At 38.8% G+C, this 72089-nt stretch overlaps 1 protein-coding gene across 3 annotated transcripts; it reads right to left on the minus strand.

The window, feature by feature from the left end:
- Positions 1-14571: 14571 nt before the first annotated feature.
- Positions 14572-53824, minus strand: LOC108696212. 3 transcript variants are annotated; one of them, XM_018225359.2, is made up of 8 exons: positions 53383-53824; positions 39731-40494; positions 24251-24412; positions 22852-23038; positions 20827-20969; positions 18821-18927; positions 16055-16165; positions 14572-14771 (listed from the first exon to the last, which is right to left on the minus strand). In XM_018225359.2, exons 1-8 carry the CDS (start codon positions 53429-53431, stop codon positions 14753-14755), a joined length of 1542 nt encoding a protein of 513 aa, XP_018080848.1. In that variant the 5' UTR covers positions 53432-53824; the 3' UTR covers positions 14572-14752. The 3 variants fall into 3 exon arrangements, with proteins under 3 accessions (XP_018080848.1, XP_018080847.1, XP_018080849.1); XM_018225358.2 differs by having other exon boundaries at positions 20827-20972; positions 53383-53823; XM_018225360.2 differs by lacking the exon at positions 16055-16165 and having other exon boundaries at positions 20827-20972.
- Between the last annotated feature and the right edge of the window lie 18265 nt (positions 53825-72089).

The raw sequence follows: 72089 nt of genomic DNA on the forward strand, positions 1-72089 counted from the left end.
GTTCCAAACACTTAATCATAAGCTCAGGCCCATGTGTGCTTATGTGGTGGATATAGCCCTGGTTGCCTCCAGAGTGCAAAGCGAAAATGAAGTGCAAAGTCAAAAGATTGTCCAAATTTGCCCTGTTTTTCCCCACAATAAAGCATTGTTTCCCCTTAGAATTGCATCCAATAAAAACCCAACACTATATTTTGCTTCAAACAATTCAGGGACAATATTTTTGGTGGTATGCAAATTTTACCAAATTGCTTCTATATCATAATAGGCATGTTGAGGGTGGGGCACAGGAATATATAAAGTCCTCAATTGTGTGGGTGCAGAAAGGGTTCTTAGGCACACTCTTTTGCTTTGCACTTAGTGCCTTATTGACTTATCTGGTTCATTAGTGCTAGGTCTATGGCCCTAGAGCAGATGTAAAATGTAAAAATTTGAGTTCTTAAAAGACAAAGAAAGCCTAATTCACTGGGTATTGCTAAAGTGATAGGCACCCTACCCCATTGCATTAAAATTGTACTAGCCCAGGGACTTTCTAAAGAAGTGTCATGCCTTCATCCTACCTCCATATCTCCCAGGTTACCCTTTTGAGGAGTTAGGCTTGAAAATTTGACTCCGCTGTTCTTGCACTTGTCTGGAGAGGAACACCAGTAGGAGACATGATTTGGAGAACTGTTCATTTTACACTGTAATTTTAAAACAGTTTTAGAAAAAATGCCACATGCAACATTGTCCTAAAGGATACAGCCCTTTTAAAAATAATCTGCCCCCCAAAACATGTCTCCTATCAGATAATCAGTGCACTACACGTACATGGGAAAAATTGAGAAGCATTGCTGTGCGGCACTGAAATCTGGAGGGCAATGGTAGTCACATGTCTGAGCAAGTACTGAGCCATAAAATGCAAGTAAGCAATATTGGGGGTCATGTTCAGTTGAGCATAAATAAATTGGGTCATGGCTTTGAAAACATTATGCGCCACTGCTCTTTCATATAGAAACAACCTCTGTTTAATTATTTCTCTTTCATTAGAACGCTATATTTTGGATCATAGAGATCAGAACATGTTCAAACCGGTTATTTTAACACACCTATAGAGAGTTTTCCAGCCAGCTAATTTGTACTATGTTCTACTGTAGAACAGTTTATGCATTAACTCCACTTTGACCGCATGCCTCCATCTGGCTACTTTGTATTTACATGTACACAGGTTATTGTAGCAGCCCTGCTGAGACTTTTATCAGTACAAAGAGCTCACGGGATTATGATGCAATGCATGTGAATTTGCCGTGGCCACAATGGGCTTATTTATTAATTATTATTATTTATTAAACAATACAGGATTTTGATGCATTTAGTCTGAAAGGGTTTATTAATCGATTCTTTGACTCTGACGTGATACTTACGTGAAATTTTCTTTTTTTATCTTGTTTTTCACTGGGTTGCATAGTTCTCTGAAGCCCATAGGTTTACTGACTGTGCTATAGAAAGGAACTGGGTATGAGAAGAGGCACGTAGAGTTTATATAAGCAACACCTGTGAAGCCAGGTTTTTGCCTCTAGCCATGCTGCATAATCCTAGGTGACATTGAAGGTGTTTTTCCCCCATATGTTTTTAATCGCTGCCCCTTTAACCCACATGCAGTTATGGGTTTATTTGTGGTTCCTACTTTACTCATGGGGGAAGGGTAAAGAAATTCTTGCATATTATAAGAATTTTAATTTTCAGAGTTTTGGGGAATATAAAATTTTTTTTTTATAACAAATTAATTTTAAGAGCACTTATTATCTGGTCCGTCAGTGCTATAAAACTTCTCTAGTGCAAGAAGAGGGCTACATGGAGCCACAGTTATGTGCATCTGAGAGCCACAATCACAAAGTATTGCATTTACATTCAACATATTTGACAATCTGAGTTAATTCATCCCTTAAATCCATCCATGTTGAATAAATTAAACTTTCTTCAATCAAAGCTTGTAACAAAACACCAAAAATATGCTGTTGTGTGTGTAAAACTTGTGCTGTGTTAACCCTGTTATGCATTGTACTCTAATTAATGTTTACAGTTGTAGGAAGAAACCTTAGGGCTCATTTACATCTACAAATGCCATGTTTTTTCCCAAAATGCAGCCTTTTCCCCAGAATTCCACCCAAGGGGGTGATGTGCTTGATGCACAGTTGCTTCTGATTTGCCAAAATAAAGACAACTGCACAATGCTTTTCATCAGAAATTGTACACAATTGCACAGAATTCACCTGTTATAGTTTCTGGTGTTTGGGGTGCGAGTGTCATCTGGGTCCAATTCTTGAGACACAAGTGTTCTGTGACTATTGACGCTAGGTGTGAAGGGAACCCTAGAGCTACTGCCTACTCCCTTGCATCAATAGGTCCTTTTGATTCGGAAAGGAAGGCAGGAAGGGCCAAGCGGAGTCAAGGAGCACACACATTTTACCTTTAATGAATGGGGTTTAATGTTCGACTCACTTCTTTAGATAACAGTGGCACAGTAAATGCAGGGAGTGCTTCTAACATATGAGGGCACATTCACTTACATTGACACAGTATGCAAATTGCAATTTCAAGCACAATTGCCATCATTTTCCCATAATGTATTGTTTTGTCCCAGAATTCTAGCAACATTGTGGGACCAATGGGACGATTTGCTTGGTGCACGGTGCAACTGTGGAGTGTCTACTGCAATTGCATCCAATTGGGCCAAATAGACACAACTGTCCCTACACTTTGGCTCAACTGCTTCTGATTTGCAACAAATATTTCTGTCTGGAGCACTACTGACGCAGGGCACAAAGGGCACCTGAAGCTACTGTCTGATCAGGAGGTTGCAGTAGCTCCAGGATTCCCTTCTTCAACAGGCACAGCAGCACCCAATTCAGAACAAAAGGCAAAAAGGACTGAGCGGTGCCAAGCACAACTATATTGATCTGTAACGAGTGCATTTTGAAGCATGATTTCTAAGGGACACTGGAAGTTGTAGTTTCCTCAATTAAAAAATCTTACTACTCCTAGTAAGATTCACTCCTATTTTTTTACCTTGTTCCTGTGAAGCCATGCGTGTCCCTGCCAAAGTTACCATGCTGCAGGGAGTAGCTTGCATTTTCATATTGGTCGAGGTGTCACACAGAAAAATCTATATATATATATATACGTGACACTGATCCTGATACCGGATATGTACGAATAGGAAATGGTAACCTTAACAAATTTACATCATTTTATTTATAGGAGCAATGATCTGTAATATATGTAAAACTACAGCTCCCATTATCTGTTTTCTGTTTCTGTTATCCAGAAAGCCCTGAATTACAGAAAGGCCATTTCGCAAGGACTATATTTTATCAAAATAATTTAATAAATTTTTTAAAATGATTTCCTTTTTCTCTGTAATAATAAAATGGTACCATGTACTTGATCCAAACTAAGATATAATTAATTTATATATATATATATATATATATATATATATATATATATATATATATATATATATATAAATATATAAAATTAATTCTTATTGGATGCAAAACAACTATTGCATTTATTTCATATTTACATTATTTTCTAGTAGACTTGAGGTATGAAGATCCAAATTACAGAAAGATCCAGAAAACCCCAGGTCCAGAGCATTCTGGATTACAGATCCCATACTTGTATTAAATTTGACCACTTGACTGTACCTTCCATTATAATTTGTAACATAAATGTCTGAATGACAACTTTCCCAGCAACTCTGCACCAACCAATCTACATGCATCTATAGTCTCTGCATCTAGTACCAGCACTAAATAATGAGACCAGTTTCAGAGAAGCAAAATTATATTTATTATTTTCAGTATTGATGAAATCTCCATCCAATGCTACACCAGGTCCATTGTAGGCGGGCTGCTCTTCCTAGGCATGGAAAAAGGGATATATTTTATGGTAACAAATATATTGTTTAAGTAAATATAAGCATGCACATTTGCCTGCATACTCAAAATGAGATAGCACTTGGATAGATGGAAGTTTGATTTTCCCTGGTTAGTTCCTGAGTGACTGTGGAAGGAGGTCTACCGGGGGTGCAGGGGGTGCAATCGAACCAGGGCCCGTACCCACTCAGGCCCGCCAGTGGTTCGCACAAACATGAATTTGCCGAAAGAATCTCTTCCGGAGGGGGGTGGTGGGACCCGACTGCATGGCCTGCACTCGGGGCCCCTCACCCCCTAGTTACGTTACTGGAAGGACTCGGTTGCCTGTCTTGCTCTTTGACTATCAATATAATGAAGCTGAATTTGTTGTAATGTTATATAATACAAACAGTACATAAATGGACATGAGAGTACATGGTATGATGAAATTGCTGGGGAAAACAAGGGACTTCAGCAATAATAACTCATTTCCACAATTAGCATATTGCATAAGTGCCACTGTTTAGGGCTAGTCCACACGGGGAGATAGCGACGCGTTTGCGGTCGCGGCGACAAAGCGCCGCGACAGTCGCCGCGACCGGCGCAGGCGACAGTTTTGTATGGGCGCCTATGTAAAAACGCCTGTGCTAACCACACGAGGCGATGCGCTTTTCAACAGTCGCCTGAAAAAGCCTGGCGAGGCATTTTCAGGCGACTGTTGAAAAGCGCATTGCCTCGTGTGGTTAGCACAGGCGTTTTTACATAGGCGCCCATACAAAACTGTCGCCTGCGCCGGTCGCGGCGACTGTCGCAGCGCTTTGTCGCCGCGACCGCAAACGCGTCGCTATCTCCCCGTGTGGAATAGCCCTTAAAGGGAACATTTAAAACTCATTATTGACACAGCTTGCATCATTTAAGAACGTCACTTAGGGGCAGATTTATCAACATTTGAGTTTAGAACTTAATAGATAAAAACTCACCCATGTTCTTTTCATTCCTATGTGATTTCTAGAACCATATTCATGAAATGGCGAGTTTTAACTTTCACCCATTGATAAATACAATTCTAAAAATCACATTGGAATGAATAGAAGGTGAGTGAATTTTTATTTATTTAGCTCTAAACTCACATTTTGTTGCCCCCCAGCTGCAACCCCATCCCACCCTCACCCCCCCTCTGCCCCCCCCCCCACTCTTACCTATTGCTTCACGTGGCAGCGACCAGGGCCAGGGAGGGAGGTTGGGGCAGTGACTAGGGCTAGGGAGGGAGTTAAGGAGAGCGGCAATGTTGCACGTGAGTCTGGGCCAGCCAATCTGACCCAATTTTCCCTTTACTGTCTTTACTATTAAGCAACCTTGGTGGTAACCGCAAAATAGTTTTATTTTACATTCAAATAATGTCTATGCTCACACTATTTGTCATATATATAAGTAATTCATATTTCTATGCTATTATATTCCAGTACATTAGAAGCCTTTTATTTTGGGGTTTTGTAGCACTGAATAGGGTTATTTTGCATTCAGATAATGTCTGTCTCTCAATTTTTGCCATGTATTTACGTCATTTATATTTATATGCTGTTAATATAAAAGCCTTTTGTTTGGGGGTTTTGTAGCACAGAATAGGCCTATTTTGAATCCAGATTGATTATGTCGCTGAGTTATTGTCATATATTATATAATTCACATTTATATCCTGTTTGTTTGAAAAGCTTTTATTTTGTTACACTTGGAGCCATTCTTTAGTACAGCTGCTTGAAATGTACAAATATTAACAATTGATGTGATGAAAACTATGTATTTGTACTGCAAAGTTTAACTACAGCTCAATTTATAGCATTTTCGTTGCTCCAATGGATAATAAACTTACTTAAAGAATATGTTTTGTTATAGATTTTGGAGATGTCAAACCCTCCCCATGTTATTACAGTGATAATAATTAAGTAGTAATTCCTTCTCACACTACATGGTAACATGAAATAAGGGCTTAGAAATGTCCAGAGGCAGGGGCGATTCTTGCTATTATGCCGCCTGAGGCGGCCTTCTTTCGCCGCCCCCACCCCTCCCCACGGCACTAACCTTTACAGCGCCGGAGAGGGCAGGGGCGGTCCACGACGCTTAGTGCAGAGAGCGCAATAGCGCTCTCTGCACTAGAAGAGCCGAATTTCCGGCTCTTAGTTACCAGGAGCCGCCCCTGGCAACCTGTGTCTCAACTCGACTCATTGGTGGAGCGCCCCTGTCCAGAGGGATCATTATTACTCTAATGACATGAGGGTAGTTGACATCTCTGTATATTATTATGGGCAGGTGATTGTTTATGAAAATAATATTTAAAAAATGGCTTTAACCATGGTTAGTATACAGCATTTACAAAGAACAATGACAAATTAGTTGCAACCATAAGATCACAACTACTCTATTTAATGACATTCAAAAAATTTCAACTTTTTTTGAAGCAAGCCCTATCTACTCTATTGCACTTCGTCTGGTCTGAGGTGGCGAAGGCAAGTCTGGTGCAAGAGGTAACGTTCAGTAAAATGCACAAGTTAGTGAATTAGCGTAGTTACATCCCTTCGCCATAGCGCAACTTCGCCTGGCGTAAGAGTGCGAAGTAGCGCTAGAGTGGGTCCACTTCGCTAGAATTTACGCCAGCACCCGTTAGTAAATTGGGGAAGTAATGAAATTACGTCATACTGGCGAATAGCGTTAGCCACTTCACCCTTTAGTAAATTTGCCCCTATATACTGAGAATACAAGAGAATATAATTTATTATAAAGTACAAGTCCAAGGGGGCCCCCCTTGCCCCTATTTGTGGACGCCCATAGTATTTGGAGTACAGGTCCTTCTGAACTAATATATATTATAAGATTCTACCTTTGGCAGAAATTAGTAACACAGAAGGAATATTACCAGTGTCGGACTGGCCCACCGGGATACTTGAAAAAGTCCCGGTGAGCCCAGATGTCAGTGGACCCTTATGCTGCTAGACATTTGGCATATTTCATTGCCATTTCCTATTTCTATGAGAACAAAGAGGCGAAATAGATGGAATAATAGACTGTAGTATGTAAAGAAAAGAGACTAGGAGAATAGAGGTTGAGTGAGGAGAGGAATAATAATAGTACTTATAGTGGGCCCCTGGTCTAAGATTAATCAGTGGGCCCCTGGTCAATGGTTTTTGGGTGGGCCCCTGGTGTCCCAGTCCGACACTGAATATTACAGGTAGGAAAGATTACTCTTATTAGTAGTATTTATTCAGAACAGTATGGACAGAGGATGATTACCCAAAGCTGTCTTTGGCTGTTTATATTTTCAACACTGCTTGTTCTGACTCCTGAAATAATATAGCAGAACCAGCTGACTCGTCGACCTATGTAGTTAGGGCTGGAGTGCTCTTCTTCAGTCAAATTGATTTAATATGCACACAGTAATAAATGTTTATAAATTAATGCAGCACACATACCTATATTATATATAACAGCACACGTACCTATATTATATACAGTTTGACTGATCTTTGACTGAATTGTATAATCCTTGATGTACATTTGTACCCCACCACCTGCAGAGAATTTTGGGCAGCTGATTGCATAAGTGCAAGTTTCTGGTCATTGGCCAGCCAATGACTGCACAGGCCCACTAGTTGATCAATTGGTTTAGTTCATTTTGGTCAGCCAAATGGGGTGCCAGGTTGCACTATTATCCTGTGGTTCAATCTGTTGGATAACTTGCTACTTGGCCTGTCTTTGATTACAACATAGGATTCCTGCACATCTAACATAGGTTCTATATACTAATCTTTTTACTGCCGCACGCCTTCATTTCCTAACCAAATGTAATGATAAACCCTTTAGATACAATTGATATGCTGTTTATAAGCTGCTTTTCTAATTTCTAAGGGTATCTTTGGATATGATTTCAGGCTCTGCACGTGACAGTTTTACTACCTCCTTGGAGAAAATCAATATTGAATCAATTGTACCTATTAGTCTTTTATAAATATAGCAACACAACTGCATACCTCCTAACATTTTGGAAACATGTAGCACGGCAAATTTTGTTTGACCACGCCCATGTTTGTGGCCACACCCCCTAATTACCGTGTTCATTTTACAAAATTTGGCAAGTTATGAAAGTTTGAACATATTTCTGTGGGGTTTTTTTTCCAGTTATTACAGTTTTGCTAATGAAGGTGAATTGCCCTTTAAGCTGTGAGTCTAACTTTTCCCAAGGGACCTGTTATATTATATTGTTACAATTACTTATTTGCTTATCTCAAAATTGTTATAAAAGTATCTTATCTGCAGCTGTGGCTGGAAACTTTGTTTCTTTTTCTGGCAGTTCAGTGCAGAGAAAAACGGGACTTTTCAGTACAAATGAGGGACTGTGGGTTGAGCTGTCAAAAGAGGGACTGTCCCTCTAAAAACAGGACAGTTGCAAGGTATGTAACTGAAAATTATTAAGAAGTAAACACCAGTCCAGCCATAGTTCACCCATGGTGAACAGTGTACAGGAACTACAGCAGGAGTTGGGCATTCTGGAGTTCTGGATTGCCCCTCAACAAGGCTGCAAAAAATCATATACCTTCTAAGCCTTAGTTCATGTTTTTGTCCTCATTGAGAATTAACTGAAGGACATGCGGTATTTCCATATTTTCTGGTTTCTATGAGTGCTGATTAACACAACAGCTACCAGCACAAAATGAATTTGTATGCCTGGGTGCAATATTTACGTCATACTTCACGAAGAATCCGCACTCTCAGGACTTATAAAATAATCATTTATTAACAGAACCTCAATCTGACGTTTCGGGCCTATCCAAGGCCCAGAAACGGAACTAGAGGGGGCGGGCCCTGGCGCAGGACGCGCAGCCGGGCCCCCCTCCGTACACCCGGAACTGGCCGGGGAACATGCGGTAGGCGGACTGCCTGGGGGGCCCTGAGGGGGTGCTGGCCCTGGCCCGCTCGCACCCCCTGCTCCCCCGGTAGTTCCGCCCCTTGCAAGGCCTTTCTCAAAGTGTGAGAAAGGCCTTGGAGAAAAGCCTTGGATAGGTTCTGTTAATAAATTATTATTTTATAAGTCCTGAGAGTGCGGATTCTTCGTGAAGTATGACGTGTATATATATATATATATATATATATATATATATATACAGATTCGCAGAGGACCAGCACACTGTTTTTCAAATGTCAAAATTTTTTTATTTTCACATCAATGTGCCTCCAACGTTTCGGACCGATTTGGGGCCTTAATCAAGGCCTTGTGTGTGTACAATGGGACTGCAATGTTAAAGAGGGTGTTCACCTTTAAATTAACTTTTAGTATGATGATATTTTGAGACAATTTGCAATTGGTTTTCATTATTTATTATTTGTGGATTTAGAATTATTTAGCTTTTTATTCAGCAGCTCTCCAGTTTCAATTTTAGCATTCTGGTTGCTAGGGTCAAAATTTCCCTAGCAACAATGCATTGATTTGAACAATAGACTGGACTATGAGAGAGGCCTGAATAGAAAGATGAGTAATAAAAAGCAGCAATAACAACCAATGTGTAGCCTTACTAAGCATTGGTTTTAAGATGGGGTCAGTGACCCCTATTTAAAAGCTGGAAAGAGTCAGAAGAAGAAAGCAAATAATTAAAAAAAAAAATGAAGACCAATTGAAAAATTGCTTAGAATTAGCCATTCTATAACATACTAAAGGTTAACTTAAGGCTGAACCACCCCTTTAACTAATACATTTTGATTACATTACACCAGTTCTAAAACCCAGAGTCCCAAGAGGGACCGAAACGTTGGAGCACTGTGATATGTGTAAACTAAAAAGACACTTGTTTCACTAAGGGAAGTGCTGGCCCAGGAATGCTTTATTCCAAACCGTCGAATCTGTATATATATATATATATATATATATATATATATATATATATATATATATATATATATATATATATATATATATATATATATATATATATACATTTTATTTATTTATTTATTTATTTATTTTGTGGGGGTTTTTTTTGCAATGTTTACACTTTTCTAGATCCAAACGTTCCTTTCATTCTTCAAATGTCCTTACAAGAGGTTATTTTATCTTCTCTCAGTGAAGGAATCGTCAGGATACCATACACATATATTTTGTAGACGTTTATTATTATTTTTATTTTGGAAAATGTTTACATCTTGTAAAAATATACCTTGATACATAAATATAAAATAATGTGGAAGAATAATAATGTTTGCATAGGTATAAACAGAAAATGAGTTAATTTTATAAAAATTATACATCCTGGAATGTGACAATGTGTAACAATAACAGTTTGTAATGTTAAAATAAAACTTAATGAATTGGAAAAGTGAAGAGAGACTATTCACAGAATAATCAAGTAAACAATGATTTCAGCTTGAACAATACTGCAGCTGATAAATATTTATAAATGGAAGCAGAGGATTGAACAAGTATTACATTAAAACAGGCACACAAAGTTGCAACTAAATTCCAGTTAGTGTTTGTCTGGTTTGTCCAGCAGTTATGAAGTAAGACTCCCAGCATTCTCTGTGAATTATAGTTTACAAGAGTTAGAAGAATGGTGGGGCTTGACATTCCTGGCTTCTTGGTATTTATGTGCATACTTTTATTATTAATTTCCCTTTGAAATTGTGAAATGGAAATAAAGATGAATGTATAAGAATAATCTCAGCTCACTCCTTTTCCATTCCATTACTTGCAGGTCTTGTTCTAGTGCAGTGATCCCCAACCAGTAGCTCGTGAGCAACATGTTGCTCTCCAACCCCTTGGATGTTGCTCCCAGGGCCGGATTTACATAGTGGGCGCCCCTAGGCCCACTACCGGTCGTCGCCCTGTCCCCTCCAGGGGGACCGGAGCAATGGGGATTGGCACATGGGAAATTTAAAAAATGATTGTATCTCCAGCGCATCCCCAGTGTTTTTGAGCCAATGTGGGTGTGGTTGGGCAGCATGCCGCCCCCCTAAAATCCTGCTGCCCTAGGCCCGGGCCTAGGTGGCCTTTCCACAAATCCGGGCCTGGTTGCTCCCAGTGGCCTCAAAGCAGGAGCTTATTTTTGAATTCCAGGCTTGGAGGCAAGTTTTGGTTGTATAAAAACCAGCTGTACTGCCAAACAGAGCCTCAATGTAGGTTGACAATCCACATAGGGGCTACAAAATGGCCAATCACAGCACTTATTTGGCACCCCAGGAACATTTTTCATGCTAATGTTGCTCCCCAACTACTTTTACTACTGAATGTTGCTCACGGGTTCTAAAGGTTGGGGATCCCTGTTCTAGTGAGACACAGGTCTGTCTTTCGCTCAAAATTCTCATTATCTCTACACAAAACCTTCTGTTTATGTGTGATAATCCTCTAACAATTAACTTGCAAGGACATGATGTAGCACCTGAGGGCACAGCCATATAGATCAATGAAATTGCTAAGAGATCAAAGAGGCGGTAATGGATAGTGCAGACGTAGAAAGACAGACACATGGACCTATATTTTGCCATAGTCTGCACAGACAATAAACTTAAATTACACCTAGAATATACATAGATAAACATTTTTGAAGTATGTGTGACTTTTGGAAAGACCAATGCTAAGACACATGTTTGATGGCTTTTGTTCCTTTCTAGAATTTATAATAGCTGACCTTGGATGCACTGTGGTAGAAGTAAATTTCCTACCCCTTTACAATATCTTGAACATTACATGCTAAGCAGATGAATGGAGGGAACTGGGGTTCTTAGCAGTTGCCAAACTATAATTAAATAGCCTTTGGTTGTCAGAAACTAGTGGGCGATAAGTTAGGCTTCCCAAAGCTGAACTGATAAAGAGATATACCGGTAGGGGTTCTGTTATCTGGAATGCTTGCTTAGGGTGTGCCAGTTAAGGGGTCTTAATTTAGATCACATCCCTGATCATGATGTTTATCACTGAAACATAATTTTACAGAGTTTTATTTATTACTGTTGCTCTATCAAGTGCAAAAGCACACTCCATAATACTTAATATATTTGCACTTTGTTCCTTGCTCTGCACTTACTAAATGACCCACACTAGAGCCTATGATGAGCTCAATAGCAATACATCCTAGTTTTATACTAACTATTTTATTGCAAATATACCTTGCTAGACGTGTGCTGCAATTAAAAAAAACAAAATTGTGTATCAGTAAATTATTGTGAATTATTGTCTGTAGACATCCTGTGCTATAGGCGGGGGCATTGAGTAACCATGTTTAATTATCAGTTTCTGTAAACAGGAGTTATAATAATATTTTCCAGTAATATATTTCAACCATCTGTTCTGCACTTGTGGCCATCATGTGCATTATGGATATAAAAGTGCTTTATTTCAAAACTAGGTGCTCCTCACCTGGTAGTGCCCAGTACCTGTTGTCACTGCCCAAAAGTCCCCATTGATATATGTCTGCTCACTGTGATGTGACTGCATAGAGATCAGGACGGAGACACCAACAAACTAGCAATATAATTGTTTAACAGACACCCTGTCAGGAGTCCATATATGCTTCTTCTAAGAGGCTTCACAGTCCTTAAACTCCACCTCTCATACATGTGATAATGTTGTGCCACAATCAGGATTATTTCTTAGATTCTTAAATGTTCATCTTATTATAAGAAAGCTAAACAATTTTAAACATCAAGGGGCACATTTACTTAGTTTGAGTGAAGGATTAGAATGAAAAAAAACTTCGAATTTGAAGGTTTTTTTGGCTACTTCGACCATCGAATTGGCTACTTCGACCTTTGACTATGACTTCAACTTGGAATTGAACGATTCGAACTAAAAATTGTTCGACTATTCGACCATTCGATAGTCGAAGTACTGTCTCTTTAAAAAAAACTTCGCCACCTAAAACCTACCGAGCACCAATGTTAGCCTATGGGGACCTTCCCCATAAGCTTTCCTAGCAATTTCTGATCGAAGGAAAATCATTCAATCGATGGATTAAAATCCTTCGAATTGTTCGATTTGAAGGGTTTAATCGTTCGATTTTTCCTTCGAACGCTCGATCAAACTAAATATTCGATATTCGAAGTCGAAGGATTTTACTTCGATGGTCGAATATCGAGGTTTAATTAATTAAAACCCTCGATATTTGACCCTTAGTAAATGTGCCCCCAAGGGGCAGATTTATCAAGGGTCGAATAGTAAATTCGAATTCAAATTTCCGACATTCACACATTCAACCTCGACCATGGAAACAAATTTAAAAAAATTCACATGATTTCGACCTTTGATAAATGGGCTCCTTCGTGAAAAACAAACCCCATAAATGAATATAGCAACTGTGGAATGCTGAATTGCCATTAAGACTTCTGAACTTAGAAGCCAAGATAAGTACAACTGTTGGCTAACAAGTGCTGTGAAAAATGGATCCAAGCCACTCTTTACATTTAAGAATTGTTTACAATAAATAATACTGCAAAAAATGTATATTTGTTGTTTTTATGGTCAGTACTTCCATGAACAGGTACTAAAAGAGTCAATGGCAGGAAAGACAATAATATGGGGTCGTTTTTACTTTGCAGGCCATGAACTATGTAGAGGTTGGCCCCAGTTGAAAGGAGTGGTTCACCTTTAAGTTAACTTTTAGTATGTTATTTCTAACCATTTTTTTAAGTGGTTTTCATTACTTATTTTTTATAGTTTTATAATGAATTACCTTCCTTTTTCTAAAGCTACAAATGTATTATTATTACTACTTTTGATTACTCGTCTTTCTATTCAGGTCCTCTCCTATTCATATTCCACTCTCTTATTCAAATCAAAGCATGGTTACTAGGGTAATTGCAAACTGGAGAGCTGCTGAATAAAAAGCTAAATAACTCAACAACCACAAATAATAAAAAATGAAAACCAATTGCAATTTGTCTCAGACTACCACTCTCTACATCACACCAAAAGGTAGTTCAAAGGGGAACAACCCCTTTAAGGGCTGCTCTATATTACCTATATTACCAATAGCAATATGCGGGCCAGCCTGATACGCGTGGGACATGCGGCTTCCGGCTTCTGGTTTTATAAGTGTGCACCTGCTCTGCCCCTTTTATGACATAATTGATGGTGTGGGTCGGAGCAGGTCTATAAATGGAAGGGGGAAGCTGGGTCGGGAGTGTGTGTGTTCAGAGCTTTTCTCGACCAACACATCACTCATTTCCAGTATGACATATGAAAGCTTATGGGAAACTGTTAAGTGCAAAAACATATTGATTTGATTCCAGTGTTGTTGTGATTTGTTCACATGCACCATTTTTCTTTTTAGCCCATCTTTGAAGATGATGGAATAGCTTTGGTTCAGGTTTGGCTAATTGCATCCATAATATTGAATTGATATTGGAGAACCACATAGCACATAATTAAACATGTAAATCCAGGTAGTCACCATAAGTCATACATCTGTAAGGATAGGCAATTTAAGACCTATTAGTATGTAGTTCTTTCCTATTATTAGATGAACAGCATGAACAAAGTAGATCAAGTTGTCCTAATGTTCCATTCCGGAGTGTTGGATACTGTGAAAATTGACATTTTGAACTGAAATATCCTGACATTAAAAACAAAAATAGGCAACAAATAGCAAGGTTTCTCACGTAAGTTAAGATCAGCTTGCAAAATAAATAGCCCTGGAAATTCCATATCAGCACATCTTTGTACACTTGCACTGCCCATGTAATACTGTACAATATTTACATTTCCCTCTAATAGAGCAGCTTCATACATGATCACATGTTCCCCTCTTTCCTTAACATCCTGTTTCTGTCTTTTCAGCACATCCTCTTGCTTTTCTTCTTCATCTTCCTCTTCAACACCTTCAGATATCATCATCTTTTCTAAAGATAATTAAAATGTAAGGTTTATGGCTTTAAAACAGACAGATATAGACAGTCATCACAAAACTTCAATGCACGGTACAGTAATGTCAGACTTGCATCCATCCAAGCAGCACCATCACTTTGACCTGAAATTCAGCAGATTGGCCAATCTTGGAATAAGAAGGCTTCAGAGAATGTGTAAAGTTCAAAACTGTAAACGGGATCAAAGGTACACCATACTCAACAATGGTGACTTGTGAAGGCAATTATGAGAAGCTTTGTTCTAAAATGATTGCTCAGTAAAGCCGTTCAATTACATTACAGTCTTTTCACTGGGGTATATGAACGATATTTGACTTCCTTGTTCTTGATATTACAGGGGAATAATTATTTTGGAATAGTTTTGTGCTATTTCTGAGTACAGTGATTGAGAAAACCTTTAGCTGTAGTTTTTTTCCCCAGCTATGAAAAGATTTACAGCCTGGTTTATCTTACTCCCTTTGCAGTTAGGCTAACCCTTTAACATCTACTTATTAATGAATAATAATACAACAGGAAGGCTATATGTTAATGTTGATAACCAGCAGCCAATAGCATATCAAGCAATATTATATTAAGTTCCTTTAAAGCAACATTTAATACTAGAATATGGGTACCTTTTATGGAGATAATTTCATTATAGAGGTAAATTATGAGGCAGAACTTTTAGGGAGCTAAAATATGGGCACTTCATCATCCAGCATGAAATTTCCTCTACCCCAGGCAATTAGGTGCCGGACAATACCTACAGTACCTCTTTACATTTGTTGGAATCGCTGTATGTAAAACTGATTGCATGCAGCCATCCCAGGTAATTACTCAAAAATGGCTCCTTCCAAATTTTCTGTTGAATATTGGGGATTGCCGCATATAATATTTTACATGTGTTGATTCTACTGAATGTGAAGGGCCAGTATTGTTGGGTGTGTGTCACTGGAGATTATTGGGGATTGCCTCATATAATGTGTTTTACATGCAGCGATTCCAATGAATGTGAAGGACCAGTATTGTTAGGTGTGTGTCAGGGCCCTTACTGTCTGTGTACAGCTTAAGCAAGATATAAATATCTAGGACAGATTAAGGTCTTCTAACACCATTGGAATTCCGTAACACATTCATCCTTTCATGTAAATCACATAACTCTCAAACCATTGTGAAAGAGATCACCCTTGTGAATCACAACTAATCTCTATTTGCCTAATCAATAAGATATAAATCACTAGTGCTGCCATCAGTCATTAGTACAAATGAGGACTGTTTACCTGCTTAAGAGAAAATTACTAGACCACATAGATTCCCTCTTTGTACTCTGTCCGAGGACAATCATTGAGTTCCTTTCTTTTCTTTTCAAGTCGCTGTGTACAAGATCAGGCCTGAGGAAAATCATTGCAAAAATAATAATTGTTATTGCTAATATGCCATTAAAACTGTTTCTAACACTTGAATAGGTGGTCATCCGTGAAGACAAGCAGACTTTTGGTTAGAAGAGTATTTTGTGCACAGACAATATTATATAGGGGATATTGTATAAACGATTGTAAAAAATATGAAGTAGCCTGTTCCGCGTTGGACTGGGCCAGCGGGACACTGTGTAGAAACGCAGTGGGCACCAACCCTCGTGGGCCCTGCTGACCCCCCCCAGCCCTGACCCCAACTAGAGAACAGATATGTATGGGGGCCCAGAGGGGGGTTGTGGCTGGGGTGGGGGTCCGCAACTGGGGCAGAAGAGTCTGGAGGGAGGGGACCCTGTGATGGAAGCCCTGGTGGGCCTCTGATCCTGCAGTCTGACGCTGCTCTTGTTTATATTTTAAGTTACCAATGGCTTTTTCATTACATAGAAATAGACCCATTTACTTAAAGTTACAAAAGTTCCCTTTGTATAATATACTCTAGGGCCAAAAGTAACTGCCCCCTACACTGGATGCCAGCAATGGTCCCTTGATTTAAGCAGTGCTGTTAGCTCACATCACACAGGAGGCTGCCAGTTGTGACTCAGGATACTGCCAGTTGGGGACACAGCGCATGTCTGAAAAGTTTAACCTCCATTCCAGCTCTGCTCTTCCTATAGAAAGTCAATGCCAATACTTTACAGAAAGTCTAAGCTGCATTTAATAAATTGAATCTCTGAGATATTAAATTTCATTAATCACAAGCATTTATATGGTAATTTACAACAGCTAGGTTCTAATAGTGGTAAGGTTTTTTGGGAAAGGGTTCATCTGTTTGCCTTGAAATTGAAAAAGTATGCAAGCATTAGGGAATCAAATATTTTGTACAGATTTTTCTGTAAATGTAACTCTCAATGGGGATTAAAATAGGTTGAATTTAAGAAGCATATACAAATAGATTCAAGGTTTAAGGAAATGCAGTCAACTGTTTTCTGTTTGGGTCACTTATAACAATAGAAGGAAGCCAAACTATTTATTCCTGGTGTAAACAATGGCATTTTAAATGTATTTAATTAAAAAACATAATCTGAATAAACAGAATGTCACTGATGTGATTATCTTTATTTATTTCAGTTGAAGGCCTTCAAAACAAGATACGGCATACCATAAAGGCAAGAGAAGTGAAAGAAATGCCATTTTTATGCGTTGTCAAAAAAACTGATTTATAAAAACAGTACACTTTTCTCATCACACTTTATAGATTATTATTAACATGTATTTATATAGCGCCAACATATTGCGTAGCACTGTAAAGTAAATGTGATTATACATAGATAGAAGGGATGACATACAGCGTGCAAAGTTTACTCCAGTTCAGTCAGCATAGCTGCCAATTAGCATTCAGCACTGACTGGTCTACAGCTTCAAAGCAAACATCTAATTGGTAGCTAGTAGTTAACTGACCTGAAACAAGTTTGGCACAATACAGATAGTGGACCTGCTAGGGACTTGGGGTTTTCTGGATAATGACTATTTCCCCTAATTTGGATCTTCATAGTAGAGGCTACAAGAATATCATTTAGACATTAAGGGGCAGATTTATCAAAAGTCGAAGTGAAAATGTGAATTTAAAAAATTAGAATTTTGAGCAAATTTTTGTGTAATTCGACTAGGGAATATTAGAATTAGAATTTTGAAATTTATCATTTACTGTCTCTTTAAAAATTTGACTTCGACCATTCGCCATCTGAAACCTGCCGAATTGCTGTTTTAGCCTATGGGGGACCTCCTACAACCTATTTGGAATCAATTGGTGGACTTTGAAAAATCAAAGTTTTTTTTGGAAAAACTTCTAATCAAATTCGATCCAAAGTGCTATTACTTAGATTAGTACAATTAGAATTCAATCGCAAAACGGACCTACGTGATCGAAAACTGACTTATTCGGCCAAAAAAACCCTTTGATTTAATTTCGGTTGGTCTTTTTGAATTCAAAGTTTTTCAAATCCAAAATTTGATCCTTGATAAATATAAACCCAAACCCAAAATAAACCAAATAAGCAGGTTTTGTTTCCAGATATATCTTAGTTTGGATCAAGTACAAGGAACTTTTTTATTATTACAGAGAAAAAGAAAATAATTTTTCAAAATTTGGATTATTTTGTTAAATGGACTGACGGCCATTGCGTAAATCAGAACCTTCTGGATAACAGGTTTCCGAATAACGGATCCCATACCATATTATATTTTCCAGAATATTTAAAAAGTGTGATGGGGGAAGCATACTACTTGTCCTAATTCTTCTTGTTTGCAATGGCATCTATGTAGTGTGCAACATCTAAATAGAAAATAAAGAGGTAATTTAAGATGTGCATTTCTGACTTTGTAAACTAATTTTAAATGTAACTGACCTGACTGAAACATATTCCCAACAAACTATATATAATCTCTGAGTACCACTATTAGTTAAATATATTATCTCTCTAACCTCAGGCACACTATTGACTGAGACCAAGGCATTACCAACTTTCAACACTTCTACACCTCCAAGCCACCCATTTCTCATGCACATTTGCACATAACATCCCAACACCAAATACTGTGCATTGTCCTAAAAGTGGTAACTAAAGAAAATGATACCTGTAGAGCTGAGGGCACGAACTCTTCAGAGATGCTGACATTCCCAACTTATTTCTATTCTTTGTCTTCTTCAAAAGTTCTCTGACAATTCCGAATGGGTGCTCAAACTACAGAACAGAAAGGTAAAATTACTACTTTGTAGCACTATATGGCACAGACTGTTGTACTCTAACATCTTATCTAGTTTGCCCAGTATAGGAGACAGTATAATCTTCGTGCCTCATTAGGTCAGTACTGCAGCCTACTAGCTCTAAATAGCTTCTAGTAGAATGACATCTCACTTAGTAGCCGTATGTATGCGGCAGATAGTCGAATGACATCCTACTATTCCACCATTACATAAATGGTAGAAAGTAGAAACATATCCCACCCTACTAGCTGTACCTATGGCAGGTAGAATAACACCACACACTGCAACCTCTATGTGGCAAAAAGAAGGATGACACCCACCCAAGTGGGCAAATACAATACAATTTGCCATAGCTTTAACTTTTAATAGGCTAAGTTCATGGGGGTTCCAAATAAAGGCTATAATGGGCAATTTGGTAGCCACTATGTGGACTGACTGTCTAAATGAGTCTCTGTTTGGCAGTACATCTGGTTTTATGCAACCAAAACTTGCTTCCAAGCCATGAATTCAAAAATAAGCACCTGCTTTGAGGCCACTAGGAGCAACATCCAAGGGTTTGGCGAGCTGGTTGGGGATCACTGAATTATTGGATCACATGGACCTTTGAAGTCTAAAAGCTGACAGTAAACCCCTATATTTTACAAATTAAATGTTACCACCCTGTGCTGAACAATCATTAGATGATGGAGGGCTACTGATTTGTAGCCTGTGTATTGCGCAACATGGCATTAAGTTTTAAACCATGCCACCATTATGACTAAACCTACAACCCTGTTTCATAACCTAGATGTAACACCTTCATTTAATAACTTGATTCTTTGTTGAAGAAGGGACCCAAGGTTAATAATTAAGGCCCTACAGACTTGTTTCCCTCTAAAAGGAACCTTTGATCCAGCTCTACATTTAACACTTAAGTCTTAATTCTAATTGAAACCATAAGTGACATTTAACTTGTGACCTTGTGCAAATCCTTTTTATCTTACAGAATATCCTCAGGGTTGAATAGAAATACAGGATGTGTACCTATTAGGTGTGCTACATTCACAAACCACGTTTTAATGAAGGCCTAGTTTGCACTAATAACCTTTTCAAAGTTTTCCTAATATTTGCTATAAACCTCCAGCTGTGCAGGTGAAAATGAATCCCAGTTAGCTATGGAAACTATCAGAGCTATTCTGCTTCAAAGTCTGTTTTTCCAGGTGTGAGGGCAATTCAAACTCCAGATGTCACCATGAGTCTATTTCAGTATTACTTGGCATGAAATTTCATTTGCCAAATAATGTGAACAAAACATAACATTTTCTGTCTAAACATAATATTTCATTCCATAACACCATAAGAATCCTAATAAAATGTTCAATATATATAATAATTCTATATTCCCATAGTAGGAGATATACAACTTTTGTCTTAGCAGTCTCAGTTGAGCTCACATGCCCAGACCAGTGCTGTTTTGTAGGTAGTTGGAGCTTTGGTTTGTTTAAGGCATAGCTGTTTTGCAACTGCACATGGACCCCTTTATTTCAAAGAGAGCTTTAAAGGTAATTTCAGTTTTAAGGTTGTCAAGTGCCAGGCAACCTAGACCCCAAGTGCCCTTCTATGCAAAAGTCCCATCTTAAAAAAACAATATGACCTGGATATAAAAAAATGTATATTACACTATATAAACCTACATGATTGTAAGCTCTTGTGAATAGGACTCTTACTTCCTATTTTATTTAGTAATCCTTGTTTGTTATTATTGTAAGCTTGCCATATAAATAAATGATGACGAAGACAATGATGGTATAAACATGCTGTGTCATGACCACCATCTTTCTAAGCCAACAAAAATACTAATCGATTTGAATTCATTTGCATATGCATTTTTCTTTACCTTTCTAGTTTCTTGCTCTGGCAAAGCATCACAGTATGTCTTGTCCCACAATTTCTGAAAGTCTCTTTCATCAAATTTCACTTTGTTGACTGTTTTCCTGAACCTGAGCAATGAAGGACTTCTTTCGTTCATCTGCGCATTAGCTGCTGTAGCCAGAAATTCTCAAGTTAGTAAAACACAATAATTAAGTGAAGCACTGACCTTACTACAGATGAAAATGAGAAAGTGAAACGATTCAACCGGCTTTGAAAAGGGCAATGGTTATGGTACTATGACAAAAAATGCATTTTAGGTTAAAAAAAAAAACATATTGTTCTGAAGTTTGCACTTTGCTTTTATATGAGATCAACTAGGGGTCATTTATGATGACTGCCATCATTAGATGAATTGCTACAGCTCTTTGGGAACCATTTTGGAACATAGAGATCCAGGGGCGATCCTGGCCCCTCCGCCGCCTGAGGCAGCAGCAGTTGCTGCCGCCCCCCCTCCCCCATGCACTTACCTTTTTGCGCCTGAGGGGTCCACAAGGGCGGCAGAGAGGGCCAATACGTTAGCGCAAAGAGTCTGACTGCACTCTCTGCACTAGAAGAGCCGAATTTCCGGTTTGAAAACCGGAAATTCGGATCTTAAAGTACCAGGAGCAACATTTTTGCCGCCCCTGTTAACCAGTGGGGCACTGCCGCCTGAGGTGACTGCCTCAACTCGCCTCATTGGTGAAGCACCCCTGCAGAGTCCACCCCCAGAGGCAACACTGTATTCAAAAGGGGTGAGTGGGGGCATGTAGACATCCTCCTGTCTGTCCTCTAACTTGTTAGGGAGCACTGATGGACTCAAGCTGACCCTGTACCTACAGAGCTGTCTTTCGCCCATCTATGCTGTGATCTGCAACTCTGGACGATTTTTTTTGGGCACAAGGTGCAGAGCAAAGCCAGGCGCCTGCACTTCTGTCTGAAAAATTGAAATAACTGACAAAACCTGAAACCTATAATAAGTATCTTTTTATTTTCCTTTGATCAGGATGCTGCTTCCTTATTTTGCAAGCTGCTGTTAGTTCAGAGACACACACTCAGATTTGGGGAGACTAGTCGCCCAGCGACAAATCTCCTCTTCTTCAGGGAGTCTAATCTCCCGGACTGTCTCTTGCCATGTAAATCGCCGGCGGGATGGCAATCGGTATGCTCCGTTTTCCGAAGTTGCCTCCAAGGAAACTTCAGGCGACTTTGGGAAAACAAAGCGCTCTGAGTGCCATCCTGACGACGATATCGATTCTAGCCGGTGGTAGGCAGTTTGGGGAGATTAGTCGCCCCAAAGAAGAGGCGATTGATATCTGGGTGATTAAACCCCCACGAATCTGAGCATGTGTCTCTGCCCTTAAAGGAATGAATACAGGTTTGGGATTCCTTATCCGGAAACTTGAAAGCTCCAAAATACAGGAAGGCTATCTCCCATAAGCAAATACTTTATTTTAAATTATTTACTTTTTTCTCTGCAATAATAAAACAATACCTTGTACTTGATGGTGACTAAGCTGCTTGGATCCATATTGGTGGCAAAACAATCCTATCGGATTTATTAATTATCTGAATGTTTTTTAGTAGACCTAAGATATGGTTATCTAAACCCCTGCTTTGTCAGTAGGTTTGTCAACTCTGGGCATAGAGTGAAAAGTACGATTGATTTGCAGCTAATACACACAACTAGATGCAGTTTTATTGCTATAGAAAAGTGCTTGTGTAAACCCATGTTCATTTTGATCTGTTCCGGAAAAGATATATATTGCTTCATCTGAAGCAGGACCCTTGACTGTATAAATAGCTCCATAAGAATTGATGACCCCTTTTCTTTACAACTTGTGTTTGCAAATAAGTCACGTAACGAACAGACACTCAAGTAAACTCAATACATGGATGAGTTGGCATCTGCTGTGGCATGCACTCTGTTCATCCAGTAACATCTCTTAACTTCTATTGTTCTTTAGTATATTATTAAGATGTGTAAAAACAAAACAGTTGATAAGACACCAACCTTTGTAGCCAAACTTCTCTGAGTTTACACCGGTTTCTGGGATCATGAAGAGGTCAGAGTTGTTTCCACTTTGTACAAACATACTGTGTGGACGGTTCCTCCTCAAGGGAACTTGCTTCTTCATCTCTTGGTGTGAACTGAGGAAAACATTGGCTGCTCCACAGCAACAGTGCTGTACAACGTACTCCTACAACAGGGGAGAGAAGAGGAATGTAGCCTGTAACATCTCTCTTCTTCTCTTTACTACTGTGATATGATGCCCACATTTCTGGCATTCCAAAGTTAAGCTCCTTCTAATGGAATTCTTGTTCATCTTAACCTACATGTGCCTTTTGGGGGAGAGTGGGGTATTGATTGATTATTTGACAGTCAACGTACTTTTGCAATAGGTCTAGAGTTCTACCTGCAGTGCATTATTCTGAAGATTTATTAGCTTTTACCCTACTTGCTTGTTACATTATAACAGAACTGACACTGCTTGGGGCTGTTAGATCTATAAAATCTTAAAAACTTGTAAAAATGTCACTTTACTTTCAACCTACCCGTGTGCATTTCTTGCTAATACGCTTATGGCCATATTGGTCATATTTATTGAAACAAGAAGAAGACTTTTGGAATACCTCTCCCATATCTAAAAAGTTAAACCAATTCTGTAGTTCCCTACACCGTCAGGAAACACAGTTATAAAGTTCATGTTTAGAAAGTAAAATATATTTATATACTGTAGTTTAGGGTCAGTAATTTACAGTTGGCCACACAAGACCCATAAATATGGTCTAATGACCCTGTCCTTTATATTATATTATGCCATAAAATATCGCAGCCACTGATCTAGCCTACTGTATGTTTGGTTCTAAGCAGCTCTGGATTGGCCATTAAAATGATATATAAACTCAACTGGGTAATCAGTCTGCTTATACTTTTAAGTTATATTATGGGGGCCTCGCATAATGATGATCCTACAGTGTGATCAAACATGTTTACAAAATTATTAGAAATTATTAGAAAATGTATTTTCAATTAATATTTAAAGAATTAAAGAATTATTTTTTTAATTAAAACTGTAAATGTAAAAATGTAAAAAAAATTTACTTTATATAGTTACATAAAAATGTTAGAAGCTAAAATCTAATTTTAGTTTCTAAACAAGTCAGTTCCTGTATCTCTGGATTATTATGAATCACTAGAAGCCAATTTGATTTATTTAATAAATTAGCTGAAGGGTAAGAATGACAGCAGTTGAGCACCAAATTTGTCCCCAGGCCTCATGTGGCCCTCATGTCATACCATTACATTTCTGATCTTCAGCAGTCCTGGTGCTCACTTTCTGCCTCAAGGAAACCAATTAGAATTTTCAAAAAATACTACACGACTGTTGAGTCGTATAACATAGTCTTACCTCTTTCATCTGTTTCATTCTGTCCTCTTTTTGCAAGACAAAGACTTGCCTTTGGAGCTTGAGATTGTGTTCCTGGAGCTGCCCAATTTTTTCTATGAGCTGACAGATGTGTTCCAAGTATCCAAGGCCCGAGCCAAGGGCTTTTGATGCTCCCTGATTAACCTATAAAAGGCAGATAACTAAAGTGTTATTTCTACAGTGTAATTTAACATCTCAAGCATTAAATTACACTCAAGTGGAAACAATTAGATTTTTATTAAGGGCAACAACTATATTTTAACATTCCAGGGGAACTGCATGCCATATTTTAACATCCAGGGGAACTGCATGCCATGAGGTGACTTGAAAAAGCTGCGCCTGGTCACCAAAAGTGTGAGCCAAAAGTATGATTTTTAAATCAGGAATTTTGGCTCTTCTAGTGAAGTGCCCCCCCCCTCTACCAACCAAATGCCCCTGATTGCACCAGTGGGGCAGAAAACCCCAAAGGGACCCAGTTAGGTAACACAGTTAGGACAAGTGTTCAACCAGTGGGGTTTGTGTGTAGCAGAGGGGAAACAACAAATATTTTTTGCTGGGGACTGATGAGGTCTATTTAAAGACCTGTATTGGACTCATAAAGTGTCTGATATAGCACAGTATCTCCCTAGCTTCTGAGCATTGACCAGGACAGATTATTCAAGCACACATATTAATTTTACAGCAGTGGGTGTGCAAACTAACACGTTTCATGCCCATACACTCAGAGTTGTGCAAACTTCACACATGGACGTGTTTAAGTGGTGTCAAAGGTGCATATATAGAGGACGCTCTGCCATTGCCACGCTAAGGTTTGACGGAGTGGTCTGATATAGTACACATTAGGAGGCCAGATTATATATAATAATAATATAATTATGACCTATGAATGACCTATGAATCTCTATACTAGGATCAGGGCAAAAAAAAATGCACATGTGGTGGGTTGTATCCAACTTTGGAGAGCCCTGCAGTAGAATGTTAAGGGCAGAGACACATGTGGAGATTCGGGGAGATTTAGTCGCCCGGCGACAAATCGCCTCTTCTTTGGGAGCGATTAGTTTTCAGAAGTCACCTTAGCAGTATAAGCTAATAACCTTGAATATCCCTATCAGTAACCCTATAAAGAGACCAGTACATTTTCCTACTAACAGATATCTATTAATGCTTAGTTAAATGTACATGATTATTCCATTTCTCCCATACAAGTGGGCACATGCTAATGAATGTATAATTTATCTCTGGGCTATTAGAACCCTTAGAAACAACACTTGTTTTCAATATTTCGCAGGCAGAACAATAAACATATTGATAATAGGACAGGAGGTGATTTCTTTCTAAAGCAAGTGCCAAAATTTGCAGCTTCAGTGACTCAGCTGAGTGACCCCTAGCAGCATTTGTTCATCCCTTCCATCTGTGGAAGAATTTACGTTCATCTTGTACACTAACCTTCCATGAGCTGCCTCTTCCTGCTGTGTGAACTTTTTATAAAAATAAATAGAGGGTGTTGTGCAGAGCACATCACGGTCATTCTTTTTGGTGGTGTTCATCTTTCTGTACAAAAGCAGGAAGCAACCCCAGCGCTTTCCCATAATGAGTTTAATACAAGGGAAATGCCAGAATGCTGATTTTCCGTTCTGTTCCTTACATGCCGGCCAGTGAAAAGGATCACATTTCCAATAACAATACCTTTTGCAGAGCACAATGACTGACTGGGATATACACTGTACTGTACCTGGAAGAGTTACGTGGGTTCCTGCCTTTGATCCAGAAAATAAATAGATTCTAAATTTATCCTAATGCATCACATTTAACTTTATGTAAGCCCTAAAATGGTTATTAGCCTTGCCAATCTATTCTGCAACACAGTGACTTACATGAATTCTTTTGGTGCTGGGGTGGGGTCATCTCTACGTACAGAAACTCTTATGATTTAATGCTTAGTGACATGAATAGTAGAAATATGGGATCTGCAGCTCTCGTACTATGGTCTGTTATAGCCAGCACTATAGACAACACATTTCCAGCGATCTGGGCTACACTAAAGTAAGAATATGTATGTTTTTTGCTATTTTTGCAATAAGGGCAACAGTTCAAGCTCTTTAAAGTGTCACCATGGTTGGTTTATAACAAATAACCAAGGGTGTTCGTCTATGCTTCCAACAGAGAATCACCTAGCAGCATAAACTCATAGAAGGTCCTTGCACAAACACCAGTTGGGCGGCTTCTCTACTCCACCTTTTATTAAACAGATATATCCATACTTCTGTATATGCCCAAGGACAAGGCTACTATAAATAATGTCATTAAAGTTCATCTATCATGTGTGAGACGTAGCCACGAGGCAGAGTTTTAGATGACACAATTCACTGCATAAACATAGTACAAATGCAGCAGCAACCTATGATTCCCAGGTAAATGACATACTTAAATGTTTCTTTTGAGTACTGGTCTCCACATGTCTGTATATCCCACAGTAAAATCCCATTCCCCACAACTCATTGTAATTGTTTGTGAGAATAGATACTAAGGATGAACACCTGGTTGTGCAGCTGCTGAATGTGCTGCAGGCCACAGGTAAGTAAATGTCCACCCTCTGGTTGCAACTATCACAGTAGAGAGCTGCTTTGTTTCAGGCAATGGATATCCCTGCCTGCAGAGCCTACAGTCAAGTGGCATATTTAAATGGGGATTTTAAACCTTCTCTAATGCCACAAGAATGTGACCAGTCAAGCAGTCAAATCCAGGCCCTAACGTCCCATCCTCCGACGTAGTGAAAGGGTCTGAAAACCTTTACTAGTCTACTAGTTAGTGAATAACATATACATAATACATAAGAAATACATAAGCAGCTGTAACTTTAATTACAAGTAGCACTGAGCTGGCTTGTATCCTTTTAAATGCTGATTTGTAAAGAATTCAATTTAGATTTTTCCATATTTATACATTTTTAATATTTAGAACAACCATATTTATAAATTGGGCTTACATTCACTATAATATCCTGTAAATGTTTATTGTAAAACATACTGTAAGGCTATTCTGTGAAAGGCACCCAATATAGAGTATGTCTATTTGTATATTCCAGACTTAAGGTCCCCCATAGACGCAAAGATTTTTATTTGGTGAGCGAACAATTTTAGTGCAGTCCAACGAATCCGTCAAATTATCGTTAAGTTAGAGGGAATCAAACGATCGTGCATATTACGATTTTTCGTCCAACATCTGTCAGAAAATTGATCGGCCAGGTTAAAAAATTTTCATCAGTCAAACTCTGCCTCCCTATGGTGACATTTTATAAGATACGGCTTTGTTAGACAACACTGTAAACACAAAGCCGGACACATACTGTATAGCAATATCTAGACTAGAGCATTTTAAGTTGACTTAAATAAATCAGAGATGTTAAACTTGGGGCACTACAATTGCAAATGTTAGGAAAGAAACTTACAAACTTACAATAGACAATTTTGTTTGTGGGTATGAAAGGTAAACTTTTGTTTCATATTATCAAGCAGGAATAAATAAAATAAAAATAAATCAAATTTTTGCAAAAGATAATTTTCCAGCATATTTTTTACAGGTACTGTGTCTGTTGCTAAGAACCGAATGTAAACACAACACATTGCTTTTCCAAGGACAGATTCTTCTGTCCAGCTCATTCGCTCAGAGTTATCTGTGCATTCTCTACTATGCTTATCTGAGCAGAAAACTGCTGGTAAGGGATGGTATGACCTCAACGCTTTTTTCCACCTATGGTATTTTTTAATAGAGAATGTTGCCAAGATAAATATTTCAACACATTGAGTTTCAGCAAATGTGCTTCTAGCCTCTTTTGCCTTTCTTTATACTTGTTATCTTATCATTGCTAATCTCTCAACATGTAGAGCTGTTATACTGTCCCAGAAGCACTTACGCACTTACAGCCTGCAGCATATACACCTGTTTTAAAACCTCTCAATGCTTTGCAGTCCTTGGTTCTCACTAACTTGCAGTCCTAACCAGGGCATTATCTTCATACTGAAGCATACTAAAACTGGCTTTTGTTTAGCAGACCCTGGTGTATTAAGATGTCATAGGGAATATATCACTGGTGTACTTTTGCAGATCCCCCTCCATGGTGCTGTAATCCCCCTGCAGGGCTGCCATTAGAAATCGGTACAACAACATTTTTGGGGCCCCCTGGGCCCCGCCCACCCCATCCACATCCTGCCCACTCTACATCACAGTTAAAAGACCACACAGACATCAGTGCTAAAAAAGGTAACCCCCCCCCCCACACACATACAAGTTATAAAAAGCTATTGGTGACCAGGGCCTCCCTATAAGTTAAAAGAAAACATTGGCACCAGGGCCCCCCTTACAAGTTAAAAATAGTTATGCCCCTGGATCAGCAAGTACTTTTTAACAGCTTTGTACACTTATATCTATCTAAAAAAATCCATATAACCTTTCAGTCTGTGGCTCTATAGAGTCCCATACTATGAGGCCAGCACCTATTATACACATTCCAAGAATCCCAGCCTGAACACCATTTAGGGTGAGATTTGAGGGTATAATATTTCTGGTCCTAGTTATTTTTCCATATTTGTACAACCCTGATATGATATAAGGAAACCCTGCATCTGTTAGATCAGAAAGGAGACTTTACCCTCAAAAAGTCTGATGTTGCTGAGCAACTATTCCCATAATCCCCTTAAATAGCACATCCCTGAGAATATGCACTCTTCCCCTCCCCTCCTAGAGTCTTTTGTATTGTTTCATTGCGGGGATCATTAACTAATGATAGTTAGGGCACTTGGAATGCTTCCTTTGGGAAGTCACAGTCATCCAGAAAACATTGCTATGGTGGTTACTAGGCTGATGACTCACATGAGCAATAATCACTTAAAAATGCGGTAGTTCACCTTCCCAATATTGTCTTTGATGATCATAAGTCAATTAACAACAATGGGAAGTGAGGAGAAGCTATTCTTCCCATTGTATTGACACAACTTTCTTAAAAGAAAATCACAGGAATTCAATTGTGAGTCCATTGGCCTAATGTAGGCACGTCTGGGTTTGATTACCATCTCCTTGTGACCCTGGGCAAATGTCCCTATATCACGAGCACAATAAACTCCATGTATAATAAACAATGAAGCAAAAACACCAACAGAGAAACCAAAAGAGAAACGTACATCTTTTCAACTCTGTGATTGCACCAGTCACTCACTCATTGTTTTTATCCAGCAATCTCGGAGTCGTAAATTAAATGTCCAAACTGCACTTTGACCAATGAGATAAATGTACGCACATTTAAAAGCTTATTGTGTATATAAATACATATTTCTGGTACAGGCAGAACTGCAGCAGGAAATTTATACACAATGGGTGGTTGAGTCATGATGGACTTTTTTAATAAGAAGGAAGTCGACGCAGTCACATGTTGTCGATGATAATGATAACTACCAACAGCAAGAAAAAGAATTTAGAAAATGACATATTTCAATACCATTTTACTTGCTCATTAAAGAAATATTATAATGATTATTACTGGTTATTCAGTGCTCAGATGAGAGGTGATACCCTTTGGAAGAACCAGCGATCTCTTCTAAGAGACACAACAATAAGGTTACGAGTTAATTTTAAAAACAGGGATATTTCTAATAACTGCAGACCCTATCCTCCCCTGCATTTATAGCAGTGCACTAAATGATGGAAATTTGCTCTTAGGTTAGGATATTGCCTTTCCAACCTTTCCTCCTTGCAAAAAAAACCCCATCATCACAAAAGCCACCCATGAATAAATGCAAGTTTCTGGACTGTGCTGGTTGCATACAAGTTGGATTCTCGGGAAGTGACCCCAATTTTTCTCATGATCTGGTGACTTTACAGTACAATAATTGCTCCTTGATCCTATGGTCCCATAGAGCAGTCAGCTCAGTACATTTGCACTCCTGGGGAGTTCTACATAGAACAGGTGTCTATACACAGTAGAGTAGAGTTTTAAATCGGAATTTACCATTTCCCCCCCCCTCACACCCACCAAAATATGTATATCTGTTTCATATAAGAATACGTGTCTATATCTTAGGACAAGCTTATAATGCTCCTCTTTCCTATCTTCTCAATTAAGTGTTTTTTTTGCCACAACCATATCACACCCATGTACTGTAGATATATAAAATAAATAACAGAGGAATGTATGTTTCAAGAATGGAATTTCTAAGGCTTTTTTCCTAAGAAAACACTGGAGTGTTGCAAAATATAAAAGCTAGAAACTGAATTAAGGGCTGTACAGAGAGACACAATTCTGAGACATTTGTTTTAGGCCAAATACCTCCTTTGCAACCCTTATCATCTTTGGCCCTTTGAATGTTTTCTTGGATCCAGCGTAGCAGGCTGCTCATACAAAAGAGACATTTATCAAAAAAGATACTTCTGTTGGTTAACTGGATTGACAGGTTGTATGGAATTTAAATTCTGGTACTATAGTGGTTTTCTAAACATCATTGATCCCCCCCCCCCCAAAAAAAAAACAGGAAAGAAAAGTTAGAATTAAAAAAAAAAACTATTTGGGCAAACAATAACAAAACAATGTCTTCTGATTCTGAACAAAGGGCACAGATGTCCCTTCAAGGGACTGGTGGGAATAAGCAGGTATAGTCTCTGCCTAGAAAGCATTTCGTCACTTGTCAATACTTAGTAAATAGGACGTTCACTATTCATTGGTTAAATGAGTGCAGTGATGGCTCCCCCAAGACAAATTCACCTTTATGCCTATTTCATTTATACTTCCTAAGGTTGCATACATAGCTTGTCTCTCATCTTCTTAAGCTGGTCAGACATGTCCTGACCTGTCCCCTCCAGACTAAAGGTGGCCATAGACACACAGATCCGATCGTACGAATCGAGGATTCGTACGATTTTCGGATCGTGTGTGGCGTGTCCCGACTTCTTTCGTCCGGCGGAGATCGGTCGTTTGGTCGATTGGTCAGGTTTGATTTTGACCCGACCGATCCCGCCGGAACCCAGGGCACATCGTAATCGGATCGTTCGGCCATGCAGCCGAACAATCAGATTACACCCGATATAGCCATGTTTGTTAATGGCATATCGGGGAAAGATCCGCTCGTTTGGCGATGTTTCCAAACGAGCAGATCTTTGCATCTATGGCCACCTTTAGTTAGCAGATTATCAGACTGTTTATTGGGCATCTGAGAGGTCCTGCCTGATCAATGTCTGGCCGCAAATCAGACAGATATCAATCAGGCAAACTGGATCATAACAATTTGGCCCATCGTATAGAATCAGGTATAGGTTCACTTCTTTCGTGACCATGAGTAACAAACATGTATGGACAGCTTTAGACTCCTTTTCAGTTTTAGATCATGTGCCAATGGGCAGAACATCGGCGGAACATTACATAGGCCCACTTTGTATGGTTCTATATGACACGGGGCCCCTAAATTGTTACACTTGTTCTAGACCCTGCGATACGTCATGTTGATGTCAACTCAGTAGGTCCCTATCAATACAATGACACTATAATACATAGAGATTCCCTGTAAATGAATCTGTAGTATTGCATGATATCTATTAAAAACACACCAAACCCAAATTCACTACTACATTTTGGAAGTACCATAGCTATTTTTTTATGTATAACATTAATCTGATTTTTTGTCCCTCCTATTAAAAGCCATTTACACACTAGTGGAGACAGGAATTGTAGGTCATGGTACCCAGCCCAGGACAAAAGATACTTTGTGGGGCACAGTAATTTATATAAAGCAGGGTTCCCCATTAAATAGTCTTCAGCTATTGTTGATCAGTTGATGATGGTCCTTGTAAGTGCACATCGACAAAAGCTGAAGAGCAACAGGTCTGGGTTTCCTGATATAAAGTGCTACAATGACCATTTTATCCTACTGTAGCCATCTAGTCTTGCCATTGCCCCCACTCCATCTACCTGCAACTGCTGCATGTGCAAGGCCCAGAGTTTAGGCATGCCTAATAGCATGTACTGGACATCATGCACGTGATACATTTAAAGGTTTTGTGCCCAAGTATTTCCTTGCTGAGAAAGATTTAGTAAGTGACAACATTTCTTTGAAGCACAGGGTGGGAACAGCTAACAAAAAAAAAACTCTATTTCTCCAGTAGCTGGGCAGTTGCTGCTCAAGTCTACAAAGTTCTGTCTGCAGTTACTAGAAACAACCTAATGGCATGATTATCCCTTTCTTGTTTTCAACTTCCCAAGGATAATTTAGCAAAACCTGCTTTTCTTAAGCAATTTAAAAGGGTGACTCAGAAGAGAGCATCCAATGATGCTACCGGCAGCATAACGTTACATACAGACAGTAAAGTGAATATGTAATGAAGGTGGAGGTGAAAGACAAAAGGAAGTTTATGACTTGGAACTGCAACTGGAGTTATTTTACTTTACAGAGTCTATTGCAATTCTAGTTGTAAACACTCTGTATCACTCTGTGAAGTGACTTACAACATAATATTGTGTTTGTCATTGGCTAGATTATTCTAGTGCCTTACCTAAGCACGTATATTGAATTCCTTGCCTGCCATGGACCAATGAAGTGGGCTTTAAAGGCCCTGACTGCCATGCACATACGTTCTATGTTTCTTTATTCCATTGCCATGGGCAAGAAAGAGATTAAAGGGATGCTACCATTTCTTGAGCATGGTAGACCCCAAAGTGTTCCACATAGCTATAAAACTTGGAAACAGTGGACTGAAGTATGGTTACAGACAGGGGCAGAAGGGAAATTATCTCACCCAGTGTTTTGCCTTATACAGTGGGATGTGGCCATAGATGGATGCTGTGATATCCCATGAGACTATTGACTCCACTTCAGTGAATCACATACCTCCACTGTTTATTTGGCTCCGTGCACAGCACTACCCTTAGCCGGTGATACATTTATGGAATTATGCCTTTATTTAATGATAAATGGGCATCACTAGGGAATGCTGTCACCAGAGTCTGGTGTGGCCACAGGCAAGTGCCTATCACAGGGGCACATTTTAATACACTCCACACTACTTTCTTGTAGTTCCTAACAGCAGACCTCCCCAGGCACTTTTAGTCAGGTAGGAAACACATGGTTTATGACCCACTTCCTTCAGACAATGAAAGGGCAGGTCCTGGGGCAGTCAGCAGCTAGGGAGTGCATTTTTCTCTTGTTGCAGGAGGGTGACAGTTACAGTGGATACTTGTGTTGCAGATAAAGCCCCATACTAATCACAGGCTCTGATTTTCTGTGAGGCAGAACAGCAAATTTGTTCTAAAGTGCAAAAGCATGTTTCAAAATGTATAGTCTCCCTAAATGTAGCATGTGTTACACAACTTGCACCAGTGACATAAGGGGTGCAAATATTCCTTTAACTGCATGCAATTTAATGGCAAAAAAGAGCTCGAGGGAGCCCTGTAATTAAGTAGGATAGTCTAAAAGCTTTTTTTTTTTGGGGGGGGGATGTGATTTCGACAGGTCTTCCTACTCTGACTGCCAGAAGTAGTCACACATCCTGTCTCCTATAATCACCAGTTAGCTGTAAATGCCACTTTGCTAAAGTACTGTGGAAAACCATTGTGACACTTTGCCTCGCTCTGGAGTGTCACAGGGGAAGTAAAAGTTTAATGATGTCTACAAACAAGCATTAATATAAACGTTGATTAATGCTATTGCAATTACCTCCATACCATTTTATAGCCAGCAGAGGTAAAAATTGTATTTGTATCAATTCTGTATGTCCTACCATTGTACATCGCTGGGGTACAGGATGGCACTTTATAAAAACACTTTAATACCAATAATTAAAAGCCTCTCAATTCTTAAGTGGTGGAAACTAAAAGACAGGATCTTTTAGAGACAGTTATGGCTCCATCCATTCCTCTGTAAGAAGATTTTCCCATCAATATATAACAAGACCAAGCAGCAGAAACAATAAAACACGATGATATCCAGTGGACGGTTTAGTAATTTTAAGTTGGCAGGCACCCTGCACTGCCTGGAGACATTGGCTTGCACAGAGATACTGCAAAGGAACAAAGAACAATGACAGTTAACCTAGCTATGAAAATGGCACTTTCACTAAGGAAAATTGTCTGCTTTTCCTTCATACTGGGCTAAATTGTACACAGAAATTTTCTGGCATTGAAAGTGTGTACCATATAAGTTGTTCACAGTTCTTAGTTCTAATCCAATGTGTATTATTACATACCTCCCAATGGAAATAAAAAGAGGGATAAAAAAAGTTGCCGCGTGTAGCATGGCAATTTTGACCACGCCCATTTTAGCCACACACCCTAATTACCATGTTCATTTTTCTGTGGGTTTTTTTTTCCAGTTATTACAGTTTTGCTAATGAAGGTGAATTGCGAGTCTAAAGCTGGCCATAGACGCAAAGATCCGATCGTACGAATCAACGTACGATCGGACTTTCCCATCTCCCGACCCTCCACTAACCATTCAGATCAAAGTCCTTACCATTCCGATCAAATAAGAACAGATCACCCAATGTTCTGCCCCTGACAGCAATCGTACGATACTTATGTCTGACAACACTAGTGACAGTCTCCCACTGAAAATCGTACGATCGGCAATACACGCAGAGATATTATCGGCAGGCGACAGAAATTTTCTAACCTGTCCGATCGACCAAACGACCGATCTCCGACGGACGAAAAATGTCGGGACTCTCCACACATGGTCTGAAAATCGTACGAATCCACGATTCGTACGATCGGATCTTTGCGTCTATGGCCAGCTTAACTTTTCCCAAGGGACCTGTTATCTTATATAGTTACAATTACTTATTTGCTTATCTACAAATGAATCTTATTTTCTGTTGTGGCTGTTCTGGGCTCTCTGCCAAAAGCCAATTAAGTTAGAAACTTTGTTTCTTTTTCTGGCTGTTCCATGCAGAGAAAAACGGGACTTTCCAGTATAAATGAGGGACTGCAGGTTGAGCTGTCAAAATAAGAACTGTCCCTCTAAAAATGGGACAGTTGGGAGGTATGTTATTAGCTGTGTACCTAAATTGTTGAGGTCATCATATCTTATTCCCCATAGTCTTTCCCCAGGCCCCCATATAAATGCATACCAAATGTTTGGAGGCCAAATTTTGAATAATAGAAGGTCAGATCTCATAGATACATCTGGGACAGTTTAAGATTAAGGCAGTTTCATATAATTGCCCATCCATTCTGACCCGATCCCTGGTGTGTCTGTACCCAAGACACTGCGTCGGGCGCAGACACATGGAGCACATTTTGCCACGAATGCATTTTCACGCCAAAATCTGCTCCACGTGTCTGCACCCAGGCCGATGCAGTGTCTCTGGGTGCAGACGCACCAGGGATTAGATCAGAGCAGAGAGGCAGTAGCCTAAATATTTTGAAAAAGTAATCACTTTGTTTAATACTTCTTTCAATGTCCCAGTTAAACAAGGAGCAGCACTTCCTCAGGCGTTGTTCCTTAACACAATAACAATAACAAATTTTGATAGGCCACACCTTTGAATTTGTTAATAATTTTAAATTTAAAGAAGGAGCTTTAACACAGTTGTCTATAACTGTAGCCATATCGATTTTTTACTTTTGCAAATATGATTTAGTCACCTTTTCAGCCACATGGCGAAGTGGATTGGTTAGTTTTCCAGCCAATTGCAATGAACTGCCTGGCATGTCATTAGTGAAGAAACAGCAACCTAACAACCTGTATGGCCACATCATAATAAATGTCTTTGCTAAATATCTCAAACAGTTCTGTATATATGGGGTGTAAGGTAATGGCACTGGCCAAGCCATCATTGAAGAAGGGACAGGCCCGGACTGGCAATCTGTATGTTCTGGCAAATGCCAGAGGGGCTGCTATAAGGTGCCATAGAAAGTCACTATTTAGTGGGCTGGTGGTGGCTGTTTGGGCCTCTGTGTGGGCTAATTGGGCCTCTGTGTACCTGGAATGCCTATTTTGATTCTCAGTCCAGACCTAGGGACATGTGGTCCGAAACGTTTGATCGTGGTTGTAGTGTCTAATAGCACCATGGAATAAACTTGGGATCACCCCTGTTGCATCATCCAAAGGTATTTTCATATTGGCTAAATATCTTGCTTTGTATGGCGAATTCTGCCATATTGTGACGATACTTCTTTAAAATTTATCTATACAGTTCACAGTAGTTGATGATATCCATGCAATAAGTTTCTCAGTTGGGAAGCAAGGTTTGTGTTATGATTAACCACACCGTGGCCTGAAGGCATATCCGTAGTGATGACTGTACTTGTGCCCTAAGCAGTCTACTGTAATTAGTTGTAAGTTTAATTAGAAAAAGTCCGGTGTGCAACTACATCCTGCAGCTCCAGAACTTACAAACACAGGTTACATAATAATCTAGCCATTGTACAGTGATGTCCCAGCATCCCAACATGACTACTGCTGAGTAGATAGCTGTTACCCACTGCTGTGCTTATTTCCATATGGGATAACTATAGTGATTTTATAGCTGCAGTGAAATTACCCATGCAGTATAGTGATTATTATGGCTGTCTCCAGAAAGTTACCATGAAATTGCCCACTTCTTAAGAACAAAGGCTATGGCCAAATAAAAGAAGCTTCACTTTTAAGTTAATGAAGCCTGACTTAATTTTTATGGTGCCACTGCCCTTTACAATTCTGACAGTCCTTTGGAAAAAGGCTAACGCATGTATCTTTTCTGATACATCAATCTGTCCCCTCTTATCTTATTCACGAGTGACAAACAAAATAACTGAAGTTATTTTTTTTTTTAACAAAAATCCAGAAACTGGTATATTTGATTTCTCTGATGACTGTAATCTTTTTTCAATTCAGGGTAAACACAGCCAACAATGCTATAATACTCTTTAATTTCTTCACTGTTTGCCCTGCGTATGGGAGATTAATGTGCCTTTTGAAACCATGTCAAACAATGGACAATATCTCTGTTCATGAAACTCTTTTCATCAAAAGATAAATTGCCGGGCTTGTTTTTTTTTTTTTTAATGCCCAATAATGATACAGTTTTGATATAAGTCAACAGTCTGTCAGTGCCGAGGATAAATCTGAGCTCTGAAACTATAGGGAAAAAAAAGTACTGGCCACTTGCCAACATTCTTCTAAGGGCCGTCTTTTTGGAAATAACATTTCTGTGTAAAATGTAAATAATTCAAAACACGTCGAGCCCGAGATGAGAAATGTTGATGATTATACCATCAGGAAAAACTGCAACAGAGAAGGCAAATCTAGTGAGGCAGGAATAAATTCCACATGTTCGTGTTTAAATGTTTTCATATTGTGCTTTAAGCAGTACATAATGAGTGTCATTGCTTTGCAATATGTTATGTGTGTTCTGTATGAGGGACAATCACAATTAACTGGATAAGAATAAACCTGATGGAAGGTGGAAAGGTTGTTGCCTATTTACTGGGACAGAGACAGAGATCAGGGCTTTGCAAGGAAATAAAGCATCTTGTTTAATGAGTGAAATTCAATTCATTTAATAATGTAACCAATGTACCGCTCCACGAACATTCTTCCCCAGGTTTCCATTCTTAATCCTTCCTAAGACCTCAGACTAGTTCTGCTTTGCTGTAATGCTAATTGGAGTGGAACAAGAATCCCATAGCTTGATTAATTGGGCAATATGTTCTCTAATGACCCCAAAAGAATGAAAAAAAGTGCTTTTTTAAAATTGTAATTTGGCTTCTAAACCAGGGGCCAATGGGCTTTTCTAAGATATAATTTTATACCATTTGGCTGAGTTTTAGGGATTTTTTTCTGCAGAGAATTAAATGACACCACATAATTTTAATTAACATTAGTGTTGCCATTATTTATTTTTCAATTCTTTGTTTTAATTCACCTTTAACCTCACCCTATCCCCTGTATTTTTGTGTTACGTGTAGTCCTTGCCAGGGCTGTATTACCACATGTATTCCTTAGCCCACTTGAAGCTAAATCCAATGGCAGGCTTGAAGGATTTATTTTAGGAGTTTTTTTTTCTATACAGATGACGCCCCTTCTAAAGCTGCCGACCTAGGCACGGGCCCTTGGGTGCCTATATAGAAATGCGTCCCTTCCAGCAAGATGGATGGATTCTGTCAAATCTCTGAAGTTTCCCACTTTGGGTCGGATTCAGTTTAGTGAAAAAAAAGGGTTCTAACACGTGAAAACTCATGGACGATATTCAGTTTGAGATTCGATTAAAAGAAAATTAACTCAATGTTTATCACAAGAAAACTCTGTGAAATTCTATGGGAAAAAACTGGAACTTAATTATGAGAAAAGTTTTTTCTCCTTGAATTGAATCCTGTCCACGAGTTTTTCAAGTGAAAAACCATGAGATAATTTTTTTTCACTGAATCTGGCCCTTTGTTACTAAAAAATTCCACCCACAAACACTGACTGTGCTGATGGTATAGATATAGCCAAAAATAATGTATCAAAATAATGAGGAAATACAGTTTGAAATGCAACCAATGAAAGGGACTTTCTGTTTTCCAAAATGTATGCAAATCTCTTTTTTTCATGTACAACACGATCTCAAACATAAATTCCACTTTTTATGGTAACGATAATATGTAAATGTTGATACTATATGACAAAAATTTCATGAAGGTGCAATTTGTATCTTCTATCATTCCCCTTTAAATTGCTTAATTTCTCCGAAGCTCAGAGAACGTGAATGTAGCCAGGCATTTTTTAGTCAATAATTAACTATAATCGTGAGTTACATTCTTATCCAGCCAATCCCATTTACTTCAAAAGCCAGGAATTCTTTTTGGACTCCCCTAAACTCTATGGACTCAAAAGGTCCCAATTTGTAGTTTACTCAAAGTGGAACAATGGCAGCTACTGTATGTCTAAAGGGGTAGATCATCATACAACTAACAGTTAACTGACTTTCAGTTAGGTTTTTCTGTGTGTGTTGTTTGTTTTTCAAATATTTACATTTTTTATTCTGCAGGTTCTCAGGCATAGAATTTGTACTGTTATCTGGTCGCTAGGACTTAACAGCAACCAGGCAGCAGATTGGAAGTCAGTTTGGAAAATAAATAGGAGTGAGCTTAAAAAGTCATGAAGTCACGAAGAAATACTTTCCACATATATTTCATATTTCATAATGCAAAGAAATCGTTATCAAGGTTTTACTGCTGATTGATTTCTAATAATTAAAGCTTTCTGTGAGTTCTGTATTCACTAGAGGCAAATAATGAATAATGAGTTGAGCCTTAAAAAAGATCGATCAGACCTCTATCAGTAAGAGGAACATCCAGCCTGCATTAATAGGAGGTACCAACAATGAGGCATAGCTTTGATATTTTACTTGATAAATGTTCTGACATATTAACAGATAGCAGCCATTATGGCACAGAATATCCCTTAATATGTATTGCTCTCTATATATAACTTTCTCCTGTATATTACTATTTGTTCTTCTTACCTCGCTCAGTCTGCAACACTCATCCATGTATTCATCCAGACTGTCACTTGTGTGGTATCTTTTCAGTTGATTGTCCATATTTATATTATCAATCCCATCAAAGGTGTCTTTGTAAAAATCATTCATAGATTTGCTGTCTTCTCCCATTGCAGATGAAAGTTTAGTACTGGAGACGTCTTCTGTAGATTTGTTTTGGTTACTGCTGGAGGGTAATTCCAAATCTTCTTCCTCTTCTTGGCACTCTATGAAATCTTCCATGGTAGTTCCAGGATCCTCTCCATTTTGTTTAACATTACTTATGTAATCTTCAGAGTGTTCAATACCATTGAGAAATGTGTGGGACTCTTCCTCAAGGGCATGTGGCTTTATTTCCAGATGCCCAACAGTGGGAGATGAAGATGCACTGAGCACTCCAGAATCACACGAAGAGTCCCGACTGTGCATCACAAAGCTCTTTTCAGACCCTTTAGGAGTAGATGGTGAATTGGCACCACTTGGCATCTCAACACCAGAATCGTCGGATTCAAATTTATATAACTGTTTGAGACGGGAAATTGAATCAGATACGGCCAGCCGAGAGAGCTTATTGTCATAAGCCAATTCAGATTGGTTTCCTTTATTGGGCAAATCAGAGGATTTGTGAGCTTTGGGAAAGGTGTTTCCATTCGCGCAACATGATTCTATCAGGTCAGGATCGTTTTCTTGAGATATTTTCTTTATTTGTGTCAGGACCACCTCTCCCCCAGTCTCAGCTGTCTTTTTCCCTGTTAAAAAAGGCAGATACTTTAGATAAGTATATATATATATATATATATATATATATATATATATATATATATATATATATTGCTCAGTCTTGTTAAACTATAATTGCTATTGCTTTCTGTAAACTTAGACTAAACCCAAGAAAATCGTATTACTAAATCAAAGGGGACTGGTAATGAAAAGCATAAATGTAAATGTAATGTTCATCCAAAGCTGCAAATCATTTGAAAAAATAAGTTGAAATTAAGCCATTTATTCTGGCACAATGCATTAATGTACAATATCAATTAATTCAATTAGGGCTATTTTTATACAAACTGAGTGCTTTGTTGTATTACTACGGTCATTGAGTAATAGTGATAATTGTTAAGATCATGTAGTCTGAATTGTAAAAAAAAAATCATCGTTTTGCTGTCTGTTTATTTACAGTTATGGGACCTGTTATCCACAAACTCGGGTTTTCTGAATAAGGGATAAGCATACTAAAAGATAAATTTAACATTAAATAAACCCAATAGGATCATTTTGCCTCCAGTATGGAAAATGTATCTCTTAGTTGGGATCATATAAAAGGTACAGTTTTATTATTATAAAAAGGAAATAATTTTTAAAAATGTGAATTATTTGCTTAAAATGGAGTCTGTTGGAGATGGTCTTCCTGTAATTCTGAGCTTTCTAGATTATGTTTCCAGATAACAAAGCCTATACCTGTATTAAGGAATGCAGCACCATTAAAAAAAGCTGAAGTAAGTGATCCTAATAATTTAGTCTTAGATATATACATCATACACTAACAAATATTTTCATGCAAACAGAGGTTAAGTTAATATCACACACATATTTGTACTCCTCACCTTTACTTAGAAACAGGTGTATGTTACAGTTACCGAATTGTTTAAAGAATTCAGAAAACTTTGCTATGTTTTTCCCTCTCCAAGAAAGGGAAACAACAGGAAATGTGTTCTAGGTTTAGAAATACGATTTACCTTTACTTAATGGTAACAATGGTAAGATTTACAATTCATTTCCATTTAAATACCAATGAGGTCACAGCTTATTGTGTAGCAATAACATTTAATCTCTACATGGCTGAATGCGTTATGAAATTGTGAACTACTATGCTGCTTCTCTACCAACATCAATGCTCTTCAGAAAAAGATGACGTCAATGAGGTAGAAATGGGGAATGCTTTGTCATGGCATGGTGGTATTAATGATACCCATTACTATGTACTATGTACATGAAAACTCCATTGAAGTCCAGGGAAAGATTGGGATTATATTAGGAGGTATGTTCTTAGTTATACTTGGGTTTAAATGATATTATTTATTTAAGTATAAACTTCAGGCACAATATACTTCATACCCTATGGAAAGGACCTGACAAATGATATCTTAATTATGATGATTATGGCCTATATAGGTAAATTATACATTTCCATTAAATAAATAGCAATAGGGAACCTGTAGACTACACAGAAGTTATGTAACCATAATTATCTTTAGGACAGAGACACATGTGGAGATTCTGGGAGATTTAGTCGCCCGGCGAGAAATCGCCTCTTCTTCGGGCGACTTATCTCCCCGAACTGCCTTCCTGCCAACTAGAGACGAAATCGCCAGGGGGATGGCACTCAGGGCACTTAATTTTCCGAAATCGCCCAAAGTTGCTTGACGAGGAAACTTCGCGTGACTTTGGAAAACTAAGCGCTCCGAATGCCATCCCGCCGGCAATTTAGTTTCGAGCCGGCAGGAAGGCATTATGGGGAGATTAGTGGCCTGAAGAAGAAATGATTTGTTGATGGGCGACTAATCTCCCCAAATCTCCACATGTGTCTCTGCCCTTAGAGTATAACAGCCTAAGGATAACTGTGTTATTCCCTGGACTCAATGTCCAGGATACCAAGGGACTTTTTAAAGAATGAGCACTATGTAGAGCAGCATGCTCTGTGTAAAGGAAGCAAAAAGCATAGGGGCCTAGAAGTGTTTAAAGCAGCAGCAATACAATATTGCCTTTAGTTTATAGGGAGGATGTGAAGCTCTTCTGATTCATTGCCAAGGCTGCTACAGTACCAATCACAGGGCATGATCTGACTTTTTGTCAGGAGGCAAAATGATTTATACTCCCACAACTGCACAAATGTATCTAAACAAATAAAAAAAATGACTGTAAAATATTTTACAGTCTATAAAGATTTTCTGTGTAGTCAACAACAAAACGATGGTTGATAATGTGATTAATTCTGTACTTGAAGGAGAGCATTAAGTTCTTCCTCATTATGAACTGACCAGGACCTCTGCTTTTTCCTCATCCTAATCTTCTTAGCGGGCTCAGTTTTCAAACACCTGATATTCCACTTTAACCTTTTCCTGTTTATATACCTGAAGACTTTGCAGGGATGGTCTTGGCTCTGATTTGCAATCTGTCTGTTACTTATTTATTTAATTGCTTATTATGATGCATCCCTTATGACTTACGAATTTGCATTAGGGATTTCAACTTCTTGTTGAATTTGTTTCCCTTTGTTCTATTCTGTATTACAATATGAAAAAAATGGGACTTTACTTGTTGGTTTAGCCAGCCTAAGTGTTTCCTACTGATGGATTTAGCTTACATTTTTTTTCTAATTATTACATTTGCTTTTTTATACAAACATATATAAGACTATAGAGCAATTTACTAGCGCCTGTGTTGGACTTATACATTTGTTCCAACAAATAGGGCAGCACTGGTAGGTTGGCAAGTCATAGGGCAGTGGTATGTATAGAGCTTTTTTGAATGACATGCAACTTTGGGGACACCTACAAGCTTCCCACCGGCTGCCCCATATAAATACAATGCATTATGCAGGCATTTTGGAGCACAAGGATCCCACAGGATCCAATGGTGGAGCAGGGTAGAAAGTGTGAAAGACACGCTTGCGCCAATTTTTTTGCACTTTGCACCCTGCGCCTCTGCCAGTAAATAAGGAAGCAACAAACATAAACAGCAATTTACCAGGGGTAAGGAAATTTCCCTGCAAAAACCATTTACACCTTGTTTTAATGGTTCTACATTCCTTTGTAGGTTTAAAATATTTAGCCAAACCAACAATTTTATTAAGTGTCACATCTTTGCTGTAAAATATGCCAAATGTGACACTAGTTTCAGGGTGTTTATATTTCCCCACCTCTTTTCTTTGCCTTAGTGATGTACTTAAGTTCACAAGACCATAACAAATGTAACCTAGTTACATAGTAGTTACATGTTACCCCATGTGGTTCAATTTGACTTCCACAGCCTTTATTGTCTGGGAATAGACAAATACTTTTATTAATATATAAGTATTTTTTATTAATATTATGGCTTCCACAATTTAGAACAAATTAATATTTGTGAAAAACCAAAGTCTTCATTTACAGTATTTTTAGTTATGTGACCAGACACAATCAATCCATTTAATCCCCTTTATATCTTTTTATTAGATCTCTTTGTGAATGTATGAGTTAAAACAAGGTCAGGAACTGTTAATTCTCACTTTAATAACCTCCATCTCACTGACACATTTCCTGCTTTTTATGTTTTGGCCTGAGACTTACTTTATCAGTTTTAAGGTAGAAGACCCACTTAACAGACATTCCTGTGTAGGATGATAGTGAGTCCCTTTCAGTATACTGAGCAGTAAAATGTGCACCTGCTTAGCTTCACGAGAAAGGTTTGCAAAACAGTACACACATAGCTGACCTTGCTTGCCCTTGAATTGGTAATGCATTCTAAAATGTCCAGTATAGTTCAAGTGTAAAGGCAGAATGGCAGTTCCATGCCCAGCAATGACCATACATTGTTGATTCAAGGAGTCTAAGCAAATGATCAATTCACAGGATGCCGTTATAAAAGGTTCTGAAATATATCTGCATGGGGGAATCTAGGAAAGTGTATTAAACAAGATAAATGCCTGCAAAAAATGCCTAATGCATATAGGGGAATGGCAGTTCAGAAAAATCATACTATATAACATTTACTACATATTTGCTATGGGCTATTTCAGATCAGTTGACAGCAACAGCATAAGCTATAACTTCAAAGGGCACTGTTCACATTTAAAAAAAAAAGTATACTAGGGTGTAACACCTTCCAGCTTTCTCAAAATAAGAATAGTTTAGTCCCCTTTTACCCAAAATATGCAAAGTTATGCACTATGGATCTCCCCAAAGCCAGTCCATTTTCTGTTATATTAAAATAACGATAACTGGTAAGTATGAGCCCCACTTGCACACTGATCTACTTTTTTCTTTAAAAAAAAAAAAAAAGTTATAAAATGTTGCTGGTAAATAGTGTAATTTTACTTTAAAAGTACATTATTCATTCTGTACACATTAGAGTGTAGTGATAACAGTAATGCAGCTGAAAGATCATGCTCTAGAGATAAAGTGTAGTTTTTGTGCTTTGTTTTGCATCGTCTTTGGACAATTGTGTTTGAAGCTCAAGATGGTGCAGGTGCAGTGATCATGTACCATTAGACATTCTGATGAAAGGATACTGTGAAGAGATGAAAGCTAAAGGAGTGGGTCCCCCAGTGCTACAGCAGCTTTAGGCCACTGTCTGGTCATTTCTGCTAGAATGTTATGCAGACTGGGTTTTAATTTGCAGTTAAGATGGATAAATGAGTGTGGAATTATAGTTTTATTTAACTGAAGGGTAATTTAATCTGCTTCTAAAAACCCCATAGGAATGAATAGAACGTGGGTGAGATTTTATTTATTACAATCTGCCCTGTAGTGTCCTAACAGATACAATTATCAGTATTGTAGCTCCATGTGTCATTGCCCTAAAACACCCAAATTCTGTAATCGATCAAATATACCTCTTGTCTGTTGCTCACAGTGGCCTAAATATAGGTACTTATTTATAAATCCCTGGCTAGGAGGCACGTTTTGGTTGTATAAAACCAGATGTACTGCCAAACAGAGCCTCATTTAGACTGCAAGTTCAATAGGGCTACCAAACAGCCAACTACAGCCCTTATTTAGCACCTACAGGAGCTTATGTTGCTTATGTTGCTACCCAACTCTTTTTACAATTTAATGGTAAAAAAGGTTGGGGTCCCCTGCTCTAAAGGAAGTCAAACCTGTAGTCAGCCAGTGGCTCATTCTATGGCAGTTAAAGAGATCCTGACACCAATTTTGTAATTTTTTTTACATCTATCATAATATTGCCTTTGAAAACTACTTATAACTTTGCCATAAAGTATTTGCACAATGTTTTTACATTGCCTGTCTGCCCCATGTTCCTGCATACCTCCCAACTGTCCCGTTTTTAGAGGGACAGTCCCTCTTTTGACAGCTCAACCCGCAGTCCCTCATTTGTACTGCACTGAATAGGCAGAAAAAGAAACAATGTTTCTAACTTAAGTGGCTTTTGGCAGAGAGCCCAGAACAGCCACAGCAGCAGATAAGATACTTTTGTTACAATTTCGAGGTAAGCAAACGAGTAATTGTAACAATATAAGATAACAGGTCTCTTGGGAAAAGTTAGACTCACAGCTTAAGGGCTGGGACACACTGGGCGATTTGGGGAGATTTAGTCGCCTCGTGACTAATCGCCGCTACTTTTCTCCCGGAATGCCTCCCCTCGCTCTGCGCCTGGATAAAATGAAAAGTCTCCGGCACTAATCACACACGGCTCAGGCGACTTCGGAAAACGAATCGCCGCGTGTGATAAGCGCAGGCGACTTTTCATTTTATCCAGGCGCAGAGCGAGGGGAGGCATTCCGGGAGAAAAGTCGCGGCGATTAGTCGCCAGGCGACTAAATCTCCCCAAATCGCCCAGTGTGTCCCAGCCCTAAAGGACAATTCATCTTCATTAGGAAAACTGTAATAACTGAAAAAAAACACAGAAATATGTTCAAACTTTCATAACCTGCCAATTTTTGTAAAATAAACATGGTCATTAGGGGGCGTGGTCACAAAAATGGGCATGGTCAAAACATTGCAACAACTTTTTCGTCCTTCTTTTTATTTCCAAAATGTTGAGAGGTATGAAGTGGGCTGCCATATTTGTGCAGCAGGAGCCCATTAGCATTAGAGACTTTAACTGACAGGCTGAGATGCGACAGTCAGGTTTGCAAAACAGTCAGGTACTGAAACTTCAACTAACAATTGCTTACAAAAACAAACCTCTCGGCAAAAAACATGACTTATAGGTAACTTTTAATGTACATTCATATTTTAAAAAGTATTTCTGTTTTTTAGTGTCAGTATCACTTTAAAGGGCTATGCTAAAACATCTATCCATTATAAGAATGCATTTTCAAGGGAAAAAGCAGCTTTGGTTATAGTACTGAGCCAATTCCACCTGCATTATTCAGCCTCTGTTAATCACTTCCCTTGTTATCACTGCTGAACTTTGTGTAGCCCACTCAAGGATCAACAGTTAGGGGCTTTTACCTGATACTGCCAAGGGAAGTGATTAATGTCCTCCATATCCTCCTTCATCATATGAAGGGGCTGCACTGAATCTTGCCAACAAGCAAGGAACTAACTATTCAGTGCACTAGTCCAGGGTAATTAGCATTCCTTTCTTAGCACTCATACAAAATTGTTCACTCCAGCACCGGTGCTTTGTTTCACAGTTCACTGTGTAAGAGACATCATTCCTTGCCAAATAATTCTTTATAATAGGTATGTTGGAACATTCGGGAGCATATTTATAAAGTTGTATGAAATATTTTACACTGAAAAGGGTGAAAATAATATGGTATACTTAGAAAGCTCTATTGTATTCCTCTTTCTCACATACACAGAAATTATAGATTTGTATCTGAATATTTATAGAAATGTGCATTTACTTTTACACCAGGCTTGTGCCAAGGAATACACCACTATTTTAAATCTATTAAAATCTGGCATAAGCGATCAACAATGATCCCTCACATATTGAACGAATCCTCCAGAAAGCCCATAGATGAATAATGGCAGGAGGAACTGATGTAAGTAAACCTTCACAAACAAACCTCATTTACTCTCGGATGCACAATTAGGAATTGTCTCATAAAATGGATATTTGGGGGGATGTTAGTCAGTGGGTGCCACCTCTATTTTTATTCAGTTTTGAACAGTAATGCATCTAAAAGAAGAGCATTATGATAGTGTGATGGAGTGTCGCCACATAAAGCACTTACTGCACTAAAAATGTATGCCAATGTGTATATTATAGTTCTCATTTTGTTATTCAAGGTGCCTTGCTCTTTCGGTCCTGTACATATTTATCTTCCATCTTGAGTGTACTTGGCCTGCAGTTTTATCAGATTTCATTGGCCGTCCTGTTCGCACTCGCTTTTTTTTAAATTCATTTACGTGCTACTTTGTTCAACAGCAAGAATTTATTTGTTATAGATTATTATTACAGATGGCATCCAAGAATGAGCTAATAAAACTGAGCTAATGTATGCTATGGCAACGCTCAGCGGTTAAATTGGATTTGTTAACTCAAATAAGACTTTGCGGCTATTGGTTTGAAAAGATAGCTAGTGAGAAAGGTTGATTCATTTAGTGCCAGATCATGGTTTTATTGCTGCAAACACATTAGGAGTAGGGTATTTAGATATGAATAGCCCATGATCTGTTACCATTAAACATTCAAATAACCCTTCCACATACAGATTTAGTTAGGTGCAAATAATGAACCTGCACCTTACAGGGGATAACAACAAGTAATGTAATGGTGCAGAGTTGCAAGGGCCATGTAAAGGATCGGAATAAGGGTAACTAGTATGATAGAACTACATAACAGCTTCCCCCAGTCCTCTGAATGTAACACTGTAGCTTAGTCTCCTCTTTCCGGTTGCAGGTTGTCCATTCCAGTTCCTTCTTATTTCACCTTGAGTGATAAGACATAGTGGATTTGAAAAAAGCCTCTCCATAGAGATGGGGTCAGGGGTCATTGTGTAAGCTTAGTCCTAGAGTTGTTCCACGCCACAGGCAATCAATACTTTTGCTACAATTCCACTTAAATTCACATACAATTCAGTGAAACAAGAAGTGAAGTGAAAGATGAGTTCATTCTGCATGATATCTCTTTCAAAAACAACACTAAGCAGCTCCTTCATACACAACATTTTATCTCAACCTTCAATGAATTGGCTGTTTTATTGTTGGAAAAGCTATAACTGTAGCTTTATGTACACCGTGCCTGTTCGAACCAAAGCTAAATCTATACATTCCTGTGACTTTAAAAGAGAAAGTAACCCCTTGCTACTAAAATCCCCTACCCTACATAGACCCCCCTCCCTGCTCCCCCCCCCCCAGCCTAGGTGCTACCTTTGCTAAAAGCCCCTAACTCTTTACTTACCCCTCTGTGCAGATTCTGTCCAGTGTAGTTTACGGCAGCCATCTTCTTCTCTTTGATAATCTTCGAGAAGTAAGTGCCATACCGGCACATGCACAGTTGGAGCAATTTTCTGTTTCGCATGTGCCGAAAGTCACGAAAATTGCTGAAGCACTGGAAGAAGACCCGAAGATTACCAAAGCAGCTGAAGATGGCGCGCGTGAACTCCGCTGGGCAGAATCTGCACGAGTGGTATGTAATGAGCTAGGGGCATTTGCCCGGGGTAGCAGCTGGCTGAGGGGGAGCAGGGAGTGGGGTCTATGTAGGGGGGTAGGGGATTTTAGTAGCAAGGGTTCGTTTCTCCTTTAAGGCTAGGGCCAGATGATTGCCCCACCTACACCCTGCTGCTCCCCTTCTTTTCTTCAGGTGGGGGCGGATTTCTGCATGAAATGCAAAATGCTGTGTCAGTGCTGAAATCCACTGTGTCTGCCTGCACCAGAGCGGAGACAATACTGCCAGGTGCAGGCAGACCCAGAGCAGAGGAGCAGATTTTTGGCCTGTGTTTCTCCACATGCCGAATCATTTGGTCCTAGCCTACAGCTCTGAACAGAGGATTCTGTTTTTTTCTCAAATTTAAATATACAATTACTGGTTTGATTTGGTCTGATCTTTCATAGTGGACATGTTTTTAGCCACAAATGATAAATTGGGTACATGCCTACCAATAATAACATTGGCATATTGTGCTGAGTAAACATACTGGAAGGTTCTTGAAGTAAGTTTACCCCATCTTGGAGCTTCTCAAGACATTCCAGGGGTACAGTGTGCTAATGAGGTGAACCTACCCATTATACTCTGGATACCCAACAAGCTGCATATTTTAAAGGAGGCATGATAGTCTAGCAACCTGAAGCCTTGAGCAACAGTACTCTCTGGAAACAGAAGCATGAATTTGTATGTAACCTTTACATTTCTCTGAATCAAGATTAAAAGTCCTGACTAAATTTAGAAAATGTCGCTGTTTCTTTAGAGAGCTCTCTCACACCTTTTCAGTGTTCTCAAGAGATCTGGTGGTGGGGAATTCAATGGGAAGACACACACTGTCATGCGTCTGAACACTGACAAGAGGACAGATAAGACATTCAGGGCATGTTAAAACCAGAACAAAGAAGACTAAAGGGTAAATGTCAACAGTATTTAGTGTGTTTAAAGAAAATAAAGAGCATTAAATTGTTGTATTTGTTAAAACAGCTCTATTGTTCTGTAGAGCATCCAGACGACACTGTGATAACACCTCTGGTCTAATGCATCATTTAAACCTGCTGAAAGTTTCAGCAATGCGTTTTTCCTAATTTGAGGCTTCAGACGCACAAAAAAAAAATAATAACCTGTTTTCAAAATATATGGTGTGTGATCTGGCAGAGATAAGATAATTTATGAGACAGTGGTGTTTGGACAGGCCATGAGTCATTAAACAGCTCCCGATCATGTTTAGACAGATGTTATATGGTATGAAATAGAATTCATTTGCTCAAAGGCAGTCTGCTAATTCCAGCATCTCTTTGATCAGGATCCATGTTAAAACAATGCCATTATACTGGGATAATACATTAATCTTTAGCTGCAGTTGTAGCCAGTTACACATTTGTTGTTTCAGATAGGAACAAGCTTCATGGATAACAACTTAGTTCTTACATAGGGCTACCCCCACAATTAAACATTAATAATTATGTTTTTTAATATATTTTATAGACCAGGCAAGAAAAAGGGCAGATCCTACTGTGTACACTGAACTTTCCTTCTGTGCATATTTACACTTATACCCATGAGTGAGATTAGCCATGTTACTTGCTTTGGCTGAATTATTCTCTACAGATTTCAATAAGACAATGCAATCATTATGGCAGTTCTCATGCATATGTTTAGTAAAAACATGCAGAGTAGGAATGTTCTTTGCATGGAGTAAGCCATTTGTCACAGTTAAATGTTTTTTGAATGATACTGTAAAAGTCATTTAAATTGTCTGGAAGGATTTTATTGTTCTGATTATTTATTTTATACCCAAGCAAGTACTAGAGCACTAAGGGATGCAAGAGCACGTCACGTATTGAGCACTTGCACCCAATGGAATGTTGATCAAAAATCCAGAGCTCGGTGCACAGAACAGTATCAGGAGATGCTGCCTAACTGTCTGGTAATTGCTACAGATAACTGGGCCAAAAGAATCATAATATACACCACCTTCCATATATATATATATATATATATATATATATATATATATATATATATATATATATTTACTTAATAGCTATGGTTATAACAATGCACTTGTGTTTAATCCACGCTTTTGCAATAACTGTACAGCTGGCCATAGACACAAAGATAACATCGTACGAAAGAAGATTCATACGATTTTCGAACAACTTTTTTCATACCATGGCGATCGATCGTTTAGTCAATCAGACAGGTTAAAAGATTTATATTGGCTACAATAAGATCTCTGCATGTCTGATGATATCAATGGGAGATTGTCACTACTATTTGTCAGACTTTTATTCAATTGCCGTCTGTCAATTAATGGCTTGAGCATCGTGTGATTTGTTCTCTTTACTACTTTATTTTAATCTGAATGGTTAGTTCCAGGTCAGAAGATTGGCACGTACGATCATTAGTCCGACAAAGGCTATAATCTGAATGTCTATGGCCAGCTTTAGTTATAGAGCGAGAAACAGACAACGATTGGTGAGTTAAAATAAATCAGGGACTTTTGATTACCAAGAGACTGTCCTTGGGATTTAGGGTAGCTGGCATCTATAAGGTCATGCAAATATCTTTTGCAGGCAATTCATATCCAGCTAGTTGTACTGCAATCATTAAGGCTGGGTAAGGCATTCCTATAGTGAATGGAAGGCGTTGAAGTGTGATACACACCTAATTATTAGAGTGCAGTTTATAATTAGCCAGATTAGACTGATGTCAGTAACAAAACATTATCCACATTTAATATTTTATCTTTTTAATTAGCCACATTTTATAAACTACAACGGTTTTAAAATGACCACCATAAACTAGTTATGAAGCAAATAACAATATTAACATATTCCACAGAAAGTAGCTCTTTACATTCACGTCATTCAGGTCCTGCAGTATGATCCTGATTTAGAGTTTGGTTAACTCTGCTAGTGGCAGTTGCAAATGTCTCACATCATTCAGGTACATTATCACTTTGGCAGAATAGTTTGGCACATGGGAACAGCAGCAACTGTTTCAGAGCTAGGGTCCATTCACACAAGTATTGCTGTAAATCAGTAATATCAATGAACCAGAAGACATGCCATAGGTCTCAGAGATGTCTATATTGCAGCTAGCATTAACATTGGGACAGTCACTATCAAGGGGAAATTCATTTTTATAGCTCCCCATTTTTGTACCATGTTCTACTGTTGCCATATTGCTCCATTATACCATTTATGCCCCACTGAACGCAGTACAGCTGTCATTTACATCCCCTAAAAGCAGCTCTAGAAACCACAAAGTCAAGGAGAAATCTTCAGTTGAAATTATAGTTCAAATCGCTGCTGTAAACCCCAGCTAATTCCCAACAGCACTGAAGAACCTTGCCAGTTTACACAAAGCACAAGTTGCACAAATAAATCTGTTCAACAAAATGTAGGTATAAAAATGGCATAGAGAATGAATGAGCAGTGATCTGTGTTACAATGGCTCACCGCTATTACTATGGTTTTCATAGCAGTTTAAGGCAACAGCTTTTAAAAGTGGCACCAAATGCACAGCACTGCGTAGAATGGCCAGAGAGGATGTATTCACAATTGAAAAAAACTATCCTAGCCTCAGTCAATAGCACTACAACAAGCTTTCCAGTGTCATGCAACAATTTCTAGTCTAATTGCATGTGAACCAGTTCTATGGAGGAATATCTTGTTTTTCCGTACAGAGAGGAATCAGATTTTAGTGCATAGGAAAACTAGCAGAATTGTAGCAATGACTAGAGAAAATACATGTTTACTGTCATCTAATATCTCTCATAGCTCTATCTTTATGCCAATATCCACAGCAGTGAGAACTTCACCTAAAGTCTAAGTAACACATCATTTTTAGATTTTCTGTTCTGTTTTATCAATACTGATGTTTAAAGTATAAAAAAAATAGAAAATGCTCAAAGTGCCAGGTCGATGGTGAGTATGTATTTCCTACTAAATCACCTTTTCACCGAAATTCGGACATTCAAACCATTAACACAAATAATTGGTTTTAAAATACCCAAGTCCTAATAACTCAAAGTTACTGCATTATATAATGACTTCATGTTATTTTTTTTAGATGTGAACATTATTGTTATTATTATTATTATTAATAATAAACATTAGTGGCTCCCCAATATTTCTGAACCAGTAAAGAAAACGTCTCATACAGTTAAAAAAAAAGAACATTTTATAGACAACAAAATTTACATTTATGGGTGAAAACCTATTTTCATGTTTGAGCAGGAATATAAACAGGAGACAAGAACTGCTAAAAGGTCCAAAGTATAAAAAACTAAAGTCTGGATATTACATTACCTCTCCTCCAGGATGGCATAATAGAGAAGGACTTGTGCCAATTAAACATTGTCCCCTCCTGGGCAAATTCTGCCAATAGCTTGTATGCCGGAGCACCTTTCTGCCAATTCCCCCCTGTGCTTGGTCAGGACCCTGTGAGCTTCTGTTTAATGGCTTGTGCCTGCTAATTGGCAGCAGGGGATTGTGCAGTTTGCAGGTCAGGATCCATGGCTGTCAGTCTGGGAGAGATGTGAGCAGAGCCTGGGAGGCAGAGCCAGATTTCCAGCAGTTAAGAAGAGGAGCTTGGAGGCTGGATTCCTGTGTGAGCAGCGAAGGAAACTGAAGCTGAGCAAGTGACTTTCCTTTCAGAGGCTGCCTGGCTGAACTGTAGGTGGAACCCAGCCAGAAGTGACTAAAAAGGGAGCAGCCCAAAGGAATGTATCTCCCTTGGCTGATAAGCCAAGATGACTGCAAGAGCTCAATCTTACCTCTGTTTTAAAGCCCCCCTGGAAATACCTAAGTGCTTTCACAATCTTGGTACACAGTATTCAGCCGAGTTCAAATAACTTTCCTCAGAGCAAATACAATAAAAAAAAATGTAGCTATGAATATGCTGCGGTGTGAAATAATCACAGTTATTCACTGGCACCCACAAAATCAACTGCCAAAACGCAGTGAAGTATGTGTGTGTGTTGTGTATTTGTGTGTGAGTGAATGTTTGTATATAGAGACGTACACGCACTATACAGACATAGACAAAATCAGCCCCCCCCCCCACATAAGGGAATTGAGGAACATTCCCAGAAAGAATCAGTAGCCTAGATGCTTAAAGCAAATGTCATAAAAGGCGCAGCTTTCGCTGAAGCCAAGGCTGTGCCTTATGTGACAGTAGTCCAGAGTCAGACTGGGCCAACGAGACACATCTGAAAAAACTGGGTGAGCCCCACTGATCCAGAACCGATCAGATCCCTGTCTGCCTTCTGCCGTCACTGGATGAGGGGGCAGTTGGGGGGCCCAAAGGGGGTGTGGGGGCCCCAGGGGTATCAGCCCTGGTGGGTTTCACACTCCCCAGTCCAACCCTTCATCTGCCCAAGGCAGGGGTCCCTTTTTTTTAACCATGAGCCACATTCAAACGTAAAAAGAGTTGGGGAGCAACACAAGCAAAAAAAGTCCCTGGGGTGCCAAATACAGACTGTGATTGGCTATTTGATCACCCCTATGTGGACTGGCAGCCTACAGGAGGCTTTATTTGGCACTATACAATAGTTGCTTTCAAGTCTGGAATTAAAGAACAAGCACCTGCTTTAAGGCCACTAAGAGAAACATCCAAGGGCTGGTGAGCAATATGTTGCTTGTGAGCCACTAGTTGGGGAACCACTGCTGTAAGGAAATAAAGGAAATGGCAGACGTGCTTAAACATCCACATACCTTCCTACCATGATTAATGTAAATAACTGGTGTTTGATTAATTTAGATCCTCATACTTTAATGGTTTAAAATCATTAAAGGATTAATAAAACTCAATAGGCTGGTTTTGCTTGCAACAAGGATTAATTATATCTTAGCTGGGATCAAGTACAAGGTCCTGCTTTATTATTACAGAGAAAAATTATTTGATTAAAATGTAGTCTAGGGAGATGGCCTTCCTATAATTCAGAGCTTTCTGGATTACGGGTTTCCAGATAATGGATCCTATACCTGCATATGTTTTAAAAGGTCTAGAACTAGAACCAAAATGATCGCCTAGCTGCACTAGAATTTATGATAGATTCTATCACTACCTGGAGAATGACATTATGTGAAATCTTATCCAGTGTTGGACTGGTCCATAGGGATACTAGGAAAACTCTCGGTGGGCCCAGATGTCAGTGGGCCCTCCGGCTTCTAAACATTTGGCCTATTTCATGGCCAATCCCATTCCATATGAGAACAAAGAGACAAAATAAATGGAATAATAGATTATTGCATGTAAAGAAAAGAGACTAGGAGAAAAGCGGCTAAGTGAGGAGAGGAATTATAATAGTACTGAGAGTAGGCCCCTGATCTAAGATTTTTGGGTGGGCCCCTGGTGTTCCAGTCCGACATTGATCTTATCACAAAATGGTATGCCAGTGGGCCTTTTATTTTAATCTGAATGGTTAGTTCCAGGTCAGAAGATTGGCACGTACGATCATTAGTCCGACAAAGGCTATAATCTGAATGTCTATGGCCAGCTTTAGTTATAGAGCGAGAAACAGACAACGATTGGTGAGTTAAAATAAATCAGGGACTTTTGATTACCAAGAGACTGTCCTTGGGATTTAGGGTAGCTGGCATCTATAAGGTCATGCAAATATCTTTTGCAGGCAATTCATATCCAGCTAGTTGTATTGCAATCATTAAGGCTGGGTAAGGCATTCCTATAGTGAATGGAAGGCGTTGAAGTGTGATACACACCTAATTATTAGAGTGCAGTTTATAATTAGCCAGATTAGACTGATGTCAGTAACAAAACATTATCCACATTTAATATTTTATCTTTTTAATTAGCCACATTTTATAAACTACAACGGTTTTAAAATGACCACCATAAACTAGTTATGAAGCAAATAACAATATTAACATATTCCACAGAAAGTAGCTCTTTACATTCACGTCATTCAGGTCCTGCAGTATGATCCTGATTTAGAGTTTGGTTAACTCTGCTAGTGGCAGTTGCAAATGTCTCACATCATTCAGGTACATTATCACTTTGGCAGAATAGTTTGGCACATGGGAACAGCAGCAACTGTTTCAGAGCTAGGGTCCATTCACACAAGTATTGCTGTAAATCAGTAATATCAATGAACCAGAAGACATGCCATAGGTCTCAGAGATGTCTATATTGCAGCTAGCATTAACATTGGGACAGTCACTATCAAGGGGAAATTCATTTTTATAGCTCCCCATTTTTGTACCATGTTCTACTGTTGCCATATTGCTCCATTATACCATTTATGCCCCATTGAACGCAGTACAGCTGTCATTTACATCCCCTAAAAGCAGCTCTAGAAACCACAAAGTCAAGGAGAAATCTTCAGTTGAAATTATAGTTCAAATTGCTGCTGTAAACCCCAGCTAATTCCCAACAGCACTGAAGAACCTTGCCAGTTTACACAAAGCACAAGTTGCACAACCAAAGGTGTTTACATGGAGACTTATCAACATTCTCATTTTTGTGATTTTAGAGGTTTTTTGAAACCACAACTAAACTCATATTCGAATTGAAAATGCACGAATGGGAAAAGTCGCAAAACCTGCAACTTTTTCGTATTGTGACACAAAAGTCAGTGTCTAAAATATCTGAAAACCTACAAATCAAAGAAAGATCTTCCAAGTTGTAAAAGGGACATCTGCTATTGACGTCTACATGCCTGTCAACAGGTTTTAGCCGGAGTATTTTCATATTCGGAATTGTCACAGTTTTGTCACATAATAAATCCTGAAAAAGTCTTACTTTTTTCTGTGACTTTTTCAGATTTTTGGCATTAAAAAGCCTGATCCAAAAAAGTTGCAGCTTAATAAATCAGCCTCTCGGTGTCCAACATCTTTGCCACCTCAGCGTGAACTTAATCAGGATTCACTGAGGATAACCTCTACTTCTGTTATATGAGTTAAACCCTCACGGTGCATCATGGGACATGTAGGCTTCCTACATGCCAGCTCTAGCAGCACACCATTAGAAAGACAGCAGTGCAATATGACTGACTAGTTTAAGAGGTAGTTTGAACAGAAACCTAGTTAACAGAATATATCATATCTACAGTTCTAGTTGCTGTTTTTTTTGCACTTAGCTCTATATTTGCTATAAAGCTTTACCACACTCTTTATGCAGTGATGCCTGTTTTCAGTTATTTGTAGACAGTTTGTAACCCCTTAGCACTTGCTACTGTTGTGCTGGTAAAGTAGTATTCTAGTCTCATAACAGACAAGCACTCTGAATACATGGAACCATTCACAGATATGCAAGCTGTTTCCCTAGTTACCCCTTATATGACATCACCATTGGTGTAATGTTAGGGAGCTGGGCACCCAGCAAAAAAACATTCTCAAGGCCCTGGTGGAACAATACAGCATACAATCTGCTGTAGTTATGTCACTGTAGCCCACCCCCTTGGACTTAACTTAATAAAGGGATATTGGCATATCTGATAGTGTTCTTCTTTAATTTCCCAATTGCTCTGAGGTATTATTTCTCATATTGTATAATTGGGGAGGGGATCTGCCTTCAATTAAAGCTCTAAGCTCATGGCTCATGATTATGATCTCTGTGAAGCTTGATACCCCTTTGAGGGCTTACAATTGACAGGGGACATGACACAGCTGAACTACTAATAAGTGTCTGGCCACACGGGTGATTCGGGGAGATTAGTCAACAGGCGACAAATCTCCTCTTCTTCGCGGCGACTAATCTCCCCGATCTGCCTTCCCTTGCCTTCAGCCGGCTAAAATGTAAATTGCCTGGGGGCAGGCACACGGAACGCTTCGTTTTCCGAAGACGCCCGTAATTGCCCCACGAGGAAACTTCGGCGACTTTGGAAAACAAAGCGCTCAGTGTGCCTGCCCCCAGGCAATTTACATTTTAGCCGGCGGAGGGCAAGGGAAGGCAGATTGGGGAGATTAGTTGCCGCGAAGAAGAGGAGATTTGTCGCCTTGCGACTAATTTCCCTGAATCTGCCCGTGTGGCCAGACCCTAAGAGGAACATGTCTTCAAACATCATTTTATTGGACTGGTAGAGCTTTTACAGGAAACTCGTGCCCCAGTTATATCATAACAAGTGCAATTGTGATATTTTTATCTCGAGTTGTGCATTATTTTTGTGCATTTCTGTGCACCAAACTACATCTCACAGTGCAATCTATTATCACGGCAAGCCAAGTAACTAGTGCGTCAAAGGTAAACCACACTCGTCACCCCGCCCCCCTCTATGTGTGCACTCACTCCCCTTGTTACCTTTTGGTAGACAGGGAAGGCAGGAGAACAAAAAACATTCTTTTCAGGAGCTGTGCAGCCAGGGAGAAGAGGTACATGCATGTGCCCTTGTGCTTCTTCTGCCTACCCCTAGTTCCTGCTCTGCAGCAAGCAATCAGATTCTAAGTCAATATTGTTACATACCTGACTTTTGGTATTACCTGTTTATGACATGATACTGCCATCACATTACCAAGTTCCTATCATTTCTCATGCGTGGAGACAAAAAATATATTGTTGCAACAGAAGAAGAGTGATGCTTCTGCTTTTTTTGCTCAACATTAACAAAAAATAGATGTCTAATATTAAAGGGATATTGACAGTCATTAGTATGTCATTCCTAGAAAGGAAGGGGCCTTTTCATAAATACAGACCCAGAAATAGCAAAGGGGAAAAAGAATGCAGCAACTCAACTTCCAGTGCTTTTTAGTGAGTTGCTCCTAGAAGTTTTGGCAGCTGTAGCATCCAAAATATTGAGTTCTGAATGGCGTATCCCCCCAAATATCTAAACCTATGCATGATACTCCAGTGGTTTAAAATGTCAGTATCCCTTTAACACAGAGATTCTCAATAGAGACCTGAGGATGAGACCAGTAGGGTACACAGAGTATTTGGGACTGAAAGCATTCACTAGTATAACAATTAGGCAATCTGAGCCCCTTTATCCTTAATCCATAGGAAATGGGTCTATTTACTGTTGACACAATGTATGAATTGGCCACAGTTTAGGACAATGCCACACCTGGAGATTTCTCGCCCGTGGTAATAATGCACTACCGTGGGTGTCAGCTCTCCCGAAAATGCCATCCCCTTCACTAACCTTAGAATTGCCACATGTAAATTATATTACTCATTGCCATTCAGCTTAATCACAGACAAATGCCTTCCTTCGCATTTTTCAACGATTAAGCCAAATCTTTTCATTCCATTGCAGTATTTCTATTTGCAGTCGTGTCATTATTCAGTTAAATGTTGGCACAAGTGCTGATAAGTATCCTGGGAGAATTATTGCAGTATGTCCACAAAAAGAAAAGTGACAATGCCAGCTTAAAAGGAATGGCGTTTATTTTGTATTACTGTTACCTTTCGTTTATTTTCACATTGCATTCCACTTGCAGTTGATTGAATACAGGCCAATAGGTAAATGTTAAACCTAAGATGCTGTCAGATAAATAGACATATAGTATTAAAGCCACACCTTGCTCGCTAGCTTAAGCCATAAGCTGTGGTGTCCGGTTGTTTTTTTTTAGTTCTTCAAAAAAATTCAAGTGATGTCATGTGTCAACAATCACCAGCAAAAGTTTTGCAATCTTGAATCACCCTGAATGTCGATGATGTGTCCAGCCTAATTACCTGACCTAATATCAGCACCAACTAGGTGTGACCCAGATGCAGTAACAATACATCATTAAGGTTCTGTATTCTGCATAGGAATGTGCACAGGCATGGGGAACTTCTTGAGCCAATGAAGAATAGAGAAGGAGAATATCTGATTGAGTGTGGATAGGCAGAATACTGATAGTCGATAACCCCGATTTTAACATTTCCCAAGACGAACAATATAAATTCCGGGAAACTGTTAGATGCAGGAAAGAAAACTCAGTTTCCCTTAAGACTGTTGCAAAATGGCATAAAATTCAGGCGAATGTAAAACTGGAGAACATAAAATCAAGGTTCTACTGTAGACACTGTACATCGATGTGTTTGGATGGGCCCATTGTGCACCCGACCCTGTGTCCTCGCTACCTACCCTCTTGTGCATTGCTCGCTGCGGTGGGTATGCACACTCAAATTTTAACAGATAGAATTGGCTGCAGAGGGGTGGATTTATGTGCAGCAGACCCCATGGTCCAGGCCCCCCTGCCCTCCGGGCCACCCACACGACTGTGGGGTCTGCTTTCTGTATAGTTACGCCACTGCTTGGCCCCATGTTTTTTAATTGCTGCTGCCCATAATAAGCAAACCCAGATAACAAATAGAGGACACTTCTGAAATATACATCAGTTTGCAGTTTACTGTTGTATCATACAGACCCTACTTTGCCTTTACAAGCATATTTTATGTCTAATCTAAACAACTGGAGTTGCACCTTTTCACACTGTGGTTATGGCTCAGAAATTCCTTCCACAGTTCCAGGATTTAATGATAGCTTAATGCACATTTTATCTGTTTGTCTTAGAAGTATGATAATAAGGTAAGCAAACAATATTTATTGTATTATCAACTCTGCATTTGTGGTTTTGTGTTATTAAGGCTTATTTGGCTATTGAAACGAGAAACAATCGCAACAATTGCAGCACTTAAGAAATAAATCGCCTGCTTTTTATCACTGATGTTATCACCACTTCTATTGTTATCCATAAAATACATTGCTGAATCATACCTATTTAAGCCAACTTTAAACAGCCAGGAATTATTTTTGTTTGTGTCAGTTTGTATGGTGCTACTGTATTTTTGTGTTAGAACCACAGCTAGAAAACACAGTTTATAATTAATTCTCCCAGTAAATGGATGATTTACAAAAACAAAAGACGAGGAGCAAAAATCATTTGTTTGTGATAAGAAACAATGTTATAACATCAAAGAAATATAAAAATATATTCTAATCAGCATTGCTATTGCATTTCCCCTGTTTTCCAATCTCTTTTACTCTTCTCTATCCTCACCACTGGTTGTCAGACTTTTTTTTAAAGGAAAGCTATACCAGCCCAAACAATGTAGGTCTCTATAAAAAGATATTGCATAAAACAGCTCAAATGTAAAACCCTGCTTCATGTAAATAAATCATTTTCATAAAAAATATACTTTTCTAGTAGTATGTGCCATTGGGTAATCATAAATAGAAAATTGCCATTTTAAAAAATAAGGACCGCCCCCTGGGATCATATGATTCACTGTGCACACAAACATACCCAACAAACCATACTTGATTGGTCACATGAGCCAATTATCAGACAGAGTTCTATTTTTTGCTTTAACACTTCTTCCTGTTACAGTTAGAGGCCCATTTACTAAGGGTCGAAGTGAATTTTCGAATTCAAAACCTTGGAATTTCAAAGTAATTTTTGGGTACTTCGACCATCGAATAGGCCAAAATTAGATTAGAATTTAAAAAACTTTGACTTCGAAAATCTAAGTACTGTCTCTTTAAAAAACTTCGACATTACACCACCTTAAACCTGCCGAATTGCTGTTTAGCCTATGGGGGACCTCCTATAACCTTTCTGAGTGTTTGGCTACGTTTTGAGTAGTCAAAATTTTTTTTGTAAAATCGTTCGGCCGATTTTTACTTAGATCGAAAAAATTCTTCGACTGTCAAAGTATCAAATTCGATGGTGGAATTTCGAAGTTTTTTACCTTTGAAATTCGTCCCTTAGTAAATGTGCCCCATAGAGCTGCAGTATTTCTGGTCAGGTGATCTCTGAGGCAGCACACAGACCATCACGAAATGGTGGCTCAAGGCAAGAGATGTAAAAGGGCAATATTTACTTAAATATATATATATATATCAGTTTGGTAAGATTCTTTAATATGCCACTTAATATGATATAAACTATCTGTTGCTCAAGTATTCATTTTGGGGGTATAGTTTTCCTTTAAGTTCAAGTCCCTGTCGAAAACACCACTGGCTCAGGGGGCACTGGGGGCAGTCCCCCTTTTTTCAAGAGCACTTGAGTCTACCCCCAAAATATTTGCTTACATCTGAAAAAAAAAACATCAGAAATACAACACGTTGCTGTTAATGTGAGTGCCATATGGATTATGATTATTGGAATTATACATTTTATCTATGAGCAACTGGAACACCAAATAGAGTTCCGCTTACATGTTTAAACGGTTTTATGGCTACAAGCATGGACTTGTTGTGTTTTTTTAACCCTTTACCACTTTTTCTGTCATATGTGAAACTTGGAGTGCTAGAACTGCAAAGTGCATGTACAGAGAACACTAAGGGGCACATTTACTTAGCTCGAGTGAAGGATTAGAATGAAAAATACTTCGAATTTCAAAGTATCTTTTTGGCTACTTCGACCATCGAATTGGCTACTTCGACTTCGAAACGAACGATTTGAAGTAAAAATCGTTCGACTATTCGACCATTCGGTAGTCGAAGTACTGTCTCTTTAAAAAAAACTTTGACCACCTACTTCACCACCTAAAACCTACCGAGCACCAATGTTAGCCCATGGGGAAGGTCCCCATAGGCTTTCCTAGCAATTTCTGATAGAAGGAAAACGTTCGATCGATGGATTAAAATCCTGCGAATCATACGATTTGAAGGATTTTTCCTTTGATCGAATTGCGGTAAATCCTTCGACTTCGATATTCGAAGTCGAAGGATTTTACTTCGATGGTCGAATATCGAGGGTTAATTAATCCTCGATATTCAACCCATAGTAAATGTGCCCCTAACACTTTGAATTATTATTTATTGTTAAATGGTTAAAACATTTGTTTTACATTCCAAGCCATCACTTTATTATATCACATACATATTTACAATTCTTTTCTTCTTTTAAAAAAAAAGTAATAAATCACATACTTTCTTTTAGTAGTTCAGAATTAGTGATGCACAGCCAGACAGCAACAATTGCTCTTCTGCAATTTCCATGTGTAGTTCAACTTTTCTTTTGCTCTTTCTGTGCAGTGTATCAAAACTGGATACAACATTGTGGCTCAGATATCCCTTTTAATATAAATACGTGGCAGAAATATTAGTCTAATGAGATACAGTTTATTAAAGGGTTGGTTCACCTTTATGTTAACTTTTACTATTTGTTAGAATGGCCTTCATCTTTTCAAGTTTCTGAATCATTTCCCTTATTTTTCTGACTCTTTCCAGCTTTCAAATGGGGGGTCACTGACCCCAACTAAAAACAAATGATCTACAAATCTATTGTTATTTCTACTTTTTATTACTTGATATTTCTACTCAAGCCCTCTCCTATTCATATACCAGTCTCTTATTCATATCATTTCATGGTTTCTAGAATAATTAGGACCCTAGCAACCAGATTGCTGAAATTGCAAACTGGAGAACTGCTGGATAAAAAGCTAAATAACTAAAAAAAACCATAAATAATACAAAATGAAAAACAATTGAAAATTGTATCAGAATATCACTCTCTAGTCTACATTATGCTTCAAGTTAGAGGGGTGGTTCACCTTTAAGGTAACTTTTAGTGTGTTATAGAATGGTCAATTCTAAGCAACTTTTCAAGTGGTTTTCATATTTATTATTTATAGTTTTATAGTTATTTGCCTTTTTGTTATGACTCTTTGCAGCTTTGAATTGGGCATCTTTGACCCCTTCTAAAAAGCAAATACTCTGTAAGGCTACAAATGTAATGTTATTGCTACTATTTGTTAAAAAAAACTGTTATATTTATTCCTATTTTCTCTAAAAGTTTTTTAATATCTTTATAGAGCAAGGTCAGTTATTCTATCACCAAATGACTATTGTTTGTGTTTTTACTGCTTTCTCCCGCAAGCAGCTACTAAAACAGTCAGCCATCTCTTCATTCATCTCTACAGCTTGCCTGGCTGTACATTTTAATTTATCCCTGCCTATTGCCTTGAGCTAACAGTCACTCCTCACTTACAGTCTCCATTGGCTTGTTGCACCCCCTTAAAATGCTGTTAAAATACAAAATTCATCTATTGCTTTGTTTGCCTTTTTTAACTGTTTTTTGGTGCTGGAAAATATTTGCCACTTAAATCTCTCCATTTTACTTGGATCCATTAAATATTGGTATCAAATGCCCTGATCAGGCAGTGTTAAACACACCAAGCTATTTACACAGTTTTTCTGGCCTTAATCATTTTGCACAGTATGATAAATAATTGTATACAGGACCTGTTATCCAGAATGCTCAGGACCTGGGGTTTTTAAGATAATGGATCATTCCGTAATTTGGATCTTCCTACCTACCTTACATAGTAAACCATGTAAACTTTAAAAAAACCCAATAGGACTGTTTTGCATCCAATAAGAATCAATTCCATCTTGGTTCGGATCAAGTACAAGCTACTGTTTTATTTTTTTTTAAATAATTTTTAAAAATATTATTTGATTAAAATGGAGTATATGACCTTTCCATAATTTGTAGCCCCCTGGATAACGGTTTTCCGGATAATGGATCCCATACCTGTTTATTATTATATGGGTCTTAGTTTTTGAATGTATCAGTGCTTAGGCAGTTTGGTCCTGGGATTAAAAATATATGTTTTTAACCTCCATAATAATGACATAACAGGAGCAGAGAAGGGATCCTAAACGGAAAGCAGGTACTTCAAAATGACATAGTTCCTGACTTACCTTAGTAAGTCCCATTCCATCATACTTAGGCTAGGGCCAGACAATGAATAGGACTGTGGATTCTCTGCAGAATCCGCTGGCCTGCTGCTCCCCTTGTTCTGAAGGTGCAGGGCGGATTTTGGTGAGAAATGCAAAATGACGTTGAAATCCGGAGCGTCTACTTGCACCCGCACGGTGCAGGCAGAGCACAAGTGGAGGAGCAGCAGGGGACCGGATTCTTGGCCTGCGGAGAACACAGGCCGAGATACGCAGTCGTCTGGCCCTAGCTTTAGGCTTGACAATGCCAGTTGCTTAATAATTCAACTGGAAGACACTTTTTCAACAATATGGATTAATTTGACATTGTTTATGTACTCTCACCCTCTTCTCTAAAACAGTGACACAAATAGTAGTACCGGTATAGGACCTGTTATCCAGAATGCTTGGTAACTGGGGTTTTCTGGATATGGGATCTTTCCATAATTGGTAAAAAAAAAACATTAAATAAACCCTATAGGCTGATTTTGCTTTCAAAATCGTAGTTTGGATCAAGTACAAGGTACTGTTTTATTCTTACAGAGAAAAAGGAAATAATTTTTTCAAAAATTGGATTATTTGTATAAAATGGAGTCTCTTGGAGACAGCCTTTCCATAATTTGGAACTTTCTGGATAACAGGTTTCCGGATAACTGATCCCATACCTGTACATAAAATACAAAGCCTTTCTGAGTGCTCACATTCATTCTAAAGTGCAGCAGTTGTCTTGGCATTTACATTTTATGGAAGACAGTGCCCCCATCCACAGGGCTGCACTGGTTCCTCAACTAGTCTAGTCCACCTAGGAGACCTAAAGTTTTGGAGTGGTTCCAGCCTGGATGCAGTAAGAATGAGATCTGGAGTGATTGTTATATACTTTTACTGATACTGACTGCCGGGTGAGAGTTATAGTAATCACTGTAGGCCTTTGTAAATGTTTTAAGGTAACATAGACCTGACACAATGTTTTAACTTGAAAGCTCACCAGATCTCATTCTAATTTGAAACTTATGTCAGATTCTGGAGCACGCCTAAGGCTATAGTTGCCTCCATCATCAACAAAATATGAGCTGATGAAATTTCACATAAAAATAAATGCCATATCCCTCCAGAAGAGAGTTACAATCTATATCACAGTGCATTGATGGCAGGCCTGGATTTGTGGAAAGGCCACCAAGGCCTGGGCCTAGGGCGGCAGGATTTTAGGGGGCGGCATGCTGCCCAACCACACCCACATTGGTTCAAAAACACTGGGGATTTTCTGCAGATACAGTCATTTTTTAATTTTCCCTTGTGCCAATCCCCATTGCTCCGGTCCCGATGAAAAAAATTTGCACAAATAAAGGGGAGGGGACAATGAATGGCAGTGGGCCTAGGGGCGCCCGCTATGTAAATCCGGCCCTGATTGGTGGTCGTTCTATGCTCTATTATAGTAAATGTTTTCCCCTAGGTCAAGGCCTCCCACGAAAATCTTGTAGATGAAGCCAACACTATAAGGGCAATGGCACACGGCAAGATTTTTCGCTGGAATTTGTTTGGATGCAACTGAAGCCAACAAATCTTCAGAAAATGCCTCTCCATTTCCTCCCGAGCCAACTTTGGCCGATTTAGCGATCAGTTGGACATACTGCCAATGATTTATATTACCGGCAAAGGAAAGGCATTTTCAGGAGATATGTTGCCCGCAGCCGTGTCTAAAATATTGCAGGCGCCGAAACTGGGGCCATGAAAATCAGCAGCTAAAGGTATAAAGACTGTAGAAAATCACATATTGCCTTTTTGTTTGTACAATCAGCAAATCAATGTCTATAGAGGCAGATACAAAAGCAGTGGGGATATATTCCAATTCTGCTTAACCAAATGCTATTATAGGTATTAGGTACTGGAATAGGTACTGGACTATATGTTTGGAGATGGACCATATATTTGGAGGTCCTCTAACATTATTGCCCAGTGCCACTAAAAGCCAGTTTGGTGCCACATATTCTCGGCAGTGCTGAAAGGGACACTTGAAATCAGAGCAGCATGTTGAGAATAGCAACTACAAAGGACAGATTAGACATATTTTCTCACATGTGGGGAACATCTGTGACGCCAAATGGGAAGCCTATAAAATAACACTTGACAGAAAGCTGACTGATATAAGATACTCCAACATCCCTATCAGCAGGACTAAATAGTGCTAGAAAAACACAATGATACTGTTGTGCAATGGCCATTCCATTTAGTAGCAAGTATATGTGCCTGTCTCGGATGCAAATGTTACTCAGTTTCTTCAGTCTTTAATTTCGGTAGACAGAGTATTTGGCTATAACCAACACTACCTTAAATTTAATTTTAAGGATAAATACATTTATTATAAACGTGCATTAATCCTTTCAAAGTCCCATCTAGTATTTTGCTTTGATGCAAGCTTATATTTTTAATATAATTTATATAGTCCTGATGTTTGCATTGAGCATTCCTTTAAATCCCCCCCCCCCCAAGTAAGGTGACTCCTGTCTTTCAGGGTCATTTACAATTCCTGAAACAGAGCCCTGTGGCCATTCTGCAAGAGCAGAACACGGTGTGCAAAGTGCGAAAATTGGCAGATTGTGACCTGCGTTCTGCAATGTAATTAATTCCTTAAGTTTGTCTAGGTGCAGTAACCCATAGCATTTACTGGTCACCTGTGTAAAACACAGACATCTTATTGATGCTATGGGTTAATGCACATTGGCAGATCTACATATGGAGGTCTAGCCTTTAAACATAGCATTTACTGTGGGCAATGAGCACAGGAGCACTGACCCATAGCAGTCAATAGCAATTAGTTTTGATCAGCCTGTGCTGGCAGGATAAAGGAAAAATTTGGATTATTTAGATTATTGACTACAGGCTACAGCACAGTGCAAAAGTGCATAGGCCCACATTGCTGAATCTTGGTTGAACCCACTCTGTAGTCATTATTATTGATTACAGTTTTATGAACTCAAACTTGAATGAAAAACTTCAGCAGCTGAAAGTTGGCAAGTTTCTGTAGAATTCAATGGAAGGTATTTTCAAAATTCAAGCCACTTTCATTTTAGTGCGACGAGTCTTTTACACAGTTTAATGCAACGATGATTTTCTGATTTGTGTTTTTCATAAATAGGCTCGGAATCTAAACATTTTTGTTTTGTTGAAAAATACTCTTATTCGATTAGTAATAAGTATGATTGTCTGACTTGACATGTGTTTGCCAGCTTGATTGGTTGGTAAGCATAGGTTGATTAGCGTGCAAGTGTAAAAATATTGATAACCCTGTTTATGTAGTTAACCCTGTAACTAGATCTCAGTTAAATGCCAGATGGTCTGTTGTTTTGCTACTAAAACTTTTTTTTTCTCCTGGATTTGCCAAATGCTTTGTGTAAAGAAAGTAAATAGTAAAGGTATCATTCTACTGTTGTACAAATGTATCTTGCTCCTGTCATGTATTTTTTTCATTTTTATATATAAGTAAATTGGTTTTTTATGTGTGTTTGATTTACTGATATATATCATGTATTTAATATGGAGCTTGTTGTAGTTCACGTAATACTTGATCTGGAGCTAGGAAGAGGCAGTAGATAAAATACTAATAATTCAAATACAGGTATGGGACATGTTATCCAAAATGCTTAGGTCCTGGGGTTGTCTAGATAACTTAATTCTACTAGAAAATCATTTAAACATTATGGGCCAGGTTTATCAAGGGTCGAATTTTGAATATGAAAAACTTTGAAATTCGAATTCAAAAAGACCAACCGAAATTAAATCGAAGGTTTTTTTTGGCCGAATAGGTCAGTTTTCGGCCAAATAGGTCAGTTTTCGATCAAATTCAAATCATACGAATCTAAGTAATAGCACATTTTCATTTTTCAGAGTATTTGACTCCAAATAGGTTCTAGGATGTCCCCCATAGGCTAAAACACCAATTCAGCAGGTTTTATTTAGATGGCTAATGGTCGAAGTCGAATTTTTAAATAGACAGTACATGATACATTTCAAAATTAGAATTTTCTAACTTTTTCAAATTCGAATTGAATTTGGACTATTCCCTCGGTGAAGTACACAAAAATTTGCTGGGAATTCAAATTTTTTAAATTCAAATTTTCCCTTCGACCGTTGATAAATCTGCCCCTAAATAAACCAAACAGGCTGGTTCTGCTTCTAATACAGATTTATAATATCTTAGTTTTAATCAAGTACAAGGTACTGTTTTATTATTAATGAGAAAAATAAATACATTTTAAAAATCTGGATTATTTGATTATAATGGAGACTATGATTAACGACCTTTCCGTAACAAGGAACTTTCTGGATAATGGGTTTCTGGATAACAAATCCCATACCTGTACTATTTTTTTTTTTTTTTTTCAAAGATGACCATTTTAAAAGCTGCTTAGAACAAGCCAAACTAATCATTATTCTAAAGGTTTACTACCGCTTTAAAAGCAATGATGTGCCATGGCAAAATTTGGTGAACCTCATACATGCCTTATCAGATATCACCTGCACCCCTCCACACTTCAGCAATACTGCTTAAACATCAGAACAGAACTGGCTCAGTTAGCGATTATAGGAAATAGAAGGAATGCCCCAAGTGGGTTTCTCTCCAGGAAGACAGAGCTTGCCAACAAGTGCACAGAATTTATGGAGCTTCAGCCTCCCGAAGTAAATCACTCAAGCAAAAATCTGTGTTTAGCTTACTCAGGAATTTGCTGTCAGACCAAACAGAAATACAGCAGGGAGTAGGCACAATATCAATCATTCTAATTGTCTCTTAGGAGACTGTCAGCGCCACCTCCCATCTACTGCATACAGTAGATGACAATTTATCAATACATACCTTTCCCTTTAGTACCTGGTTACCTAGTGTGCAGAAGTAAAAAAATAAAATAACTGGAGTGTATATGAGACTGAGATGATGTTCTACCAGTTTAAGGGAGTTACCATTGGGGACTGCAGTGGTTACTAATATTTATTGGGACCAGGGGGTCACAATTATTAATTTTTTTCAATAAAGAAAGCAGTTTAAGGCACAAATTCACCAAAGTCACTGACATCACTACTAAAATGTGCCAGTGTTTTTTAAGTCTACCAGCCTTATAGTGTGAAAACCAATGACAGGAATTATTCTTTTTCTGTCACAATGAAAATAAAATGGCTTATTTACAATGAATAGGTGCATATGTAGATAAAAAATGGATGCAGAATCCAGCTATTATAATGCCACATGGTCTTTTTTGCAGTTGTGGGCTGCAGAAAAAAATCTTCTACCTACCAAGGTATTCGCTAAGAAGCAGCGAGCCTGGAAGTTGCCCAGAGTATCTTGTAGCCTTTGTCTCTAGCATGGATTACATTTCTTCAGAGTGGTTTCCCTTTTTGGGGGAAAAAAAGTCAAGTTAATGTAGTAACAAATAAAACCAGTCAATATTTTCATAGAACCAATAAAGCCAGACCAAAATCTTGCAGAGCACAGATGGGTAATATGCAGCTCTCCAGAAGCTGTAAAACTACAAGTGGCACCATCAGTTCCGGACTGGGATTCACAATAGGTCCTGGCATTCCAAGTACACATAGGCACCCACCAGCCCAATACTTAGTGATTGTCTATGGCAGGGCTGTCCAACTGGTGGCCCCCTCATGTGGTCCTCCACATCAAAATCTGCCTGCTGTGTCTGTTTACCATATGTAAACTTTAAAAGGTATCACTACAGAGATTAATTGGCCCCTGCATTGTCTAAACCTCAAATTCCGACTAATCCCCTGTATTGTTCACACCTGTGATCCCCCTGCATTGTTCACACTTGTGACACCTCTATTGTTTATATCCAAAAGGCCTGTACTGTTCATACCTGAGACCCAGACTGAATCTTTACCTGTGTCAGCAGCAGCCAAAAATAAATCTGATCACATCATATTGTCCCCAAATATTTATGTACCTGTGCCAGCACCTAGCCCTGCAGTAAGCACCAACCATTTGGTTTTTTGGGGTGCTATTAATGTGGACATGGTTTTGCCGTAACATGGGTGTGGTTTAAAGTGGGTGTGGTCTAAAACAGGGAGTGGCTAACACTAGTTCCGTTGTCGGCCCTCCACCATGTAGATTTGAAAAATTCCGGCCCTCGGTACCATAGAAGTTGGACAGCACTGGTCTATGGCATTTTACAGCAGTCCCTCTGGCATTTGCCAGAACCTACAGCTGGTGTGACACAGATTGGGCATCTAGAGGAACAGAAAGCCTCTTCCCCTTAGTTCTTATGTGTATTGTGATCCAAATCCTCATTTTGGAGGCGCAGGTTTCATCTAGAGGAACAGTATTCAGATGTAAGAATAAGGGTTGGATAAATGATGATTCCTGAAAGAGCAACAACGACGGGAATAAAGGCAATGCGGTCAGAGCGCGGACGGGATTTTTAATCCTGTCCAAATGATATCTGGATATCTGGATGATTTTCAGCCAGATATCGGTCAGGTAAACTCATTGTAGGGCTCCATACATGGGGTGCAGGCAGACGTGCCGAAATCCGCCCTGCCTTCTGAAGACAAGGGGAGCAGCAGAGCAGCAGATTCTCTGTCTGTATGACTGATCCACAATCATTTACATCTTTGAACCTAGAAATAATAACCAAATTCTTCTATATTTTCAAATCTGGGCAACACCCACCCACTTATATGTGTTTTTACTGACCCATACTGCAAAGTGTACCCTTGGCTGCTACAAATTAACTGGCAAGGAGGTCTGCAATGCAATTCAATACTAGTACTTATGCAAACATTTATTTATATGACACCATAGACTTTCCTCTGACTTTCTTTATCACTATTCCCACTGGTCCCATTTAGGCCCATGTTTTGACATTGGATAGCTGTTCCTGGAGATTATATAATCTTTCTACCTTGCATAACATTGCTTCCATATGTGAGAAAAATGTATGTTCCATTAAAAAAAAACCTTCTTAAATGGTCAGTTTCCGGTGCACTAAAATCGCATTCAATTGCTTTGCTTAGAATGTGTGTATCTGAAATGGTAGCTTCTTTCAAATTGGTATTTTTTACCCATTACTAACAATCCATGTCATTGGATAACAACGTGGACTTGCGTTTTTTGCTTCTGCTTATTATCTGCTTACTGTCTTGCAACTGACCCATGATTTCCCAGCAATGTTGCTAGATTAAGATAAACTGACAGAGAACAACCAGGCAGTGCCAGGGGAGGCAATTGTGCTCTATGCCGGGGTGATGCAGCCCTCCCCTTAACCCACTTCAACTCAAGAGAGGTAAGCATGACTGGGGTGAGATAGACAGCATTGGATTGACCCTGCAAACAGGTCTGCTCTATGTATGTATGTAACAGACATGCTAATTATATATATAAGAATTCTTTATTCTGGACATTCA

This window comes from Xenopus laevis, chromosome 7L, assembly GCF_017654675.1.
Source record: "Xenopus laevis strain J_2021 chromosome 7L, Xenopus_laevis_v10.1, whole genome shotgun sequence".
NCBI classification, from domain to species: Eukaryota; Metazoa; Chordata; class Amphibia; order Anura; family Pipidae; genus Xenopus; species Xenopus laevis.

What these genes read in the sequence shown, in the direction of transcription:
- LOC108696212 (XM_018225358.2), bottom strand. Translation starts at nt 53,431, where the DNA reads ATGTTTAATTGGCACAAGTCCTTCTCTATTATGCCATCCTGGAGGAGA. An exon ending in GAATGAAACAGATGAAAGAG is followed by an intron (nt 23,039 to 24,250) that starts GTAAGACTATGT and finishes CCCCTGTTGTAG; the next exon opens with GAGTACGTTGTACAGCACTG. An exon ending in AGAGAAGTTTGGCTACAAAG is followed by an intron (nt 20,973 to 22,851) that starts GTTGGTGTCTTA and finishes TTCTGGCTACAG; the next exon opens with CAGCTAATGCGCAGATGAAC.